We start from the raw sequence: 72089 nt of genomic DNA, 5'->3' as shown, positions 1-72089 counted from the left end.
ACTAAAGCTGAATTTGCCTCCATATGGTAGACAGATATGCCGGGGAATTAATGCTCCCTGGGAGCATCAACTAATGAACAATAGGAATTGATGTATAAACACCCTAGCTTCATTACCCTTGAGGCACATGTTTTCTTTTGTTTTGTAAAGTTTCCCACAGTTGTAGCTGGCTTGATAATGTGCCTTTTATTGGCAGCCTTCCGTTCTCTGTCTCATTTGCCTAAACTTACTGATGTTTCTTTCAATTCTGAAAAGAACTACTTGCACCCTAATCCTTGTCTCAGAGTCTACTTTTGAGGAAACCCAAATGGAAATATCAGAATTCTCACTGTGTTAGCAATGGGGTCTCACAACAACCTTTAGGAGAATACACCTACATCAGACCTACAGTTGCAAGAAACAGCAAGCCTAGTTTCAGTAACTTTTTAAAAAACAAGGGTTTACTTTGCTGAGGGTTTTTATAATAAATGGATGTTGTATTTTGTCAAATGCTTTTTCTGCGTCTATTGAAAGGATCATATGGCTCATATCCTTTCTTTTATTAATGTATCATGTTGATTGATTTATGTAAATATTGAACCACCCAGGAATCAATCCCCCTTGATTGTGGTGAATGATGCTTTTAATGTACTGGTGGATTTGATTTGCTAGTGTTTTACTGAGAATTTTTGCAACCGTGTTCATCAGCGATATTGTCCTCTAGTTTTCTTTTTTAGTGGCATGTTTGTCTGGTCTTGGTATCAAGGTAATACTTTTCTATACACCAATAATAAGGCAGCAGAAAGAGAAACCAAGGAATGAATCCCATTTACAAGTGCACCCAAAGCCATAAAATACCTAGGAATAAACCTAACCAAAGAGGTAAAAGATCTGTACTCTGAAAACCATACAAGGCTAATGAAAGAAACTGAAAAGGACACAAAGTACTAGAAAAATATCCTATGCTCATGGATTAGAAGAACAAAAGTTGTTAAAACGCCTATAGTACCCAAAGCAATCTACACATTTAATGCAGTCCCTATCAAAATCCACCAGTATTTTTCACAGAGCTAGAACAGTCCTAAAATTTGTATGGAACCACAAAAGACCCCAAATAGCCAAAGCCATCTTGAAAAAGAAAAGCAAAGCTAGAGGCATCACAATTCTGGACTTCAAGTTATATTACAAAGCTGTAGTGATCAAGACACAATGGTACTGGCAAAAAATAAACATATATATCAACAGAACAGAACCCACAACTATATGGTCAATTAATCTTTGACAAAGCAGGAAAGAATATCCAGTGGAAACAAAAGTCTCCTCAGCAAATGGTGTTTGGAAAACTGGACAGCAACGTGTAAAAGAATGAAACTGGACCACTTGCTTACACCATACACAAAAATAAGTGCAAAATGGGTTAAAGACTTAAATGTGAGAGAGGAAACCATTAAAATCCTAGAGGAGAACACAAGCAGCATTCTCTTTGACATTTACTATAGCAATTTCTTCCTAGATCGGTCTCCTGAGGCAAGGGAAATAAAAGCAAAAATAAACTATTGGGACTCCATCAAAGTAAAAAGATTCTGCACAATGAAAGAAATAATGGAAACTGAAAGGCAACCTATGGAATGGGAAAAGATATTTATAAATGACATATCTGATAAAAGGTTAGTATCCAAAATATATAAAGAGCTATAAAACTGAAAACCCCCCAAAACAAATAATCCAGTGAAAAAATAGGAAGAAGACATGAATAGACATTTTTCCAAAGAAGACAAACAGATGGCCAACAGACACATGAAAAGATGTTCAACCATCACTCAGCATTAGGGAAACACAAATCAAAACTACAAAATGACAATATCACCTCATACCAGTTAGAATAGCTAAAATTCACAACACGAGAAACAAGAAGTCTTGGTAAGGATGTGGAGAAAGGGGAACCCTCTTACACTGTTGATGGGAATGCAAACTGGTACAGACACTCTGGAAAACAGTATGGAGTTTCCTCAAAAAGTTAAAAGAGTAACCAGGCACCGGCGTGCCTCAGTGGCTCAGTCGGTTGGGCATCTGACTACGGCTCATAATCTCATGGTTTGTGAATTCGACCTCCACGTTGGGCTGTGTGCTGACAGCTCAGAGCCTGGAGCCTGCTTCAGATTCTGTATCTCCCTCTCTCTCTGCCCCTCCCCCACTAATGCTCTGTCTTTCAAAAATGAATAAACATTTAAAAAAAATTTTTTTGAAGAACACCCAGGCACCTGTGTGGTTCATTCGGTTAAGCGTTCAGGTCTTGATCTCAGGGTTGTGAGTTCAAGATTTGCATTGGGCTCTGCACTGGGCATGAAGTCTACTTAAAAAAAAAAAAAAAAAAAAAGGTGATCCCAAAAGTAGAACTACCCTACAATCATGCAATTGCACTACTAGATTTTTATCCAAAGGATACAAAAATACTGATTAGAAGGGATACATGCACCCTGATGTTTATAGCAGCATTATCAACAATAGCCAGATTATGGGCGGAGCCCAAATGTCCATCAACTGATGAATGGATAAAAATATGGTACACACACACACACACACACACACACACGAATATTACTCAGCCATAAAAAAGAAGGAAACCTTGCCATTTGCAATGATGTGGAGGGAGCTAGAGAGTATTATGCTAAGTGAAACAAGTCAGTCAAAGACAAATACATATAATTTCACTAATATGTGGAATTTAAGGAACAAATGTAAAAACATAGGGAGGAAAAGGAGAGGCAAACCAAGAAATGGACTCTTAACTATATAGAACAAGCTGATGATTATCAGAGGGGAGGTGGGCAGGGGGATGGACTAAATGGGTGATGGGGATTAAGGAGGGCATTTATGGTGAGTACAGGGAATTGTATGTAAGTGTTGAAACACTAAACTCTACACCTGAAACTAACATTACACTGTATGTTAACTAACTGGAATTTAAATAAAAACTTACAGGAAAAAAATAAGGGTTGATTTTTTTCTATTACAAAAATTCCAGTAGAAGACCGTTCAGAGTAGGTTCAGCTGTTTCATGATCCCATCAAGGAACTATATCCTTTCTATCATTTTGCTTTGTCATCTTTAACTATCATCCTTGGGCTTTTTGTTCATGTCAAAAAAAAAAGCTGTTGTACTGCAAGAACCAGAGCCATGTTCCAGACAAACAGAAAGAGAGGTCAAAGTTTTCATTTTCAGAGAACTTTATCTTTTTAGTCTACCAAAGGAGTCCTCTCTAGGCTTCTTCACACCTCGTTGGCTGAACTACATCACGTGCCCATCAACAACTAATCACATCCCAAAAGAATAAGATTAGGATGCTTGGTTTAGATCAGTCATGGTTCATTCCTGAGAAGGTCTCTCTTTACATAAAGCAGGAGTCTGTTACCTGAGGAGATAAGGTGGGAGTGCATAGGTAGGCAATGGCAACATCTCCCACATCACCTCCCAAAATCAGTGTTTGTCAGCACCATGACAAATATTTCAGCTTCCTATTTCCATGTGACCCATTCTAACCCAATGGCACATCAACAGACACACTCAGGGTCATAGGAATATAGAAGTGGGGGGGGGTAGCTTTAATGTGCCTTTCTTAAAGTCTGCCTCCTATTCTTCTTTATTGAGTCCTAGGTAACTTTAGAAACTATATAATTCAGTCTAGGCAAATACAACTCTTTCTATAGCCTGAAAACTGCAGTCATACTCAGTAACAACTGCTTATAAAAGGGACTCTGCTCAGATAAGAGCACTGTTTTTTTTCCAGATATGAGAAGAGATTCTAAACAATAAAGCTACTTAGAAAAAAACTTGATAAATGAAATTGAAGGCTGAAAACATTCATTACAACAAAATTTCAGTCTCTATTTTGTTACCATGAAAGTGTCCCTGCAAAGATGTCTTATAAGAAGCCCCTTTGGGTAAAGGAGAGTCTCATCAACAAATTGTGTTGGGAAAACTGGATATCCACATGTAAAAGAATGAAATTGGACCTTTGCCTCACACCATACACACAAACAAACTCAAAATGGATTAAAGACTTTGGGGTGCCTTGGTGACAGTGACCAACTTTTGATTTCAGCTCAGGTCATGATCTCACGGTTTGTGGGTTCAAGCCCTGCACCAGGCTCTGCACTGACAGCACAAAGTCTGCTTGGGATTCTCTTTGCCCTCCCCTGTTTCAAGTTTCATAGCATTGTGGTCTGAAAATAGGCATGGTATGATCTTGATCTTTTTGTACTTGTTGAGGGCTGATTTGTGTCCCAGTATGATCCATTCTGGAAAATGTTCCATGTGCACTCAAGAAGAATGTATATTCTGCTGTTTTAGGATGAAATATTCTGAATATATCTGTTAAGTCCATCTGGTCCAGTGTGTCATTCAAAGCCATTGTTTCCTTGTTGACTTTCTGTTTAGATAATCTGTCCATTGTTGTAAGTGGGGTGTTGAAGTCCCCTACTGTTATGGTATTATTATCAATGAGTTTTTTTATGTTTGTGATTAATTGATTTATATATTTGGGCTTCCATGTTGAGGACATAAATGTTTATAAATGTTAGATTTTCTTGGTGGATAGACCCCTTACTTATGATATAATGCCCTTCTTCATCTCTTGTTACATTTTTATTTTAAAATCTAGATTGTCTGATATAAGTATGGCTACTCTGGCTTTCTTTTGGCAACCAACAGCATGATAGATGGTTCTCCATCCCCTTACTTTGAATTTGAAGGTATCTTTAGGTCTAAAATGGGTCTTTTGTAAGCAGCATATAGATGAATCTTGTTTTCTTATCCATTCTGTTATCCTATGTCTTTTGATTGAGCATTTAGGCCATTGACATTTAGAATGAGTACTGAAAGATATTAATTTATTGCCACTGTGTTGCCTGTTGAGTTGGAGTTTCTGGTGGTGTTCTCTGGTCCTTTCTAGTCTTTGTTGCTTTTGGTCTTTTTTGTTTTGTTTCATCTTTTCTTCCCTCAGAGAGTCCCCCTTAACATTTCTTGCAGAGCTGGGTTAGTGGTCATGAACTTCTTTAGTTTTTATTTGCCTGGGAAACTCTTTCTCTTCTTCTATTTTGAATGACAGCCTTGCTGGATAAAGAATGCTTGGCTGCATATTTTTCCAGTTCAGCACATTGAAGATATCCTGCCACTCCTTTCTTGCCTGACAAGTTTCTGTGGATAGGTCTGCTGCAAACCTGATCTGTCTTCTCTTATAGGTTAAGGACTTTTTTTTCCCTTGCTGACTTCATAATTCTTTCCTGGTTTGTGTATTTTGTATATTTGATTATGATATGCCTTGTTGATGGTCAGTTTTTGTTGAATCTAATGGGAGTTCTCTGTGGCTCTTGGATTTTGATGTCTGTGTCTTTCCCTAGGTTAGGAAAGTTTTCTTCTCTGATTTGCTCACATAATCCTTCTGCCCCCTTTTCTCTCTCTTCACCTTCTGAGACTCCTATGATCTGGATATTATTCCTTTTAATGAGTTGCCGAGTTCTCTAATTCTTACATTATGTTCTTTTGCTTCAGTTTCCCTCTTTTCTGCTTCATTATTCTCTATAATTTTGTTCTGTATCACTGATTTGCTGCTCTGCTTCATTTATCCTTGTCACCGTGGCATCCATGTGAGATTGCATCTCAGTTATAGCATTTTTAATTTCATCCTGACGAGCTTTTACTTCTTTTATCTCCACAGAAAGGGATTCCATGCTTTTTTCAACCCCAGCTAGTTTATTATCATGAGTCTAAATTCTAGTTCAGACATATTGCTAACATCTGTGTTGATTACGTCCCTGGCTGTCATTTCTTCCTGTTCTTTCTTTTGGGGTGAATTCCTTCATTTTGTCATTTTAGAGGAAGAAAAATAATAAAATTTAAAACAACACAAAAATTCAAATAAAGGAAGCTAGATTCTTGGTGTGTTTTGGTCTGGTTGTTGAAAGAAGCTTGATAGAATAGAGCTATAAAGGGAAAGATAAGAAAAGGAAAAAAATAGAAAACATTTTAAAAATTCAAATGAATGTACACAATAGACTAGAATAAAATAATACGAAGAAAGTAAAATGGAATAAAAAATACAAAAAAATAGTAAAAAATTTCAGTACCTTAAAATTTTTTTTTAACACTTACTCATTCTTGACAGATGGAGAAAGAGCATGAGTGGGGGAGGATCAGAGAGAGAGGGAGACACAGAATCCAAAGCAGGCCTCCACTCCAGTCTCTGAGCTGTTAGCGCAGAGCCTGACGTGGAGCTCGAACTCATGAATGGTGAGATCATGGCCTGAGCCAAAGTTGGACGCTTAACCAAATGAGCCACCCAGGCACCCCTCAAAAAAAAAATTTTTATAAAAACAAAAAATAAAAATAATTGTTTTCTCTTTCTGTATCTAAGAATAAGAAAAGAAAAAAGAAAAAACCGAATAGTTAGGCCAGTGAACAGAATGAAATCCTAGTGAAATTATATGCAGTTTCCTCTAGAAGTCAAATTATGAGGCACTTTATAGTCCATACACTAAGCAGGCAGAGAGACTTGTGTTCCTCTAGGGCTTGGTTGGCACAGTTGGATGGGGCTTGGTGTAATGGCTCTGTTATCCACTAGGTGGCACTGCTAAGCTTACTGTGGTGATAGGTGTGGTGAGCATGCGCATGTATGCACATGTGCAGGACAGGTGAAAATGGCTTCACCCAGCTTCCCAATCTCTGGCACCAGAACACTGTACTCTCCCTGACCAGCAATCAAGCATGCCTCCTTTGTCTCTAGCCATCCACTCCCCCTTCTACACTGTCCACATCTGAACCATCAGCCTGCCAGGTGGCACCTCCCTCATGAATCTTATCTCAGATGGAGCTGTGTTTCCAAACCCCTCACTAATGAAGGCCCTGCGGCTTGGACCTCCTCTGGGGGAGGGTCTCATCAAGCAATGGCCAGGTGCCAGCTTCCTTCTGGGAACCTTTGTGCTATCATGATGCTGCAGAGGCTCAGAGATTGTGGCTGGGTGCTGGCTTGCCCCAGAAAAAGTTTGTGCGATTGCGTGGCAGCAGAGGTTCAGGGACTGTAAATCACAACACATCAACTGGCGTCTCGTTCCAGTGTCAGCAAACGTGGCTGTTCTCTGGGGTCTTCTGGGACCTTTGCCTGTGGGGAGGCTGGATGGCCTCTACCAAATGCACTTCTAGCAGGGGAACTGCTTTTTTCCATGTGGTTCACAGACCCCTTAGACCTTGCTGCCTGCTTCTGGAGATTTACCCTTCTCACCAGAGTACCTCCACGTGATGAGTTGCAGAATTTCAGAGTCTGCTTTCTTTCCTGTGTATAGAGTCCCAACGGTATTGAAACCCTCATCTTTATTCTTTCTCCTTTTCTTGTTCAGTCACTTGTGGGTGTTTCCACCGTGGGGGTGGGGGGGAGTGCTTTTCCTGTACTCTCCTCCCTTTCTCTGTCCTCTCTCCACAAAAACAGCTCTGTACCCTCCACGGTTTCTCTGTCCCCCAGTTCACCTCTCCACACCATGTACCTGCCAAATTCTGTGGCTCAAGTTATGCAGATTGTTGTGTTAATGCCCAGATCAATTTTCTAGGTGTGCAAAATAGTTTGGTGCTGATCTAGCTACATTTCAGGGATGAGAGAAACAGAGAACTTCCATGCTGCCCTGTAATCTTCTAAAACGTTGCATACTAATTGTCAGAGGACAGTGTGTTCAAATTGACATCTGAAAGTTCTAAAGAAATATGAAATAAGTATTCTTTTGGGGAGACAAGAGTCTCAAACTCTTTCTTTCCATTAGTCAAGGAGAAATGAACAAATCAATGACTCTGTTAGACATCTAATCCTAAAATAAACTTCACAAGATAATTTCTTTCTACAAAAACATAATATCCTTGTCCTAAGCAGAATCTGCTCCATCCAAGGCCAGAACCTGGGGACTTTTGCCAATCAAATGGTAAATTGAAAGGGTCATTCCTGCTTTCTAAAAAATCATATAGAACAGTTTAAGGAATTAAATGTAAATGGAAACTCACAAAAACCAGTTAACCTAAACTAGAATCTATTCTGCTCCATGAAACTTTATGAAGTAGATACAGTTAATTCTAATAATCCCATATCTTATAGTTTTGAAAGCCTTTTGAGTCCTCTTGGGAAATCAAAAGTAATCCAGAAAAACCCTACCCTCTATTGTTATGGGCCAGGCATTGTCAAGGGTGTCTCAGATGAATTAACTCTTAATCTTTTCAATAATCCAAAAGGTGAGTGCTCTTACTATCATCCCTATTTTGCATAAGGGGAAATGGAGGCACAGAAAGATTAAACTATAAACCCAAGATTTCACAGCAACTACATGGCAGAAGCAGGATTCAATCTCAAGCCTACTAATTCTGAAGCCAACATTTTTAACTGTTTTCACTACATGGAAGATTATTGGCAAGCATCTTGACTGTATTAACTGACCTGGCATGTCATTAACCCACAAGTACATGAAGAATTAGAAGGGAGATCCTTTAAAAGATTAACTTACATAAGTTACTTATTTTGTAAAAACAAAACAAAACAAAAAACAAACAAAACAAAAAAAAACCGTGTCAGTTACTGAGTCCAACAGTAATTGTGTTACTACAGAAGTAATACATCTGCATATTGTATTAAATAATCTCTACCAGAATGGTTTAAAATGCCATCAAAGTATGACTCTTCTGAATCTCTTTAATTCTTATTGCTTCAGCCTCACCAATTCCCTGAGACATTAGTGAAAATAACCTTGATAAGCTAAGCGCTGTAGATGATCATGTTCTGAAGGGCAGTGTGTCTGATCAACTGGTTTTACAAGACTTTGATGTTAACTGCTGTTGGGTCCATCAGAGAAATGTTATATTAAAAAAAATGCTTTTAAAAAATTCTGGGATAAATTATTTTTGTATACAATATGGTACATAGTAAAAGTTTTTGCTAGAAGAAAATTATAGTTAAAACAGGGCAGCTTTGTTCTTCTCTTTTACAATAGTGAAATCAAGATATATCAAGTGAGTGATGCCCAATAGCCTGCGATCTCAGAAAAGAAGAAAGAGGAGCAGGACAATGACAAAAAGGACAAAGAGGAAGGATTCTGGATGGATTAATTGGTACTTTCAAGCAGATGTTCTGGCCTCCCTTTTTAAATATCATTTCTTAATGTGAACTCCTTTTGGATTGCTTGATGCATACTTTCTCTATCTTAGGGCCCTATTCACCTCAATAAGGGTATAAACAACCATTTCCTTAAAACCGAAGTTAGGGTCTTTTATCTCAATCCAGGGATGGACTTCATCAGTGAATAACCCTACTCTTTAATCAGTAAAAGAAGGAAATGTTATAAATCGAATGCTCCAAAACCAAAATCATTATTTGTGAAGATGTAATACAGCTTTTGCCTGGTGTATAGATAATCAGTCGGTCGGCTGGTCAGTCACTGATTCAGAAAATATTTAATTATCTGTCATAACTCAGGTACTCTTTTAGGCACTGGGGAGGTAGCAATATATGAAACAAAGTCCCTGTTGTCACAGAGTTTACGATCTAGTTGGGATGGGGGATTGCCGATCCACATATAAACAAGTATATGTATGTGTCAGGTGGTGACAAGTTCTAGGAAGAAAAAACAGCAGAGTGGAAGTGGAAAGGCCTTTCTGATAAGATGACAAAGAGCCAATGATCTCATTGGTTTCCATGAGAAAATTGTATATGTTGTAAATAGTCTCAGAGACTGTACCAGGAAGTATCACTACTTAATGCTAGGCAATACTATGGGTGTTTTAATGGAATTTTTTGTAGTCAAAGTGGTTGTCTACCTATATTTTCCTTAAAATTTGAGGCTAAAATTATAAAAATGATATGAAACTCTATGGCTTTAATTTATCATTCATCTCTGGCTTACAGTGGACTCAATAAATGTTTTCTAGGGCCTGACATGTAGGTATTAACTTCACTCACCCCCAAATAGAGTTAAGAAACCACCTGTCTTGGAGGTTGTCCTCATAAGCACTTCTGTATTTTCAAGAAGATCTCAGCTCTGCCCCAGCTCGATTTTCTAGGAGGTCAGTTGTTGGCAACTTATTTAGTTGGCAAACAAGAATAGCTGCCTTCTGGATGCTTGCCAAGGTGAGGGGGGAGGGACTTAGTTTATTTATTTTTTTTATTGTTTTAATAGTGTTGAGTACTTACAGGCATGGCGATGTGTTAAACATTTAGGTCTGGTTTTTTTTTACTTCATTATTACAGCCACCTTGTGAGAAAGGTCCTTTTAATAGCCTCTGCAGATGAAGAGATGGAATTCTGGAGAGGCTGTGCCAATTTCCTAAGGTCAGACAACTAGCTAATAGCTGCACGGGACCCAAACCTAGGTCTGCAAGCTCAGCCATGTATATTTCCAGGGCACATTTTTCTTTTTTCCTTCCTATTTACTTCCAACCATGTGATCCTGATAGATTCAATTTATTCTTATGAACCCTCCTCAACTTTTCTTTGACTAAGGTAGGGAATAAATAAATAAAATGTCCATTCTATAGGGTTTTTTTTTTTATTTGTCCTCTGGGAGACTTCTTGGTCTGTGATTAGAATATTCCTCTAATAACAATCTGTTTCCTTGTCTAGTGTCCCTTTCCCAACTACTGCTGATCCCTGCTTCCCTCTCTTCTGTCTGCCTCCTCTTCTACTCTGATTCTTTATGCCATCACCAGCCTGTTTTCTGGAGTGATTGTTTAAGAATCTTGATAGCAGTTCGGGGCACCTGGGTGGCTCAGTCGGTTGGGCGTCCGACTTTGGCTCAGGTCACGATCTCACGGTCCGTGAGTTCGAGCCCCGCGTCGGGCTCTGGGCTGATGGCTCAGAGCCTGGAGCCTGCTTCCGATTCTGTGTCTCCCTCTCTCTCTGCCCCTCCCCCGTTCATGCTCTGTCACTCTCTGTCTCAAAAATAAATAAACGTTAAAAAAAAATTAAAAAAAAAAAGAATCTTGATAGCAGTTCAAAGTTATCCAGCTTTTGGTGAAGGTATTAACAGTCTTTGGTTTTCTGTACAGGAATTTTAAGCCCTGCCTTAATCTATCAGGGACTGGAAAATTTTTGCCATTTTTACATATTGAGAGATGTCTACACCAAAAGCATAAGGTTATCAACAACTGAATGGAACAAGCTACCCCCTGAAAGCATAAAGTTAGGCAATTTTATAGAAGCTTCATTGGGATTTTATTTTTGATTCTCTTCATTCTTTACCCTTTCTTTTCTTTGATCTTGTCCCTTAAAATTGTCTTCACTTAAATTATATATGCCTGGATATGTATATGTATAAAGTTTTCGTAATCAAAATATTCCAACTGATTAAAAATTTTAAAGATGTGGGGCACCTGAATGGCTCAGTCGGTCAAGCACCCAACTTCGGCTCAGGTCACGATCTTGCAGTTCATGAGTTCAAGCCCTACATTGGGCTCACTGCTTCCAGCACAGAGCCTGCTTCAGATCATCTGTCTCCATCTCTCTTCCCCAGAGAGAGCTTACAAAATGAGAGCGTGTGCATGCGCGCGCTCTCTCTCTCAAAAATAAACACTAAAAAAAATAGAATGTCTTTAAAAAGAATTTTAAAGATGTAAAAAGGCAGTGGAATTTGATGAGATATCTGAATAATAGATGAATGAAAATGTGATGATCTTAGAAGGAAAATATGTGAATTTGATCATTACTACTGATTCTTATATATGTTGTTTTGAATATAACGTTGAGTCTGGAAATGTGATGGCCAACCTAACTGCCTCTCCTTCTCTATTCCCAGTCCTGAATAACTATAGGATCTGACTGAGAGGTCTTGGGCTCTATGTAGATGCTCCCCAGGAAGCTAGTGTGGGGCTTTCTCCCAGAGGATTAAGCTAAAGCCTTTAAACCCTTACTGGGGAGCCCCAAGGCAAGAAGAGAACCAGGGTTCCCTGAGGAATGAGTGTACCACACTGGCATTCGCTCCATAGGATTACATCTGTTCTTCAGAATCCCCAAGAAGTAGAAAGAACACTGAGTGGTTGAGCTAGGTCTGTACTGGGTGAGTAGGTGTGGAGGCTTCCTTCTAGCTTTTTCTTCTGCCTCTGGGGTTCCCAGAGTTAGAAAATGCTTTGCCTTCTTTTCGGTGGACCACCACCACCTGGTACTAGAGCAATCAGACCTAAGTCTGAACAAGCCAACAACAGAAAAGTCAGGAATACAGCTATGTGGTGGCCTCATTCAGAGAAAGACCAAACCAAAGAGGTAGGCGCCCAGAGAAATCACACTGAGTACCTCTGAGGAGACTGCTGTGAGCCCACTCCACAGGTTTTCCGGAGTTGAAAAAACAAACATGATTTTCAAACAAACAAACAAAACCCAATAGGTGAATTGAAGAAAAAAATGGACTCTGTTGATACCTGCATTACTGACCAGAAATGCCAAGAGAAAGAAATCACTCAGAAAACAGAACAAAAATATAGACAAAAGACGATGGGGAGACGTGAATGAGTCTAGAGATTTTGTGTATTACTAATAGGTTTTCTGCAAAGAGACAGATGTAAAAGATGGATGAGAGGCAATAATAATAGTAAAATAATATTTTACAGATAATAGACTAAATATGTTCTAGAATAAAGGCAAACCTGAGTTTATAGTTTGAAAGAAGATACTTAATTCCAAGCAGGTTTGGTAAGAAAAAACAAACAAACAAACAAAAACAGCTTACCTGGGAATATTGTAGTAAAATTCTTGAACTACAAGCATGAAAAGAAAATTTCTCATGCTTTCAGATAGAAAAAGTAAAATAACACCCAAAAGAAAAAGAATGAAACAGTACTTTGGAGAGGTCAACAACCTGACACAAACTCGTTTTAATTTCTTGTTCCTCCATTTACTGCCTGAGTGATCTTGAGTACATTACTTGACTGTATTTCTGTTTGCTCATACGTAGAATAATGATAGTGATTGTACTTAATCCATGAGATCTTATGAGAATTAAATGAACTAATAGTTAACACACAGTGCTTAGAACTGTGCCTGGCACAGAGTAGCAATGCATATGGTTGCCATTACTCTTAGATTATCTCAAAGCTGCAAGTCAGAGAGAAGCAAATCGTTTGCAGCAAAAAGAACAAGATTCAGAAATCCCATACCCAGTTAGTTGCTCTCTGTCCCGGTGGTCAGATACCTGTGACTATGTCAGAACTGAGAAAATATTTTAGATTATTTTTCACTTAGTTTAAGTTTTGATGAAATTATATTCAACTTTTATATTTGTGATTAAATCACATTTTGTTTCTGGTAATTTATTTACTTATTTTTTCAACGTTTATTTTTTGGGGGGACAGAGACAGAGCATGAACGGGGGAGGGGCAGAGAGAGGGAGACACAGAGTCGGAAACAGGCGCCAGGCTCTGAGCCATCAGCCCAGAGCCCGACTCGGGGCTCGAACTCACGGACCGTGAGATCGTGACCTGGCCGAAGTTGGACGCTTAACCGTCTGCGCCACCCAGGCGCCCCTGTTTCTGGTAATTTATAAGAACATAATAAGTAATTTTGCTTAAATAAAGGCAAGAAAATAAACTTTATAGGATAAATATGTTTTATGAACATGTGTGTTTTTATTTTACAATATTACTGATTCCTCAACAGAAAACTTAGACATATACTATAATTGGATTCAGTTGCTTTTTATAGTTTGCTAAATTTTGGTCATTTAAACAACAGATTTACCTATATTTTTTTTTATTTTGTCATTTTACAGGTATATATTTCCAACATTGGAACAAACAGCATATTTTATTTAACAGTTTGTTAACTTGATTTATAACTTTCATATATTTATACGTAAGGTGTGTGGACGTCCATTTGTCCTCTTGTCCCGATGTCCCACAAATATTTAGAGGAGGCCTAGCAGTGAACAATGAAACTCAGCTAAATCCACATAGATGATAGACTACCTGGGAGTGTAATATAGGTACTAAGAACTCTTCAGTTTTGAGGGGAAATCTTCAAGGAAAATTCCCCTAAGAGCTTAGAAATGGAACAATTAAACAACCAGGAGTTGGTCAGTGGGGAAGGAGAAAGTAAAGTTATCCAAAGAAAGTTCTCACCAGAGTGCTGAGGAAGAAGCAGGGAATAATATTTGGTATCTTATTTTCAAACATGTAGGGAAATTTGAATATGATAGATAGGGATGGAAATATTTATATAATTCAAGATAGTTTATACAAACACAAACACATAGAGGGAGAGAGAGTCTTAAAAACATGCACTCTTCAGGGGCGCCTGGGTGGCGCAGTCGGTTAAGCGTCCGACTTCAGCCAGGTCACGATCTCGCAGTCCGTGAGTTCGAGCCCCGCATCAGGCTCTGGGCTGATGGCTCAGAGCCTGGAGCCTGTTTCCGATTCTGTGTCTCCCTCTCTCTCTGCCCCTCCCCTGTTCATGCTCTGTCTCTCTCTGTCCCAAAAATAAATAAACGTTGATAAAAACATGCACTGTTCATCAAATTTTGTGCCACAGAACAATCCAACAACTAAATATACACAGAAGAAAAATTACAAATGCAAGGAGCATATGAAAACACAGAAATCTTCATATCTTATTCAGAATTAGGTCTAATAGCCCAAATAAGTAAAAATATAGAATACATTGACTTATCAAGAAACTCATATGTGACATTCCATTTGTTACAATGCTCATAAAACTTTGATACAAATTGTATATTCATTTGACCATAAAGGAAATCTTAATATTAAGTTTTAGCGTACATATTATTGGTCATAGTTCTGCTCATATTCAATAAAGTGGGAAACAAATATTTAAAAGGTGACGAAAAATCTCTAGTACTTGGAAATAAATGTGTTCCTGGATAACTTTCATATCAAAGAAGAAATAAAAAGTAAAGTTAAAGTCTATATAGCAATTAGTAAAAAAAAAAAAAAAAAAAAATGAGGGCATTAAAGTGGTTCCATATTTGTGGTACTTCTTGGGTCCTAGCAGAAACAGACACACCCTCTGGTGGAAAATATATCCACTTTAGGCCTGCATAGTAAGACAAACAGGAGATAGCGGTAAAAGATTGTCAAGCTCACAAGGAAGCAAGGCACCATAAGAGATATTTAATGGTAACTGCACATAATGGATTTAGATCTCTGAGAACTTCAGGTTTTGAAGCTTATGGGATGCTTGAAAAGTAAAGATAAAGTCACAAAAATGAGCAAGCAACAGAACACTTTGTAGCAACCTGGATGTAAATTAAAAAAAAAAAAAAAAAGAATGGTATAAATGAATAAATATTTGTTAAAATAAAAAATACAGGGGAAAAGTTAATCTGCAAACTGGATCTAATTAAAAAATTAGTGAACTAAAAAAAAAATCAGAATAAGTTATCCAGAATACAGCACAATGAGACAAAGATACAAAATATATTAAAAAGAAGGTAACAACTATGAATAAATTCCACCATAACTAATCGGTCTCAGAGGAAAAGAATAACCTAAAGAAGAAGAATATGTAAGGGGATAAAGGCTGTTCAGGGATTTACTCAGGATAAGTAAGACATGTATATCCAGACACATCATAATGAACCAGATTATTATCAAAACTAAAGAACAACCGGAGAGAAAAGAGCAATCACCACAAGAGAGGAAGAATCAGTCCAACAGCAAACTTTAGCAGGAACAACAAGAGCCAGGAGCCAGTTGAGTAAGGTCTTTATTTTATTTTATTTTTTTAATTTTTTTCAACGTTTATTTATTTTTGGGACAGAGAGAGACAGAGCATGAACGGGGGAGGGGCAGAGAGAGAGGGAGACACAGAATCGGAAACAGGCTCCAGGCTCTGAGCCATCAGCCCAGAGCCCGACGCGGGGCTCGAACTCACGGACCGCAAGATTGTGACCTGGCTGAAGTCGGATGCTTAACCGACTGCGCCACCCAGGCGCCCCGAGTAAGGTCTTTAAAATATTGAGAGACAGTAACTGTCAACCAAGAATCATATACCCATCCCATCTCTCTTTTAAGAATGAAAGTGAAATAAATATTGTCAGATAACAAGAACTGAATTTTATCAGGAGACCTTTATGAAAACACCTTATAAAACATGTACTCTGAAAAGACAATGATCCCAGAGGGAATGTCTGGGATGGAAGGAAAAAGATGAACCAAGAACATGATAAATATAGATATAAATTTAAAGTAAACATTGCATACTAATTTGACAGGCTAAGATGCAAACCTTAAGTACTGGACAGGGACAGTAAATAAATTGGAAGTACAGGGAGAAGAGATAAAGTGTTTAGAGATCCTTGCATTACTTAGTAAGTGGAGTAAAGTAGTGTTTAATTTTAGAGCTGAAGTTAAATATGCATTTGGTGACCCATGGGAAACATGTGAAACAAGCAGAAATAGAATGTACAAATTTCCTGATCGTACACAGAAAATGGCCAAAAAGGGGGGGGGGGGCAGAGAGGGGGGGTGGTGAGCCATCAAATCCTACAAAAAGCAGGATGCATAGAAATCAAGTGCAAAAGGATAGAAACAAGTCGAACTGTAGTAATTATAAGGAATATCATAAAACGTGATAGCCACTTTTTAAAAAAAAACACTTTTTTAGATTAAAAAAACTCAAAAGATTGAGTTTTTAGATTAAAAACTCAGGTACAAATTATTTTACAAGGTATACAGCATGTTCTTACAGTGTCAATTGTTTCCTGAGATGCACATACAAAGAAGGGATCGGATATGCAGAGATTTGTTGGGGGAAATGCCTGAGAAAGATTTAGAGAGAGGGAGTTAGGAACATGAGGAGAGAGCCTTCTGACAGTGGGGCAGGTCTGACACATGTCAAAAGGAAGAGGGGAGAGAGGAGAGCTGGAAAGGAAGAGCCTCAGACAAGAGCACAGCGCTGGGAAAGCTTCAACCAGCCCAATGGAGTGCATGGCAAAGATTCGTCATTAGAATGATCGCATTGGTCTTCAATGGCCATCCTCTACACTCCCTGCTGTTCTCAGTCCTTGGCTGGGAGCATCCTAGGGGACGCATGTCCCTGGTGGGAATGCTGTGGTGGACCTGGAAGTGTCTGTGGCAGGCAGAGCTGGCCAGTCCACTGCTTCCCTGCTGCAGGCTTTCTTGCAGGGAGAGTGAGCAGGGCACTGTCATGGTTGCCACATAAAAAAATGTGAGACTAATATGATGGGAAAAGATACACAAAGCTAATACTAACCACAAACATACAGTGAGGTATCTATCTTAAGAGAAAAAAAACAGACTTTTAGACAAAAGACCATCTTGATGAAAATTAATCAATCTCATTACTCTCTTGCTTACCTTACCCTTCCTATATTTTTCTTTGTAGATACATGTATGTATAGTTTATGATTTAAAGGTATCACAATTTTCGCAACATTTTAAGTGAAAGACTATGGAACAAAAGAGAAATTCTCTAGGTTTCTGAAGTTGTAAGAAGGAAAGGATAAAATATTTATTTTTAAGAGTAGTAAATTTTCTTACACCTACAATATTAAACGTTGAGCTTCGCTTCTTCCATTGAATGCCACAGTGGGTCTTTAAAAAAAATTTCATTGTAGTTGACATATAATGTTATATTGTTACATTAGTTTTAGGTATATAATATAATGATTCTATATATAACTCTATATGTTATGCTATGCCCACCATAAATGTAACTACTATGTATCACCATACAATACTATTAGAATGCCATTAACTATAGAGTAAAACCTTGGTTTGTGAGCATAATTCATTCCAGAAACATGCTTGTGAACCAAAGCACTTGTATATCAAAGCAAATTTCAAGAACCATTGGCTCAGTTGTGATCATGTGACGTTCGGCCTCAAGTACTACTTGTATTGCAAGACATCACTCATTTATCAAGTTAAAATTTATTAGAAATGTTTGCTCATCTGCAGAACACTCGCAGAACAAGTTACTGACAATTCAAGGTTTTACTGTATTCTCTATGCTGTACCTTTTATTTTACTTTTTTTTAAAAATTTTTTTGTTCTTAATCTTTATTTTTGAGAGAGAGAGACACAGAGTGAGAGCAGGGGAGGAACAGAGAGCAAGGGAGACACAGAATCCGAAGCAGACTCCAGGCTCTGAGCTGTCAGCACAGAGTCCTATGCGGGGCTCGAACCCATGAACTGTGAGATCATGACCTGAGCTGAAGTCAGACACCTAACTGACTGAGCCACCCAGGCACCCCTATGCTGTACCTTTTATACCTGTGGCTTATTTATTCCGTAAGTGGAAGCCTTTAACTCTCAGTCCGCTTCACCCATTTTGCCCTTCCTTCCCACCTTCCCTTCTGGAAACTATCAGTGTGTTCTGATACATGTTGAATAAACTATGTATATCCATACAGTTGAGGACTATGTGGATGTAAGAAATAACAGGAAATACCTCTAAAAGTGGACACAGTGATTTCCATGGCATATTATGAAATGAAGATGCAAAGCACAAAATCTAATTGTTCTTCCTAAGATAATAAAATACAGTAGGTATGTATCTTTTTACATGTATATTTTTATTCCCCTTACGTAAAAGCTAGCATACTATATTCTATTATTAGGTTAACATGCTCTATTTTGTCCAAAATGGAATATAAACAGCAACATATGAATTTGACTCTATTTCATATTAATAAGGAAAGTATATTGAAGGGAGAATATGAATAACCAAGTAATTTTTGAATACAGTACATTGTCATATACCTTCAGTTTAAAGATAAAAAGAATTGTAAAAAAAAAAAAAATGAATTCTAATTACTTTGTTTTTCCCAGTAGTATGGAATAGCAATTTGAAACTTTTGGTGTAAAATAGAGTTTGAAGGTATAAATAAATATATTCAGGAAATGGGAGCCAGTTTTTGCACTTTGTTTTTTTTTTTTGTTTTTTTTTTTTTTAATTTTTTTTTCAACGTTTATTTATTTTTGGGACAGAGAGAGACAGAGCATGAACGGGGGAGGGGCAGAGAGAGAGGGAGACACAGAATCGGAAACAGGCTCCAGGCTCTGAGCTGTCAGCCCAGAGCCTAACACGGGGCTTGAACTCACGGACCGCAAGATCGTGACCTGGCTAAAGTCGGACGTTTAACCGACTGCGCCACCCAGGCGCCCCCAGTTTTTGCACTTTGAATAAGAGCTACATTACAATACAGATAGAGGAATGATTGAACCATCTGGAGCTAGACTGCAACTGGAGATCCATAGAGTTAAACAGATCTATGTGTGTGTATCTCCCGCCCTCTCAGCATCCCACAGTGTCTGTAGAAAAGGCCTAGAAGTGAAGACATCCCAATAGTAATGAGCACACTAGATTTTGGTTACTAAATGCCATTCCCCATTAAGAGAAAATGGAGCTCCTTGGAACAATATCTGATTTTAGGGAAAAGTACAAGATTAGCGACAAAAAAATAGAACATCATAAAAAAATAATGGGGTCATGTCAAAAGGATCTAGAAGCCAGCTTGAAAGGGAGAGGAATTCCTGGATTATATCCTTAATTCTGTTCTCTGGCAGAAACTCTGTTCTCTGTGAAGCCTGGCTCCATTTTTGAAACATTCTTTTTATTAAATAACATTCTCCATGGCCCATCTGAAGTGGGCACTAGGATTTACTCAAGGGATCTGTAGAGGTTTTGCTGCTTATATTTTGCCTATGAGAGTTTAGGATTCCAAGTCCATTAAATAATCAGTGGACTATGTGGTTTCCTTGGTAGTAAAGATCCCTCAGTAAGGTAGTAGATTTCTGATCCCTTTTCTAGTGAGTCAAGAATCACATCCCAAACTCATTGTCTAAAGGGTAGGGTCACATGACTGCTTAATCTGTTTCTTCTCCCCAAGTCCCTACCTTTCAGGTTGATGATGTCAGCTTTTGGAGGCATTCAAAATAATCGGTTTGGGTGGCTCTCAATAGCCTTTGCTTATTTTTGCCATGGGACTGAATCACTGTATCTAACTAAGGAATATGAACAGGCCTCTGTTTCTCAAAGGTTTTATTTTTTATTTTTTCACTTCTTAGATTCCGGAAGAGTTAGCTTTTTCATCTTTGTGATTTCCAACTGTGATTTCCAATCAGCCAATTTTTATGTAAGGTTGTTTTTTGCTTGTTTTTGATACCTTGCTCAAAACAGCAAGAAAAGCCACCACACATGAATACTCTTTACAACCACTTCTAATGACACAGGCTCAGTAGGCATATAGTCTGTATGAGTTATGACAGGTGGCAGTTTCACCAAATATTTATCCTCTGTTTAGTATTGGTTTTCACTTTGTCCTGTGTTTATTTCCTCACTGCCTACACTGGACATCTAACCCAGGGTAACTTGTTTGTTTTTTGTTGTAGTAGCACTCCATGTCAAGGTGCAACTTTCTGTATTAATCAGAACGGCACTACTTACTGTAACATATAGACCTTAACCTGTTAGTTATGGCTGCCTAACACAGTGGTCCAGTGAGTGCCCTGATTGGTAGGGCAATTCTCCTCTACACAGTAAATCAGGACCTCAGATTCCTTCCATCTTATGCCACTATAGCCTTGGTGTCCCCACCTCCAACCAACGCAAGGAAAATGTCATGAAACCCAGAACTGACACATCACTCAGCTCACATTCCATTGATGAGAAGTTGTCACATAATCCCCAGTTGAATGACAACTTCATACTCTGGAAGGGGAAGTACAGATTGCACGTAGAGAGCTGGCTTTCTCTACCACTGTTTACAATAAGCACTATAAACCCTTTGGTTAAACTTAGACAATCAGCTATTCAAATCCTGACTCACTTGTCTGCTTTTACTCCCAACATTGGTCAAATTGTTTTGTTGTTGTTGTTTTTTGGTGTGTGCGTGTGTGTGTGTGTGTGTGTGTGTGTGTGTGTGTGTTGAAGTCAAATCTCTAATGTAAAAATCAACATTTTTAAGTGTAAGGCTTTGCTTCTATTAAGCATCACGGCAGCAGCCTCTCTATTAAGATGGAAATACTTTAAGGAACACATTTTTTTGAATAAAACTCCATGACAGAAAGTGGAAATAATACAGTTGGTGTTTTGATGTGCTTTTCAGGATTCTCTGTCCACTTTGTTGTGGTGTTCCGTTGTGCATCTTCACAAGAATTTGTTCTCTGTGCTCTCAAGGCTTAAAACACTCACCCATTTCTCAGAGAGGCAGAATAGTGAGAAGGCACATTAGGGGTTGAATTGGGTTCACCAGAAAGATATGTTGAAGTCTTAACCACCATCTTCTCGAAATGCGACTTTAGAAAGAGGGTCATTTTAGATGTAATTAGTTAAGATGAAATCATTAGGGCAGGCCTTAACCCAAGTGATTGGTGTCTTTACGAAAAGAGGAAAGATGATGTGAAATCAGACCCACGAGGAAAGAGCCAAGTGACAATGGGGGTGAGGCAGCCGCAAACCAAGGAATTGCCAGCAATTAGGAAGAAGGAAGGAAGGACTCCGCCCAAAGTCTCAGTGGGAACATGATCCCGCTAATGCCTTGATTTGGAACTTCTAGCGTCCAGAACTGTGAGAGAATAGATTTCTGTCTTTGTAAGCCTCTCCTCCCCCCAGCTGCGGTATTTTGCTATGGCAGCCCTCGGAAGCTGGTGCGGGGTACAAAGTTGTGGATTAAGCAGAACTGGGGTTGAATACCACTTTTCTCACTTGCCATCTACGTGGTTCTGGGCAAGATGCTTTACCTCTCAGAGACTATTCCCTCAACTATAAAATGGGGGAGAATAACGTCTGCATCTCAGAACTGTTAGGAGAGTTTTAAACATATTTTGTATAGGTCATGACACACTGAATTCTGGGTTAAGGGGAAATTATTGTCGCATGTTGTCTAATGTCATCCTTAGTGGCATAAGTATTTGGATATTCTTCCAGATGTCACTGCTGCAGCTTTAAAACTAACAAAGAATTTTCCTGTGCAGTATAAATTTGTCCAGCCAGATATCACTGTATTTTATTATTCAGGCAACAGTGGCCCCATGCGCAGACAAAATGATCTATTTATCTCTGGCCCCAGAGCAGGCAAAATCTTCTATGTGAAAGGACCAAGAAGGATACAGTGATGTGGTTGATTCATTCATTGGAGAAATACTTACTGAGTATTTAGCATAGTCCTTGGCACTAGGCCAAGTCCAAGTAATGCAAAAGAGAAAAGCTAACATCCTCTTACAGACGGTTTAACAGGAATGGTCAGGTGGTGGGTCTTTTGAGGACAGTACAATGAGAGGTCAAGGAATGTCTACCAGGGACATCTATACTAGCCTTGGGAACCAGGAAAGGCTTCCTAGAAAAGACAGTGCCTCAGTTGTGCTCCCAGGTGTGAGTACTACTTATTCAGATGAATAGGGATGTTTGGGGGCACAGGTACTCCAAGCAGAGGGAGCAAGCCAGGCTCAAAAGTCTTATAAATGGGATAGCTTCCTGGCAATTTCTCAACGGCACCTAAAAAAAATAGCTCTGTGGTCAAATCTGTATGTTCTTATGTATTTGGGGGTATAATTCCCTTAGACTTGGAAATGTCAGCTCCTCTAAGGCAGCTGAATGTTCCCTTACAATCTTGTCATCTATTCTGGTCTTCAATTTACTCCTAAAAATACTTTTACTATAATTTTTTTCAGTTGAAAAGGCATCCTTCTGTCTAAAATAAAATAAGCCGTACAGTCCTTTTGCCTTTACTCTGTTATTTGTTAACAGACATCTATCTTGCCTACACAGTGGACTTATTCCTCCCTTGTTTCTCTTATGTTCCCAATGTAGTCTTTAAAAACGATCCCTATTTTTTAATTTAGCATTTTTCTTAAACCTTGTTTCATGATGTGCCTCCATTTTCTGAAAGCTTCTTTTATAGATTGTTTTTTCTCATTTGCATTTGTGTTTGTTCATCCCCTCCCTCTGTTGTGTATTTATATGAGTAAGGATGTCCTTTTCAAACATGAGTCCATCAGAGAGGTCCCCCTGTATAACCACACTACTGTCTTTAAGTACTCCCCCATCTTCATTTTATTTATCATTGAGACTTGAGATTCAAAATGTCATTTGTTTTTAGACTTAACATGTCCCTTGAGCCATGTTCCCCTTTAAGATCACTTTCCATGAGATCATACCTATGGTTTTAAAACTTGTCTTCCTAAAATCTAAAGGGCAGGCCTAATAATTCCCAGAGTTCTCTTCACTGATGGCTGCAACCACCCAGATGTCCTTGAAACATAGATACAGGGAAAAATTGCTTAGCTTATTAACAGGATATTGAATCCAAGTTTTCCTATTGTCTTGGAGTTTCACAGAGGTTTCCAAGCCTGTAAATGCCTGGTGACATGTTCTCCTACCTTCCAAAGGAAGAGCCAGGCACCTATGCTGAATATGCAAAGAACGTGGTCCCAACAAAAGCTCTTCCCTCACCTGGTGTAAAGCCATATAAGACAAGATGAAAAACATCATTGAGATGGTGAAGCCACTGGTAGAGAGGTTCCCTGGTGAGAGCAATCAAGTGCCGAGAGCTTTCACCTAACTTCCCCAGAGCAGTGCAGGGATAGGTGAGCTTTCCCTCCCTAAGACAAATGAGAGTGCCTATGAAAAAAAAAAAACAAACCAAAACAGAACAAAAAACAACTTTTAAAGCTTGGCACGTGATATGTAGCCAGCGGCTCTTGAGTTGGGGGTGAGCCAATGTTGAGAATGATCCACATGTCCAGATGCTGGAGAATTTGCCATGGATTGCATGGAAGGGGATGGATGGTTTGTCATGAAGGGGACTTTGCTCAAGACACTGTTGATTTGTTCGAGGTGACCTCAAGAGAGAGGGAATACCAGCAACCAGAGGCTTAGAGAAGTTATAAGTCCTAGGAGAGAGGGGTTGTAGCCCACATCAAGGAGACTGTAGGTGAGAGATCACCAGCAATGTGCGCCCTAAATAATCCACAAAATTACCCTATGGAGAAAAAGTCAGTTTTTGGCATTGCCACATCCAGAGAGCGCTAATAACAGATTTCAACTGAACCAATCAAGTAAGAAGTGTTTGCCCCATGCCTTCTCTCCTTCCTTCAAGTCCAACACTCAAGAAGCTAAGAGCAGATGTGTGAATGGGGGATAAATAAGTGGGAGAACAAGATGAATAAATGGAGAAGCAGCAGCCAGGTGTGGTAGAGGCAACTTGCAGTCCACGATGGATTTTGCTCCCCTTCCATAAGTGTAGCATGCAGGAAAGTGATGGTCCACTGTGGGGTCAGCTTTTCTAAAGGCAATGCCCTTTGCATGTAGTTGAGCCCAGAGGAATGTGGATGAAAGTGATGTGTGTTACTTGCTACCCTGGCCCACAGTAACCTTCTATAAAATCTTCCATGTTCTCCCTTCCCCCTGTTCGCTGGAGATCGATAACCAGGATGTAGCAGACACTACAAATGCCTTACCCATGTGCCCTTAACCATTAATATCTAAGTATATACTAACTAATATCTAAGTGTGTTCCAATGGTCTGTACCTAAGTCTCTTTGACTGAAGCCTTTGTCTAGCTACTGGAACCTTCTTTGTCCATATATATGGAAGGCTGGAAATGCCAGGGAATTAGCAGCTCCCCCAATAGGTGAACAATCTTAAACCAATGGCTATTTGGAGTTGGTGGATAAATACCCCAGCTTCCTCCTCCTTGGGTGAGATAACATTGAGGCAAATATTCGGTACCATTTCCCACCGGGATGAAGCTCTAGTTGCCCTCAGATATAACTTATGTAACCCTTGTTTTGTTTCCTTTCCCTATCGCACTTCTGTGCCCTTTGGTATTGATTGTGATTGTGTCCCAAATAAAAAACACTTTTATTTAAATCCTTATTTCAGGATCTCTTTTTGGGAAAGCCCAAACTAAGACAAGGGCAACTTTGAAACCCCTATTACTGAAGATAGCCGAGCCTTAGACATCTTTGATCCTTGAATAACTGGATGGAGCAGACTCCCTCCCTTGACCGACACCACATTGCCCCACCCCACCACAGTTAATTCTACTTCTTATGTGCAAAACCTAAATCTCCATTGTATTAAGCCGCTGATGTTTCAGGATTTAGCTGTTACAGAACGTCAACCAACATACTATGTAGGCCCCACTTCCCCTTTTGGCAGGTTTCCAAACATACAGCAGATCCAGACCTGGGAAAGGAAGAAGTTTTAAATTGGATGAGTGTTTGAAATTTTCACACTACTCTGGCAGGATATTTTTTATTGCGTTGAAAATTAAACTGAAGATTTATTGTCTGAGAGTGGCCAAGGTTTCATCCAGGAGCGGGGAACAGCAAGTTGAGAGTATTGGTTAAAAAAAAAAAAAAAAAAGTTGCTCTTTGCTTGTATCCCACGAAGTTTGGCTCTTTCAGTAAATTGGTTATAAGTCACGTCTGTTTATTTGATTCAGCGGAAATTGCTATACCGATAGCTCCTTGTGAGCTAACAAAACAGAATAAAAATGTTTTTGCTTGGCGAGTTAAACCTTGCTATGTTTAAATGTATTTGTTTTCCACTTGACCATGCACTGAAAGATATACATGTATCTAAATAAACCTTACTCCATCTGTGATATTAACCGACCATCTTATTTTACTTACATGGAGAGAAAGATATTAGTTACGAACTTAAGTTTGGAAGTTTTCCTGAAAAATTCTAAACCTCCTCTTTCCTCCTTCCTACCACCCCTCAGCCTGGTTCTCAGATGCTGTGTGTTTCTTTCTAGCTCCTTTGGACTGAAAGCTATGGTTGAAACAAGTGCTTTGCTGTCACCTTCCCTTTACCTTCTGGGCACAGTCTCCTGTTTAACACATGGTTCATGCTCTATTGTTCCTTCCCCAACCCTTCATCTCATTAAGGCAGGGACCCCGAAGTCATGCCCAGATGTAGACCTAAGGGGTCCCATTTTCCTGTACAGGGAATTAAGACACTAAATGAAAGCAAAAGAACAAACTGGAACAGGTTCTGAGTGCTCATGCAAAAAAAAAAAAAAAGTAAAAATAGCTATCGTTCATAAATGCAAAATAATAGAACAGCAAAGGTCAAAATGGAAGCCAACAGTTAGAGTTTTAGTTTTACCATAAATATTTTTGTGCCACAAAAAAAAAAACAAAACCCACCTTCAAATTAAGTAAGATGTCATTTTGTCCACAACGTGAGATTAAAAATCTACATTCCGTTGGATAAATAATAATACATTCCATTTATTGAGTGTTTACTGCATCCCAGGTGTTGTTCAAAGCACTATGGATATTCTAATGCATTTCATCCTGACCGCACATCCTATCAAACAAGGACTCTCCTTATATCCCTGTCACAGATAAGAAACTGAGGAACCTAGAGGACAAGAAAACTGTTCTAAGTCACACTGCTCACAAGTGGTGGAGGCTTGATTTAAATTCAGGCAGGCTGTGCCAGACTCAGAGCCAGGCACCTCGCCTTCATTTAACCCTCACGACCATCTTCAAGACTGCATTCTCAATTTACAAACGAAGGTACAAAGGCTCAGAATTAAGTAGCTTGCCAAATCTGTATTTATAGTCTGATCCCTGAACACTCTTCCTTAACCTTAGGGTGAACATAGAATTTATTGTCTAAAGTCCAGGGAACTTTTAAGAGTGAAAAAGGGACATTATTAACAATGATGCTGGCACAGTGAGCACAGGACTCTCACAGCCACAGGGCAATGCATGATCGCCCTCCATGCTGCCCATCTGTCCTACCTCAAACCTTTGAAGAGATCTGCAAAATGACAAGAGAGAGAACTCTTCCCCCAGTGTTTTGTGAGCTAGTATCACCCTTATCCTCCCCTCTCCCTACATGTTCATATCCTCTTTGGAAACACTGTTCCATCAACTTCGTCTTCTCTACTTCAAGTCTTTTGAGGAAAAAAAACAAAACACAATTAGGTCTTATAAATGTATTTTCTTCAAGTGCGAAATGATGGGGTTTTTTTGAGACTTGGAGAAAATAACATCCTTTCAACTAAGAACAGAGCTGAGCAAAATTGGAGGAGAGCACAGTGAGGACTAATAATTTAAAGAGAAATTTCTAGGTCTGCTGATCTCGTGACTAACAAGTAATTTGCTGTCTGCAGCTTTAGCGGCAAGAAAATAGTGCTCAAAACCAGCTGAGCAAGGGAATCTCCTCTGGCGTTAACAATGCAGATGCCCAAGTCCCATCCCAGACTTCCTGAATCTGTTTTAGAGGGTGAACTCTCCAGTGTCTGTCCCTTTTTAGAGCCTCACCAGGGCATCAGATTCACAGGCAAGGAGAACAAATCAATACTAAATCCCCCTGACCCCAACAGCGCTTTCTTAAAGAAAGATGGAGCACGCATATTAATATTCATCTTGCGCCATTATAGTTACCAAAGAATTCATCCTGGGGGTTGGCTTTCCTTCCTTCCTTCCTTCCTTCCTTCCTTCCTTCCTTCCTTCCTTCCTTCCTTCCTTCCTTCAAGAGAGAGAGAGAAAGAAAGCACGTGCATGAGCCAGGAAGGGGCAGAGAGGCAAGGAGAGAGAAAATCTTAAGCAGGCTCCATGCTCAGTGCAGAGCCAGTCAAGGGACTCGATCTCATGACCCTGAGATCATGACCTGAGCCAAAATCAAGAATTGGAGGCTCAACTGACTGAGCCATCCGGGTGCCCCATCCTGGGTTTTCTTCAACATGTTTTAGACAGAACTTTTTTTTGGTTGCTTTTCTAATCTAAAATGGTCACCTTACCTTTCACATCAAGAAGTTTTTACCATCTTTCATGATTCCTTTCTCTTATTCTCCAACACCTCTTCTTTCTTGACATCTTCTTATACGTTCATATGCATATATGTATGTATATATACACATGTATGTATATATGTGAAATGATGGTTTGTTAGGGCTTTGGAGGAAACAACATCCTTTCAACTAGTGGAACAGAGCTGAACCAAATGGGAGGATGTAAGCATATATGCATATACATATATAGAGATAATTCAGGTGAACGCATTCAGACATATATGATTGTGTATATACATATACATAACATATACACATACTGTACATATATTCATACAGGCCTCCTGAAATTGGAAAGACCTCTTGAAATTATTTTTGATTTTTATTTACGTATTGGGTAAAACAATTTTGAATAAATCCACTATTTTTTTTAATTTTTTTTTCAACGTTTATTTATTTTTGGGACAGAGAGAGACAGAGCATGAATGGGGGAGGGGCAGAGAGAGAGGGAGACACAGAATCGGAAACAGGCTCCAGGCTCCGAGCCATCAGCCCAGAGCCTGACGCGGGGCTCGAACTCACGGACCGCGAGATCGTGACCTGGCTGAAGTCGGACGCTTAACCGACTGCGCCACCCAGGTGCCCCTAAATCCACTATTTTTTAATCATAGAACTATTTTGTTTTGTTTCCCAATGATGCTTTTTCCCAACAGACCATTATGAAAATTTTAAAGCATACAGCATAGTTGGAAGAATTTTAAAGGACACAGCCAGGTACTCATCACCTAGATTCTACATCTTACTCTATTGGCAACATCATGTATGTATTCATCTACCATTCTTCCCATGATCTCCTAATCCACCTTATTTTTGATGCATTTAATAGTATATTTACACATTGACATACATGTATACATTACACATAATATATTTACAATAGCATTTAATAAATGCTATTGCTATTACTAATGTTAGTGGTGACAAAATATTTCAACTGCATATTGTCATTCAGTTAAGCAAGTCTTCATTCAAAATTACTCTATGGGAAGGGCACCTGGGTGGCTTAGTCAGTTAAGCAACCAACTCTGGATTTTGGCTCAGGTCATGATCTCATGGCTGTGAGTTGGAGCCCTGCATCAGGCTCTGCGCTGATGGCACGGAGCCTGCTTGGGATTCTGTCTCCTTCTCTCTCTGACCCTCCCCTGCGCTCTCTGTCTCTCTTTCAAAATAAGTAAATAAACATTAAAAAAATTACTCTATGGGAAAAGATACCACAGGTCAGATTCCCTTCTGAGGAAAATAAAACAATGTTATCTTTTGCTGGTTAGGAAATTTAAGGACTGGCATTAAATCTCTATATAATTATTTTTCATTTTAACATTTAATTACTTTTATAACAGTTTGAAAATCTAAACATTTTGACCAAAAATATTAATCAATGATTACTACTTACTTGCCCAGTATCCTTTAGGATAAAGCACCAGTTGAAAGTAAGACTGTCAAGTATTAGCATGCATCTGATTTTTGAGCTTGTGCCTTAAATGTTGAAAATGTGAGTAACAGATGGTTTTCAAAAAATAAGGCGCTTTGCTATTGATTTGATTTAAGGACACCATATAATGGTTCTCTTCTCACCCAAATATCTTCCACACTTGCCTGAAATCCATTGTCATGTTTCATGACTTTTGGGGAGATCCTGTGAAAATGCTAGGAGTCTTCAATGTTAAGAAATTCTTTGCTTTCCTCAGTGCTTCTGGACAACCTGACCAGGATAGGGAGACCAACAGATGCTACAACAGGTGGAAGGTAGAATTTGTCTTGCTGCCTGGTATTTTTTGTCTTGGAAATCCTTGGATTCACCGACATGCACACTAAATCAGGCCTTTTGCAAGCTGCCATGTACTTGGTGTCTAGATGGACTGGATTCCCACACTTATTACCTGCCTATTTCTCCAGTTTCTTAAATCCCAAGTTGGCTTAATGATGTGGAGGGAGGGCAGTGCTGATTCCTGTCTATTCCTTACTTCCTTCTCTGTATCAATTGGCCAAATCCTTGGTAACCTAATCTCAATTCACTTTGAAGAAGCCACTTTATATAGACAGGCCACTTAAACTGTGGCCCAAGTACTAGTATAAACTTGAGAACAGCTTATGTTTGCCTGCCCTCCATCCTGTATGCTCAGCCATTGTATTAGATTCCCTTGCGGATACATGCTGAGGCTAATATGAATGGGGCCTAGGTTTGGGACAGTAGAGATTAAGTTTCTGGTTGCTGCGCTTTTGGAAGCCAATCCCCATATCATAATCTAAACGGTCTTGGTTCCTCCCTTCTATTTGGATCCACGTGAGGGTCTAGACCAAATTAATCTGTCTGGCACACCCAGGGTTTTAAGAACACGGGTGCTATAGTCAAACAGTGCTGCATTCAAATCGTGGCCCTACCACTTATGACTGACATTTTGCCAGTGCCTTTATCTCCTTAAATTTCAGTTTCTTGTAGAAAATGAGGTTGCCTTCCTCATTGCATGTTTATGGCTTTTTACTAAGATAAATGCTTGAAAAGTACATACTAAATTATGGTATACAGTAAGTTCGAGAAATGGAAGCTTAAAACAAAAGCTAAAAGTATCAGTATTATTCCAGGCACTCTAAGTCATCTCCAAAATAAAGTGAGTTATAAATACATAAATATATAAATAACTTAAAAATAAATTTTTATTCATCAATATTTTTTGACACTTTGCTACACAAACATTATTCAGACACCTGGCAAAACGCTGTGAGGATAGTATATGGGAGAATTATGAACTATAAAAGTGGAATGCATTTCTTTTATTCCTTCCTATTCTCTTCCCCTACAGTTCACTAACCATTTGCTCAATCTTTTAGCCATGTATTTGTTCATCCAAAAATATTCCGTACTAGGCCCTGTGCCAGGATGGGCAAGAATGCTGAGGTGAGGCATGATGAGACTCACAGGTTATGTTAAGGAGCTGGATTTTTCCTAAAGGAGACAGGGAGCCATTAAAGAAACATGATCCTGGAAAGACCTTCTTTGTATCTGCTTATCAAGACGCCCACTCTGGTGACAATATGGGAGATGGATTTGTAGGATCGGGGACAGCAGCAGGGAGACCCCTGTGCCTCACACACTATGCTGGTGCATGCCTTTGTGCCTTTCCACTGCTTGGGATCCCCTTCCCATGGTCCTTTCTCACCTTCACTCCTCGCCTTCCAAGACTCTTTCTTACACCAAGGGGTCCCGCTCTGTGTACTCCAGAACTCTGTGCTTACCCCCAACTTAGCATTTACTCGAATATACCAAAACGATCTATTTCCTTGTTTGGCTTTCCCACCAGCTTACTCACACTTTGAGGATAGGATCTGCATCCTATCCTTGTTTCCCTAAGGCCCATCTTAGTACACAGTGCATACTGGATGCCCAATAAGTACTCCATTCATGGCTAAATAGGTTGGACTGGTAGGTAAAGCCTACACTGAATGGATCTACAGATAGAAGTCATGATTTAATAGAAAAGGCAGACACGATAATATATATTACAAGTAAAATAACTGGGTTATTGTATGAGTAAGAATGAATAGCTAGGTAGGATAAATTAGGGAAGGATTCCCAAAGGCAGTAATAGACTCTTTGCATCTTGAAGGTGAATGGCAGTGTCTTCTGTGGTGACACGGTGTACCACGTCAGACAGAGGAAAGAAGGCAGACAAAGAACAGATGAGTGAAGACTGACTGGCCAGTGCCCTGTCTGGAGTTGGGGAGCAAAGGAGCCCATGAGGCATTCGGGCATCAGAATCAGGGCTGCTCTGTACAACGCCATCTCTGGATTCCACCTTCAAGGGGCAAATAGTTCTTTAGGTTTCAGGTTAATTCCCTATGGGCCCAGAGCCTTAAAGGGACTCAACTTGCAGGTGGGGAGTCCTATTGTTAGAAAGGGGGCTGGACCATAAAAATCAGGGGAAAACCACTGCTCGATTAGCTGCCCTAAAATCATATTGAGGGTTGAGGGCTCCCTGGTTTGCATTCTTAAAAATCTGTTTTAGTTTTTATTTTAATTAATTAATGTATTTATGTATGTATGTATTTATTTAATGTTTATTTGTTTTTGAGAAGAGAGAGACACAGCACAGCAGGGGAGGGGCAGAAAGAGAGGGAGACACAGAATCCGAAGCAGGCTCCAGGCTCTGAGCTGTCTGTCAGCACAGAGCCCGACGTGGGGCTGGAACTCACGAACTGCGAGATCGTGACCTGAGCTGAAGTCGGACACTTAACTGATTGAGCCCCCCGGGCGCCCCTAAAAATCTGTTTTGTTTTTAAAATTGAGTTCCAGTCTTCTTGCATTATTTCTAGTGTCTGTGTTTTCTCAAAGACTTATGGCACTGGTTTCTCATGTGATTTCCCTCAGAGACCCTGGTTGAAATTTTTCTAGGATTGACATCTTCAGCTCATTTAGAGCTGTCACATGCACTCACACTCTATTCTAGTAGGTTTGTTGTGTTTTTATTTTTAAAAATTAATATTAAGCTTGTTTTGCTTTTTTATTACTTTGGTGGATTGGTTTTCTGGTAATGTATGCTAGGGTAGCAGATCACTACTTTATATTTGAGAGCAACACTGGATGTTGCTCTAAATGGCATTTATGTTGACATCTCAATGGATCGTTTGGTGGAAAAAACAGGGTGAGATGATAAGGCGAATCAATAATGGATGAAGGGAACAGAAATTGAGAAGTGGAAAATTATTAAAAGTTCTTATTTTCATAAATTATAACTTCTTTTTGTTTCACAAACATCTAACTTTGGGTGTATATTGGACTTCAAAATAATCATATGTATGTTTATCTTATACTTTCAAATCTGGGTGGAGAAGACAAAATCAAAGTACCGATTGACCCTTTCTCCTTCAGACTACCACAGGGTCTCATTACATCTTCTGCATCAAGGCGGGTGGGCTTGCCTTTCTTTTTGTTTCTTGATATGAACACAGCCAAATACATACATACATACCCTCCTGGCTGCTCTTGGCTCCTCTGCAATTCGAATACACCTTTTCAGCCAGCCATCTTTCATTCTCCCTCACTTTTGTCTTTTTCTGCTTCCTTTTCTCTCTCTAAGCATTGCTTTCCAGGTCAAATTGCTTGCCTAGATTTGCTTTAGTATCATGTATCAGGGTTCTCCAGAGAAACAAAACCACTTATATATTTCAATATACATATAAATGAAAAGCTTTATTATGGAGAATTGGTTCATGCCATTGTGGAAGCTGAGAAGTCCCCAAAGCTTCTGTCTGCAAGCTGGAGGCCCAGAAAAGCCAGTGGTATAATTTCAGTTTGAGTAAGGTATAAATCCTAGTACAAAGGCAAGAGAGCAATGTCCCAGCTCAGTCAGACAGGCAGGAAGCAAAAGGGCTAATTCCTCCTTCCTCTGCCTTTTCGTTCCATTCTGGTCCTCAAGGAGTGGTGCCCATTCACAAGGGAGAGGGCAATCAACCTACCTTACGAAGTCCACTCAAACGCTAATCTCTTCGGAAAGACTCTCACACACACCCAGAAATCAGGTTTAGTATGGGCACCTATTGGTCCAGTCGAGTTGACATATAAAATGAACCATCACATTTCATTAGGGGGAAGTGAGTTAAAAAGAGAAGTTGGAAAATGAGGGCTTTCTTAGACCAAAGTATGAAGGTAGAGAGGACCAAACTTCCGTTACAATAGCCTTTGGTTCCCGTCTCGGCCACTAGGTGTCACTAAGTAATCTAATTAAATACCAATTTATGACTCCAACAAATGAGAAGACACTGAACTAAATGAGGTAGAAATAAAAATTAAGGTCATGTGGCCTAAACAAAAATCCTGTAGATTATCTGTAACAGCTATTTCAAAACAGCAGGATGAATCCCTGGAATATGAATTGGAAAGTTCATGAATTAGCAAGAGGACATGAGAGGGCTTAGTCTTTATTGGGGAGAAAGAATAAATCCTTTATAGTTTATGTGCTCTTCCTTTTTTCTCTCCTATTAAATTGGACATCCTGCTGCCTGCATTTTCATGAGCATAATTAGATTTTATGTGGTCTAAACGTTTTGGCCGGGTTGTTAGCATCTGCTAAGGCAACTCTACTCCCCTTCGGACTTTATTAGTTCATATATTTTGTTCAGCTTTGTTAAAAGACTACTTTTTGAGGGCGCTGACCTGAACTACCTAAAAAGTAAACTGGATCAACGTGATATCTGCCCTTAGGAATATCTTTGGGTGAACTCCTATTTATCCTTCCAGATTCAGATAAAATGTTTTCTAGTCTGTCAAACCTGGTCCCCATGCAGCTCTTCTGCTTCTGTCATTCCCCCGGCACAGCTGCATAATCTTCCATGAGGCATTTTTCACCTTACCTGCTCATTATTTGTTTATGTATGTCTTCTTCACAGACCGTGAGCTCCCCAAGGAGGGAGACCAGCTCCACAAAAACTCAGTGGTGCCGCCGCGGCCACTTGGCTTCCGGCTCTAATGTAGAGACACTATGTGGCACTAACACAGTGTAGAGCAAGTCAGTGGGCAATCACTGGTTCCTCTAACGCACTTTGCTGGAATCTTCTCCCATGTCATTTCAGCAAGGGATAACACTGGTTGTGTGTGTTCTGCGTTTTATAATACTATGTGCTCGGAAAGAATAATTAAAGGCTCACCGAATTAACGTGAAAAGAGGCTTTTTGTTTTGCTTCAAGCTTGTTTTATTTTTTTGGATGATGTCTTCAAATATTTGTAAAAGGAGTTGCTTATTATTCAGCTATTGCCAACCCATTTACACAAAGTTGCACAGCAGAGAAGAGGGGATTGTATTTTTAAGAGGTGCTAAATCAATATTTAACCGAAGGGGCAGATTTTAAGCAAATTACTTTGCCTTTCTGAGAGAAGTAATGAGATTAGGAAACATTTTCTTAGAGGTTAATGGACTTGCAAATTCAAACAAGTATTTAGAAATATTGCACGTAGTTATGTTTAATTTTTCTATAATCTTCATTTTATAAAATAAGTATAAATTGCTTTAAGAAACTTACAGTGAAATGCGGCACACATTTATTTAATACTTATTATGTGCCTGGTACTATGTTGAAGGAGGAGATATCAGCATGACTGGTGTCTCCCACCTCCAGAAGCTTACACTTGGTGGGGCCATGTCTACAATGAACCTAAATATAATTTTCTAAGAGCCAAGAACCAAGAGATTTGATTAACCCTATACGGGAGGGTAAGATGGTCAGGGAGGTTTCAGAGAGGCATGGCATTTGAACTAGAATTTTACTATCTGTGAAGTCAGGAAGCTTTATAGTTTGTACTTTGTGGCTTAGTTAAATGGAAGCACTCAGGGATTGGGGCAATATTTACACAGAGTGTTTAAAAGCTTAGATTTGTAAAATTTAATTAACGGATCGGATCTATCTTTTGATCTACTTTACTGATAAAGTTATCAGGGTAAATCAAAGTGACTGTTTTCTGTCATTATATTGACATCATCCTAACCTATTGAGTTTTAAACTTTGGTATACTTTGCAATCATCAGCAAGGCTGTTAAAATATAGTTTCCTCCCAAACTTACTGGATCCAAACCTCCTTGTGTGGGGAGGCAATGTGTGGGGTTTTTTTTTTAAGTTTATTTACTTATTTTGTGTGTGTGTGTGTGTGTGTGTGTGTGAGAGAGAGAGAGAGAGAGAGAGAGAGAGAGAGAGAGAGAGAGATTCCCAAGCAGGCTCCACACTGTCAGTGCAGAGCCCCATGCGGGGCTTGATCTCACGAACCATGAGATCATGATCTGAGCCCAAATCATGAAATCGAGAGTTCCAACGCCAAACTGACTGAGCCACCCAGGTGCCCTAGGAGGCAATGTGTTTTTAACAAGGCTTCCGTGTGATGTTGGTATAAGTACCATTACATAAGCAATTTGGTAAGTTAGAGATAAAACTTGGCCTTGTGGGGAAGGCTATGGTTGCTGATATTATCTTCTGATTACTAATGAATGTGCTTCTTGAGGAGATATAAGGAAACTTAACATTTATTTGGCACTCTACCCATCGTTCTAGGGCTGCATCTAGATCATTTTTTCAAAAATTGCAATACCACTAAGACTCCTATTTTAGAGACGAGAAAACTTAAGCTTTAGAGAAGTTAAGAAACTTGATTAGGGCCACACTTCTAGTAAGGGGTGACATCACTAATAACTTTGGGGACCCTAGTTCTTTGCCCCCTTGAGTATATTCAGTTTATCTCAGCCCCCGAGATACCAATTTAAAAACACATATCCTGCAAGATGACTATTTAAGTCATTTCCATGAAAAGAAAAGATGACAGCGATTTTCTCACTCCTGGGCTCTGACCTGGCTGCAGACAACTGAATTGCCAGAGAAGAAGGAGAGCGCCAACTTCTGTAACTGATGATCTCTTCCACCTCCATCCAGACCACAGGCCTTTCCCAAACATTCCTGAATCAGAGATTAAATATGGACAGATCCAAATCAGTTGTGGAAAAATCTAAACTTGGCACTCCCCATGTCTTGTAGTTGGCGTTATGGAGTTCACTTCAACATCCATCTTAGGGGTGGGACATCTCTTAGAAATATTCAGCTGCTGTTGTAACACATTGATTACATTTGTACAAATCATTCCTTTGGCAAATGGGCAATTGGGATTTAGCCAAAGGTAAACAAGAAAACTGACAAGCTTGGTCCTTTACTTTGGCTAGTTGACTTCTGCCTCAGAACAATCTTAGGTATAACCAGGATGAAGTTGGGAACACTAATACTTGCTGATCTCTAGAGAGATCATCCCAGGGCCTGAGATAGGTCAGCCTACTTCAACCCTGAGATGATCCCAGGGACTCAAGGCACAGAATTCCTTAACCTACAGGGGCATTGAAGGTATGGTCAGAGATGCGTGGCACTTAAATCCTATTTTATTTTGTTTATTTTAATTTATATTGGCAATTGTAGTTTCTGTGGACCCAGAAGTATGTGAAACCGGGCTTTCATTGTTATTCCTTTAATAATGAGAACGCTGAGTTCAAAAGCTGACACTCTTAAAAACACCCACTTTTGGGGCACCTAGGTGGCTCTGTTGGGTAAGCAGCCAACTCATGATTTCGCCTCAGGTCATGATCTCGTGGTTCGTGGGGATCAAGCCCCGTGTCGGGCTCTGCACTGAGGTGTGAAGCCTGCTTGGGATTCTCTCTCTCCCATCTCTTTGCCTCTCTCTCTCTCTCTCTCTCAAAATAAATAAATAAATATTAAAAAAACAAAAAAAAGGGGCGCCTGGGTGGCTCAGTCGGTTAAGCGTCCGACTTCGGCTCAGATTATAATCTCGCGGTTTGTGAGTTCAAATCCTGTGGGGCTCTGTGCTGACAGCTCAGAGCCTGGAGCCTGCTTCGGATTCTATGTCTCCCCCTTTCTCTGCCCCTCCCATGCCCATGCTCTGTCTGTCTCTCTGTCAATAATAAATAAACATTAAAAAAAAAGAAAGAAAAACACCCACGTTCATAGTTATAGAAAACCAACGGGAGTAATTAATAGAACTTGAAAATTTGGTGGGGCACCTGGGTGGTTCAGTTGAGTGTCTTACTTCAGCTCAGGTCATGATCTTGTAGTTTGTGAGTTTGAGCCCCACATCGGGCTCTGTGCTGACAGCGTCTGGAGCCTGGAGCCTGCTTCGGGTTCTGTCTCCCTCTCTCTCTGCCCCTGCCCCACTTGTACTCTGTCTCTCTCTCTCTCTCTCTCTCTCTCTCTCTCTCTCTCTCTCTCTGTCTCAAAAATAAATTAACATTAATTTTTTTTTGATTTTGTAAAATTTGGCAACTGAGCTTTCTTAAAATTAAATTCCTGTTAGACAGATGTGTTTGTGTCATTTTGAAAAAATGGATAAACATCATCCATTATGGATCAAAACTTTTTTTGCATGGCTTTTGCTCATTTTAAAATGGGCCAGTTTGATACATGCCTAAGTGTATGTATCCACCTCACTTCCAGTAACAACTTAATGTGTCTGTATTAGTAGAGTTAGAGTGATGTTCCCTCACTTCTGAGACAAGGGTCACGAAGGGGTCTCATTGCCTCCTGCAAAGGGTACCAGGAGAATTCTCTGCTGTGTTTCTTCCCAGACACATTTGTTATTCCTATTTATATGATTCATCATTTTCCTGAAAAAGGTAACCAACAGCTCAAGCTTTAGCAACAGTTTTCAGCTTTATGTTTATGAAAGCTGCTATTTCAGTAGCCAGAGAAGCTGAGTTAGTGGACACCTAAACAGCCTCCTCTCAACATGCCACGCGGGGAGCATAAACCAGCTGATTGTGTAACAGCAGAAATCCCCCTCTATGAGTAGTTCAGGAGCTGGCAGAGGTGGTGGGAATTTTTCTGGCCAGTGTTCCGGATGGTCTGTCCCGTCTGGTCTGTCTCTCTCCCGTTGTTTTCTAAAGCATAGCCTCCACGCTAATGCCTTGTACTGTGATGGGCTGCTCACCCCTTGAGTATGGATTCTGGGAGTTAACTTAGTGATAGGACCCAGAGGAAATGCTGACCCCCATCTGTTCTTTGGGAATGTCCTTATATAGGAACAAATTTGGGTTGTTAATTTTTTTTTTTTAATTTTTTTTTTCAACGTTTATTTATTTTTGGGACAGAGAGAGACAGAGCATGAACGGGGGAGGGGCAGAGAGAGAGGGAGACACAGAATCGGAAACAGGGTCCAGGCTCCGAGCCATCAGCCCAGAGCCTGACGCGGGGCTCGAACTCCCGGACCGCGAGATCGTGACCTGGCTGAAGTCGGACGCTTAACCGACTGCGCCACCCAGGCGCCCCAGGGGTTGTTAATTTTTACAGTGGGAGCTTAGTAGGGCTGGACTGCATTTTCTCTCTCTCTCTCTCTCTCTCTCTCTCTCTCTCTCTCACTGCTTGACTGGAAGATATAGCTACAAAGGGAGAATTTTCTTCCCCAACCATGTTTCTTTCTTTGTGTTTGCCCCTGAAAAATGGGTAATTTTTGCATGGGCATGTGTGCATGTGTGTGTATGTATAACAGGGGGTGGTCCTATTTTATTCAGAGAAATCCTCCATTTTCTACATTTATGTATGTATGTATGTATGTGTGTATTGGAGAGAGCAAGCAGGGAAGGAGCAGAGAGAGGGGGACAGAGGATCTGAAGTGGGCTCTGTGCTAACAGGCCACAGCAGAAAGCCCAATGTGGGGCTCAAACTCACAAACCACAAGATCATGACCTGGGCCGAAGTCCAACGTTCAACTGACTGAGCCAACAGGCGCCCCTCTACTTATCTTTAGATCACGGAGGAAGGAAAGTTTACCAATTCTTTTATTCTCTCATGGATACACTGGGGAATGAATCTTCTCTTTCCGTTATCTACTCTTATCTCCCCATGGGATAAGATGCAGTCAGTCTGATTGGTCCCTGGGACTCATCAGTCATTCCCCACTTCTCCCCTAATAGTATGCTGTGACCTATATGATTTTACTGGAGCCAGCCTATGTGAAGGTAATAGACTACACCTCCCAACTTCCTCTGCAGTTAGAAGTGGCCAATGAGATGTAAGCAGAAGCTGGGGGCCTTCCCCAGGAAGCTCTGGTTTACCTGGGAGGTGTATCCTTTGTTTCTGCCCCTTTTTATTTCCTATTGCCTGGAACACTGATGAAATGTTTAGAAATATAGCCGCTATCTTACAACCTCAAGGGTGATCTTGAAAGTAGAAGCTATAAGCTAAGGATATGGAGTTGAAAATAGAAAGGTCCTCAGTCTCTGATAACTGTGGAGCACGTTACCAGTACTGGCTTACCTATCTTCACACTTATTTGTGAGTAAGAAAAGTAAACTTGTATCTTTTTAGCCACTATTATTTGGATTTTGTTCAATGCAGAACCTAATCTGTTGCAAAAAATATGTAAGTCACATAACCAAAAATAGCTCATTCTGCCTCTTTTTCTCCTCTTCTCCCTCCCACCTCCCACCCACGAACCCCCCAATTTTTGCTCTGTTTTTAGCTTCTCATCTCCAGCTGATAAACCCTGTGTTTGATCTGCTTAATACATGAGAATTGGAAGCACAGAGGATGTCCACCATCCCTGAATTGAGGTATTCAGCATTTGTAAAACCTAGAGCCCCATTTGCTTTTAGGTATCCAAGATGGTGGCAGGATCTTATCTCTTGATAATCACTTCCATTTCCAAAAGGTAAAGAATTAAAGAGAGATCAAGGAGGAAAGAGATGTATTTCCTTTATATTATTTTTAAGGGGGTAGTGTCAGTGGAAATTTTTCTGTGGGATAAGAGGGGAATGGAGGAAGAAGAGACAATATCCCCAAAGACTCAAACCCTCAGCTTCATCACGTTTGTTGAGATTTCCACATCAGTCTTGACCTGTTGGTCATTTCTACTTCCCTGGCAGGTTTAAAGGGAGGAAAGGACTAGAGTGAAGAAATGGGTCACTGGATACAGTGCCTTTCAGTCCAACGTGCTATTCAGCCTTACCTCTCCTGTAGCTGGGGGCTCTGAGTATAAATAGGGGATGTAGGGAGCAGGCATGGGTTCTCCTACCCAGTGAAGTTGCACATGCTCTCTCCCATGGCATCTGGGTAGCAGCGAGGGGCAGGGGTGGCATAAAGAGACTGTGTGGGGACGATAGACTGGGGTTCCGTCTCCTTGTTCTGGGTTTTACACTGTGTGAATCCTACACCCATTCGTGTCCACCCTGAATAAGGAGAGGGGGATTCTTTTGTTAGAAATGTGTTTATTTTATAGTGAATTAAGGAAAGGCGGTCACAGTCTGCAATGACTGTTTGGATTCAAGGCACGGCTCTTCCTAGACTACCCTCCCTTTTATAGAAGGTTAAGCTAACAATGTTTAACTATCTAGAATGGGGTAAGGTACCCTTTCCTTATGTCAGTATCTTATTCTTCCTGTCTGCTATCTTAAAAGAAATCTGAAGGAAGCGGATTGACGTCCTTTTGATTGCATGAAAAGTGATTTGAACAGCAGCTCAGCAGCATCATTTTCCTTCCCAGTCATTGAAAAATGTTCTGTGTTATTTTCTAAAAGAGTCATCAGAATTGACAATTTTGTCAAGATTATCTGTTTTTGAAAACAGACTTTAATATTCAGGACACCATGATGACTAGAGTGAGAACTTAGAGCTTGAATCTCAAAGCAGTTCATGTGTGTGTACGTGTATATGCTTGTGTGTACATGCGTATGTGCCGATGTGTGTGTGCATGTGGTGGGGGGGAGTGGGTGTCTCAGGCTCTGCCCTCATCAGTGGTCCACTTAGAGCCAAGATGCATCACATGAGCCACTCTCTGGCTGTGAGAAATGCATACCTGCCCATACGTTTGAGATTCAGTTCCCACATTGTGACTCTATTTAAAACCTACCTGATGTTCGATGTTGCCTATAATTGTAGGCTGGTATCTGTATATCACCTTTTGCTGGAAAACCCAGGCTTTTCAAAAAAGAAAAAATACTCAGGTCTTACCACAAGCGTGGGTGGCAGGTGTTGTTTCTTTCTTCCTCCAGACGAGGAAAATGCAAAAACAGAAAGGAGTTACGTGACTCGTGCAGGCTCACTAAAGCTTTATAAAACTTAACCCCCATTTACTTTCAATGTCATTTAGTATAATGTGTTAAGTCAGCAACTGATTTTTCTCTCAGATAACTTTGTTATTGAAATCTTACTCACGTATCGTAAATTCACCCTTTTAAGTATACAATTTAGTTTTTAACGTAGTTACTAAGTTGTACAGCCGTCACCACTATCTAATTCCAGAACATTGCCATCAGCTTCCAAAGGAAACCCACACCCATTAGCAGCCAATCCCCTCCCCCTTTTCTCTTCCAGCACCCCCAACAGCTATTGATCTACTTTATATGTCTATGGATTTGCTTATTCTGAACATTTCATGTAAATTGAATCATATAACATATGGCCTTTTTGTGCCAGGTTTCTTTCACTTAGCCTACTATTTTCAAAGTAAATTCTTCATTCCTTTTTATGGCTGAATAATATACCCTTGCATAGGTATGCCACGCTCTGTCTATCCATTCATTAGCTGAAGGACATTTGGGCTGTCTCCACATTGGGGCTATTACAAATAATGCCTCTGTGAGCATTCGTGTACAAGTTTTTGTGAGTATTATTGTTTTCGACTCTCTTGAATATATGTATATACCTAGGGGTGGAATTATTGAGTCATTACGGTAACTCTGTTTACCTTTTTGAGGAATTCTTCAAACTGTTTTTGCAAAGAGGCTGCAACATTTTACATCCCCACAGCACTGTCTGACAGTTGTAGTTTCTCTGCATCCTTGCCAAACCTTGGTATTGTCCCTCATTGTGATTACCGCCACCCTAGTCAGTGTGGTAGCTACTGATTTTTAAACGATAACAGAAAGATACGCAGCTAGAGACACTGGGACACTTTCTAAGCTGGGATAGGGGTTATGTGGCCCATGGAATGGAAACCCCTTTCCTTGCTAGACTTCCCTCTTTCATTATCCTATTCCTTATCTGTGACAGGCTTTCTAGAGTCTGCACCTAAGACAAGAGAGAAAAAGCTGCTAGAGGCCTCACCTCCTCTCTCTGTTCCCAGTGTACGTGAAACATGGTCCTCCCCAATGTGAACTTCCAACTCTCTACAGAAATTCTTCTATGGTTAACACCCAGCTTAATGTATTTGCTATCATCATCTTCCTCAGCTGCTCTGGAATATTCTTTACTTCACCATTTGACGTGTTACTCATATTAATAGTGATGCTAAATACCAAATAATCCCATCGCACTTACTACACATTGTTTAATCCTTACAACGACGCTGTGATGCGTGTTGTTACTGTCCCAGAAATCTTGGACGTGAGGAAATTGAAGATGAAGAGCATAAAGTGAATTTCCTTGGACACAGAGCCATCGGTGATAAAGTAGGACTCTCTAGGGAAGGTTGCAATGTCAGCCTCATCTACCCTGGTATTTATTTCTTCTTGGCCTTTTCTCAGGCTCTGAAAGTCTGGAAGGCTCCCTTCCAGACTGGAAAATCCTGAAAAGCGATGTATTCTTCCCGTCTCCCTCAAATGCCACGATAACCCTGGAGGGAATTATAGAGCTAAGTAGGCTTGGGATGACTTACTTTTATTTAATTACAATTTTAATTATTCCATTAGGCCGCTTATGTCTCTGGAGTCGATTCTCCTTCTCAGATATTTTCTGATAATTAGAAAATAAATTTATAACTCTTTCCTTCATGATTTTAAGCAAGGTCCTGTCAATTGGGCCAAATTAAGTTTGGGGTAATTTCTTGGCAGATGACAATAATCAAAGCTAACTCTGTACCCACAACCCAGTTCTTATAATTTTTCTGCTTATGAAACAGAACCCAGCATTGCCATTTCATACCAGGTGAAAGATGCCATTTCATACCAGCAAGATGTTTCTTGCTGAAACAAAATACCGCGTCCCCCCTCCGTCCCCATATTCTATGCTTCGGCTGGTTTGTAAAAGGCATTATCAGAATACATCTAGCAACAATGCTAGAGTGGACTCTGAATTTTTGATGCCAGACTGCCATTACATGGATACCAGAATGCAACTCTCAACATTCCACCAGAAATAGAAGCAGAGGAGCCTCTATTTTGGGGGCTTTATTTAAATTGAAATAGTTATCTCTCTTTGGACAGTGAGTGTTGAGTTATGTATTTTTTTATAGTTTAAAACACCCAAATGAAAACCCCAGGGAGGGACTGAATATCTGAAACACATAGACGTTACCTTTCTGCAGGGGCCGTGACCATACATTTTCCATTGCACGGCTTGCCACTTCTCCTTCTCATCTTTCCATCCTTCCTAACCTGCAAAACCACATGTCAGTCGTCTTCTCAGTGATGGGATGTGAGGGTAAAATGTTGTTTACACTTCTCTGGAAGGGAAGTGTGTGAGGTTTATGAGTATGTGTGTGTGTGTGTGTGTGTGTGTGTGTGTGTGTGTGCATGTGCATATATTTGAAGATCTTCAGGAAAAGGCTGAAGAATAACCGTAGGGAATGATGGCAAATTAGTTTTAATTAACGTACTGTAATAAAGCCAACCCCTGAGAACCGTTTGTCTGTATATTGTCATAAAGAACACTCTATTCATTACACACACAAACACGAGCTCAAAATGAATGAGGTCATTGAATTTTTGTTGAAAAGCCATTTAACTTGGGGCACTTGGGTGGCTCAGTCACTTAAGTGTCCGACTTTGGCTCGGGTCATGATCTCACAGTTCGTGAGTTCAAGCCCTGCATCGGTCTCCGTGCTGACATCTCGGAGCCTGGAGCCTGCTTCAGATTATGTCTCTCTCTCTCTCTCTCTCTCTCTCTCTCTCTCTCTCTGCCTCTCCCCTACTTGTGCTTTGTCTCTCTCTCTCTCTCTCTCTCTCTCTGCCTCTCCCCTACTCGCGCTTTGTCTGTCTGTCTGTCTCTCTCTCTCTGTCTCTGTCTCACACACACACACACACACAAGAATAAAACATTAGAAAAATGTTTTTTTAAAGTCATTTAACTCAGGGTTTTACTGTTTTATTCTATTTCTTCCAAAAATGCTCCCCTTTAATTCTAAGTCATAGTAACATTAGGAGGAAATGTGTGTCTGAGTTGCAAGAATCTTTTCCTGGAGATTTTTTTTCTGACACTCATTCTCTGACATGAATTGTCCGTGACTGACATTTGGGTGATTCCTATCATTGGCACAGTTTTAAACTAAAATGGGCCCGAACTGCTTTCCATTAAAAAATTTAAATTGATATACATTCAGTTTGGGGGTATGTTCAATTTTGCATACAACCTTGTTGTATTTGTTGTTAAGATACCCCACTGGCCAGACTCTCTGTTCTTCCTGACACCTCTCCACTTGAACATTGCTTCACACTCTCTGTTTCCAGCTCTTCTGGTCTCACCTTCTCGGTGCTTCGGTCATCTCTGGGGGGGCAAGTTCAGTGGACGTGAAGTTGGAAAACCTGAGCTCTATCATTTGCTTATGCCGTGATTCTGAGTACATTACATGACTCCTCTGAAGTAATTTCTTCATCTGTAAAAGTGGGAAAATGCTTGATGTTTGTTATTACTAGGAGAACTTTAATCTAATTTTCTATACAAAGCTCTACTCTCCTAATTCATTTGGAATCAATGGCGGCTTGAGAGATTAAATATACCAGTAATTTCCCTCTGGTCATTCCCCTCATGCCCCATCTCCACCTTCACCACGGTATCAATATTTGTCAGTGTTTAAACAAATTATAACGATCTTTCCCTCACCAAGGGATTTTACTATTTTTGTTGTTCATTATTGACATTTTTCTGCTCCATATCATTTTTGCAAGTGGGGGAGTAATGAACAAAATGAGTATCCATGCATTTTTGCAAAAACAGATTGGCCCCTTTGTTTCAGGAGAGCAGCTCTGGGGCACTCAACAGGGCTTCTCAAAGGATCCCTAGGAAAGATGTCTGGGCCAGATTGCTGCAGGGGATCACTGAGAGGCTGAAGAAAAGGGCCAGAGGAAAAAGGACAGAGGATCCAATAAGTGAAAATGAGCCACGAACATGGGGCTAATCCCTATGGCGAGAACCCAGTTTCCTTGGATCTGCGGGGCTCACAGAATTATCAGGAAGGTCTCTGAGGCTACTTTATTAGAGCCTAGAATGTCTATTAAGAAGGATGGCCACCCTAGGAGCCAGAAGATGTCCTGGGAGGAAGAGAAGGCACCAGAGCTGCCTGCTGGCATAGGGCACAGTAGCCAGCAAGACTGGGTGACGGCAGCGTATGTGGCTCAGTCCAAGCTGATGTGGAAGAGCCGTGGTGAGGACTGGAAGCCCATTGCCCCAACCAAAGCGATTCTACCACTCAACTCAACTCTAGTGTAGAATTATTTCAGCCACTGGAAGTGACAACATTCCTCATAGGCCACTAGACACTGGAAAGCATTTTGTTCCTAGCAAATGGTATGAACCTAGTAACTGTTTAATGAATTTATTCATTCATATGCTCATCCAAAAATATTCGTGAAACTCCTATTATAGGCCCAACGGTGTTGTAGGTTTGTAAGGATATGCTAATGAACTAGATGGGTGAATCCCTGAAGTCCTAGCATTTATATCCCAAGAGGAAGAGCCAGACAATAAACAGGTCAAGAAACAAGCAGGATGATATCAGATATTGACACATGCTGTGGAGGCTTATCTAGAGTTATATTTGCAATAGAGTGGTCAGGGGAGTGGTTTTTGAGGACTGAATCATGAAAATTGGCCACCTGTCCTGAGATCCATGCAAAAGGAACCTGAACAGAGTTCGATTACGTGTGTTTGCTGATTTGTTCTATCTCTGAAGTAAACCTCATTCTAACGTACTGTAGTCACAAAGCTTGATTCAAAATAGTTATTAAACATGCTCTGTATTTCAAATAATGTGTTTAGTGCTAGGAATATACAGGTTAACGCATGGCCCCAACCTTCAAGGACTTGACATTCTCATGCGCAGAGCCAGGGGTGTGAATAACGACAATAAAAAGTGAGAACTGCCAGGATGGAGTCATGCTAAGCATACTGCGGGGGACTTGTTGAGGAAATGCTTTTTTTTAAATTAAAAAACATTTTTTTAATGTTTGCTTATTTTTGAGAGAGACAGGAAGAGACAGAGCATGAGTAGGGGAGGGGCAGAGAGAGGGAGGGAGCCACAGGGTCTGAAGCAGGCTCCAGGCTCTGAGCTGTCAGCCCAGAGCCTGATGCGGGGCTTGAACCCACGAATCGTGTTGAACCCACGAATCGTGAGATCATGACCTGAGCTGAAGCCGGACGCCCAACCAAATGAGCCACCCAGGCGCCCCAATTGAAGAAGTGCTTTTCATGTAACTGAAATAGCAAGGCTAGCTGTGAGTTAGGAGAAAACTCTCCATGGGTCTTTCATGAGTCTGCCTTTCAACAGACCACCTTTGCTTTTTTATTATTTTATTTTATTTTTCCATCATGATAAGTGTACTCTTAATCCCCATCACCTATTTCACCCATCCCCCCACCGACCTCCCATCTGGCAAGCATTAGTTCTCTACAGTTAAGAGTCTGTTTCTTGGTCTCTCTCTCTCTCGTTTTTTTCCATTTGTTCTTTCGTTTTTTCTCTTAAATTCCACATAGGAGTGAAATCATATGGTATTTGTCTTTCTCTGACTGACTTATTTCGCTTAGCATTATACTCTCTAGCTCCATTCCTTTCATTGCAAATGGCAAGATTTCATTTTTTCGTTATATAGGTGCAAATTATTTGTTTTGTAACCTTTTCGTCTTTCTTACAACACTACGCTTTGAGTTTTCATTTGCTCATCTGTGAGCTTGGGGTGAAAATCCTTACCTGAAAAAATCCTAAGTATCAAAGGGGATGTCATATAGGTGGCAGAGACTGTTAGCTCTTTTTCTTTCTCTTATAGAAATTTTGTAGTGTAGCGATGGCCACCAGATTAAGGAAAACTACATATCCCAGCCTCCCTTGCGCGTGGGTGTGATCAAGCAATAAAGTGCTGGTCAATGTGAGCAGAAGTGATAAGTGGAGCTTTCGGATGATGTTCTTGAAAGGGAGAATTCCCTCCCCTGCCCCTTCCCTCTTTCCCATTGCCTGGAATGTAGACATAGAGATGAGATGTCTTAGACCACGTGGAATGGAAAACACCCTGCAAATGGTAGAAGAATAAGACAGAAGAATAAGACAGAAGGAGCCTGGGTGTCTATCTTTTCAGAGAAACCATTCAAATCCCGGACTGCTACTGAACAGACTGTTATGTGTTATGTGAAAGCAAAAGAAATTTGTTTTGTTTGAGCCACGGCCATGTGGTATGTCTGCAGGAGCAACGAACCTGTACCCTAATTCATGGAGGAGTAAAAGCAGAGTGATGTATTAGAAAGGTCCTGCTGGTGATGGTGGAGAGGAGAGAATAGAGGCAGGGAAATTAGAGAGAGGGAGACCACCCAGCCACCCAGTTATGTGTTTGCATTTTCAGAGGTTTTGAAAGTTGGCAAGTCGTGCCTGGCCTGTGGGTTTTTACAAGAATTTTGAATTCCATAGACAAATAAATTGGAGACACACTGAATTAAGGCTAAACGTGATTCTTCACGATAGGTGTGACAGGTGTTTTCAGCATTAGAGAATTTTATGCCCCTTAAAAAGAGAAGGCTGAAAATACAACGTTCCTGAAACTTAGTTGAAAATGAGCCCTTTCATCATAAAACTTCAGTTTTCATGGCTACAAATGTTCTAGGAGACACAGGGAAGCGTGATCAAGTGCCAGTTAGGCTTAAAGGCATCTATACTGCCCTGTAGAAATTTTAAATCTGAGATGACAACCAAATATCAATAGCCCACAAGGCATTTCACAAAGAAGGATGTTCGTTGGATACAAGAATTAAATAAACGTGCGCATGCACACGTAGCCCTTTCCACAAATTGAAGATACACCAAATGTGTCATCAATTATTAGATATCAATTTTTCTCTGCACAGGGTTAAGCTTTCAGTCTTGTTCCAAGGTACGAATGAATAGGACAAGAATGGAAGAGGATAAAACAAGACACTGTTTTGACTCCACTTGGGAAGATCTTCATGAGGAAAGTCCTTGCACAAACCTCAATGGCATGAATACTAATTCTCATGGCAAGAGATTAGACTGCACGGTGGATGACCTCCTTGCTCAGGGAATTCATGACAATCCAAGAGGCAAAGTGAACGGAGGCAGAGCAGAGCATGTAAAGTCAGATTCCTGTGACTTTGGCCTTGAGAGTGTTTGATCTGGCAGAAGCCATTTTCCATGAGTAACCGAGTCCTGTATAGCACTTACAGGATCAAATGGCAGTATAAATTGGATCAACAGTTAACGTCCTAATTCTCTTCCATGGCCAATGTGAGGAAAAGTAACTCTATTTAAACCCTTCATAGAAAAATACTCGGTGCAGATTCCTTGGAGGGAAATTTTTTCTAATCACAATCCCATGCCAGCTATCTCTACAGTTTTCTCAGCAGTACAGCTAATCCTGTGTGAGCAAAACTGAGCAAAACTCAGTTTTCCTTCATTATTTTTGGTCCATCTTGGCAGAGGAGTTCTTAGGTGCAGGGAAAACACACACAGAGGTGTCACACCACACTTGACACTGTGACTGTGGTGACAGGGTTCTCCCCAGCTGTCAGTTTCAGGAGCATTTCATTTCATTTGCTGCTGCACAGCCCCGTGGTGAGAAGTGGCAGCCACACGTTTTATCCAATGTAATGTCTTCATTAGTAACAGAAGCGATAAATTGCCTTGGAGAAAAGAGGTGCCTAGGAAATGGTACACGTGGCAAGCGAGGGTCTTTATGTAAATATCCTATGTTACTTCCTCCAGTTGGGCTTGGATTCTTAAGCAGTAGGGGTTTTGAATTGGGAAAGGTAAGGAGAAACTGCATGTCTTCTCTGCATGTGGACCACATGAGGCATCCGATCTTCATGCACAGCGTCCTCATTCTCTTCTGTGGGCTGGGTCGTTACCTGCCTAACAACCTCCTAAACAAGTACAAATTGTGTCTCCCAGTCCATACAATGACAAGGTGACTTCTTTTTTATTTTTTTTATTTTTTTTTATTTATTATTATTATTTTTTTCAACGTTTATTTATTTTTGGGACAGAGAGAGACAGAGCATGAACGGGGGAGGGGCAGAGAGAGAGGGAGACACAGAATCGGAAACAGGCCCCAGGCTCTGAGCCATCAGCCCAGAGCCTGACGCGGGGCTCGAACTCACGGACCGCGAGATCGTGACCTGGCTGAAGTCGGACGCTTAACCGACTGCGCCACCCAGGCGCCCCAAGGTGACTTCTTTTTAACGGCCATGGAGAAACTCTCAAGATAAAAGTGAGTGTCTCTCAGAAATCAATGGCAAATTTCTCAACACTCGATGGGACACTAGTTGTGTGGTGTGACAGAATGCATAGTGAAAACTTGAAGGTTTCTTGATCAAATCTTCGTTTGGAGAACAGCAGTTTATGCAAAATTAATCAGGTTTCTTTTGTTGTTGTTGTTGTTTCTGGAGCCTTTAATAAGATGACACGTATTGTGAAACTTCAAAGGAAAAGGAAAATAGAGAGTTTCCTGAGTTTATTTCACCCAAGAAATCTTTGCTTTGGGCCTAGATAGTTCCATGAAACGTTAATTTTTGGAAAAGACTAACAGAATCTGCCAATCATCAGCTTTTATGTCTTTTAAAAATATGTTTATTTATTTATTTTGAGAGGGAGAGAGAGCATGCAAACGGGAGGGGCAGAGAGAGAGGGAGAGAGAGAATCCTAAGCACTGTCAGCACAGAGCCTGATGCAGGGCTCGATCTCACGAACCCATGAGATCATGACCTGAGCGGAAATCAAGAATCAGGTGTTTAACCAACAGAGCCACCTAGGCACCTCATCAGCTTTTATGTTTAGGAACGCATACCAACCCCCAAGCTAAAAATGTTTGAGAAATGCCCAGTAACCTGGCAATCTGACTGAAGGCTACATTCTTGGTGAGGAGGTTAGGCCCAATGATGATTTAGCAGAAGAATAATTGAATTCTTGGGACTATACAAGAATCCAGCAGTAAAGGTTGCTTGCCGACCTGGGGCAGAGGTGGGCTGCAGGATTTGTGTGATTCCTGCCTCACTGGTTGGAATTCTCCCTTCTTTCCTATTTAAGAGAGGAAATGCAAGTGGGCAAGAATGATGTGATTTCAGGGCTAGAACTCACAGTCATCTCTAAAATGTGAAACAGGAATTCAAAAAGGTTGTAGTTTGCTGTTTGAATGACATCTTACAATGGAGCATCACACTCTAAAATGGCCCTGTCAGTGATATCGATGGCCCAGAGGATCCTGGAGTGGATTTGCTGCCAATGAGCATGGGATGCATGTGTGTGCACACTCAAGTTCACACACATGTGCAAAAGTCCTGGACTGGAGAGCTGGAAGAATCCAGAGAAAGGGAAAGAAACCACGCTCCTCCAAAGTCCTCAAAGCTGGTGAAAATCTCAGGAACCGCAATTCTTACAAAGCTCCCTATGTCACATTCTATACATTTTTGGTTTTCAAATTATCATGGATCATGGACACTAGGATTCGGTCTTGGGGATTTTTTTCCCCATGCTAGAGAAAAGTCTTCACTTGCCATGTTGGATGTATTGCATTTGGAAAAAAACGTGGCAAGCAATTAAATGTCCTTTTGGTTAGAAGGTCAACCAGGACTAATATTTTGAAAATACAAAATGAATGCGATAAGGAGCTTAGCATAGTGATTAAGAATATGTATTGGGGGCTCCTGGGTGGCTCGGTGGGTTAAGCGTCCGACTTCAGCTCACATCATGATCTCATGGCTCATGGGTTTGAGCCCCATATCGGGCTCCACATTGGTATTGTGGAACCTGCTTGGGATTCTCTCTCTTTCCTCTGTCTGCCCCTCCCCCACTCATGCTTTCTGTCTCCCTCAAAAATGAGTAAATCAACTTAAAGAGAAAAAAAAAGTATGTATTCTAGGGGCACCTGGGTGGTTCAGTTAGTAGAGAAAATGACTTTTGATCTTGAGGCTGTAAGTTTGAGCCCCATGTCAGGTGTAGAGATTACTTAAAGATAAAATGTCGAAAGAGAGAGAGAGAGATAATATGTATTCCAGAGCCAACCCGTCTGAGTTTGAACCTAAGCTCAGTGCCCTTGCGGCCAGCTGTTTATCTGTTCTACACCTCAGCTTTCTTGGCAGTAAAATGGGAGTTAAATTAGTACCCACCTCAGGATACTCAGGTTGTCGTAGGATGGAATGAATTCATATTTGAAAAGGTCTAAGAATAGTGTTTGATGTTTAATGTTTGTTACACTTAAAAATATTTTTAAATGTGCTTTTCATTTTCTCTCTTATACAACATGATACTCAAATCACTCCATTCTAGACCCATATGTGTCTCTCAGACTCCCTTTATCTTCCACATAAAAGCAAAATTTCTTTCTTTCCACAGTTGCAAGCTTAATAAAGAATATACACCTCACGCGTCCTCAGAGCTAGGTCTAAGTTACTGCATGGGGTAGAGTTCTCGCCCACCCAACTTGTAGCCACTAGGAGGCCATGAGTGAGAAGTACACTTTTCTTGTTAAATCGCTATATTTAGAATGTTTCTGTTCCAGCAGATAATGTCATTATTTACCTAATAAATACAAACCAAGATTGATTAGACCCCCTCGCTCATACTAACCAAAACCCACGAGGGACCGAAGTAGCTTGCAGAATGCCAGTTTATTCGTTCAAGTCGACAAGTGTATCTGTCAGACAGGCTAGGAATGCTCTCATTGGCATGATGCAAGTCTTTTCTCCCTGGCCGACTGCCTGGGAGCCAATCATAATCCAAAGTCACTTTATCTGCTCGGCATGAGAGATCACTGCCCATTCACTGGAAACACATGGAGTTCGTATAGTGCACATCCTTGATCTGTATAGGGATCAGAGAGGAATGAGAACATCATTTGGCAAGCATGAAAACAGACCAAGAGTAATTAGATGAAACAGGGTTTAATGGCAAAGAGCTAAGAGATTCTAAAGCATCCAACTCTTAAGATCACTTTCCTAATGTGACTAAAAAGATGTCAAACCTGATAACTCATATTCCCTATCAGCCAATTCTTAAATAGTTCCCACCACGTCTTGTTTCTCCTTTTTATGCTTTCATAGATGCTTCTTTTCCACCTCCATCCCCATTGGAAGGACATTCTCTCGCTGGCTGTGCCCGTATATTGAATCAGGGTGCCATTCTGTCTCCTCTCATGGTGTTTATTTAAAGTCCCCTAGATTGCAGTTGGGGAGGGGCAGTGGGAGAAGCATTTTTAAGGCTTCCAGGGAGGACCAACACCTGGCGCCATTTTAGTAGGGGGATATAGAGAGGAATAAGCTGGGCACTTGCCCTCCAGGGGCTGCAGCCCAGTAAGGGGCCCAGATTAGTAAGCACCCAGACTACACTGTCATATAAGTACAGTCAAAGGAGCAGATATAAGAAATGGCTTTAGCATGCAGGAAGGCGTGATGGACTCTTCTTGGTCAATGGGCATAAGAGGAAATGAGGGAAGGTTTCCTGTAGGAGGTGATAATTGAGCTGGAATAGTGATAGAGGTGTTCCAGAAAGGTGAAATACCAAAATGGGGGGAAAGGCATACTGTGGTTTGAGGTGTCCAGGAAATGATTACAAGTCAGTTATTTGGTGGGGGTGGGGCATCTTGAGACAAGGAGTGAAGCAAACCTGAGCACGTAGGCAGAGGTTTTGGCCACGGGAAGCTTTTTAATGAAGCCCACCAGCCTATTGGTTCACTAGGTCTGTGGTGACAAAGTACCACGAGCCAGGTGGCTTAGCCCAAGTTCATCATCTCACAGCTCTGGAGCCTAGAAGTCCAGGATCAAGGTGTCAATAGGGTGGACAACTTCTGAGGACCTTAAGGGAGCATCTGTTCCAGGCCCGTCTCCCTGTGGCTGCTGGTTTGCGGGCAGTCTGGGGCATTTTCCTTTGGCTCGTAGAAGCATCGCCCTGACCTCTCCCTCCATCTTCACGTCACGTTTGTGTTCTCCCTGTGTGCACCTCTGTTCACATTTCCTCTTGTGGGGACACGAAATTCAGTCAGATTAAGTTAGGGCCTGCATCATGACCTCATTTTAACTTTAGTATCCCTGTAAAGACCCTGTCTCCAAATAAGGTCACATTCTGGGATACCGAGGGTTAGAAATTCCACATATGAATTTTGGAGGGGGACACAATTCAACCCACGATGACCTGCATTTAAAAGACAGCTAAAGAGGGGCGCCTGGGTGGTGCAGTCGGTTAAGCGTCTGGCTTCAGCCAGGTCACGATCTCGCGGTCCGTGAGTTCGAGCCCCGCGTCAGGCTCTGGGCTGATGGCTCGGAGCCTGGAGCCTGTTTCCGATTCTGTGTCTCCCTCTCTCTCTGCCCCTCCCCCGTTCATGCTCTGTCTCTCTCTGTCCCAAAAATAAATTAAAACGTTGAAAAAAAAATTAAAAAAAAAAAAAAGACAGCTAAAGAAAAAGAATCACGGAAGGACTGGCCAGGAAAATAGGAAGAGAATACAGTGTCAGAGAAGGGCAGGGGATAGGGCTGTGTGCAAAGCTGATTGCTCCTTCAGGGCAAGTAGGTGGAGGCACCAAATCCCAGCTCTACCTTTTGCGTTCACTTACCTGCTTCTCATTTTTCTTATTGCCAGATAAGGGTAATCCTGCTTCCCCACAGGGTGGCCATGAGGATTAAATGTGATTATGTACATAAACTCCCAGCACATAGTGGGCCAGTTCAGTACATACATGCCTGCATACGTAAACAGTAGTACAAAAAACTGCATTTAGTCTCACCCTAGGGACCTCTCTCATTTGTGCATGCTACCTAATGCCAGAGGGGTTCTAGACTGTTACCAATCGACTCCCTAGATACACTACATCATTTAAAAGCTGACACCCTGGGGGGCTGCTCTTGTCTCCTTCCCTGTGCAGAGCTCATAAAATTCCCCATTTGCTTCATGTGACCAAAAACCTATGGGAGTATACAAGTACAAAGGGTGTGAATTATGGCCGTGAAACAGGATTTCAGAATGTTCCCCTCTTGTACTTTCTGTGGAAATTAAACATCTGATTTGACACCTCATGAATCTTGCTCTCCAGGTTGTTTGGTTTGGATTTCACACGGTAACGGATCTGCCCAGGAGAGCAAAACACAAACCTGCCTTGCTGTGTGTATCTAGCCAATGACCTATCCGAGGGGTACGCTTTGCTTCCTTGATTGTTCTTACCACTGGAGGGATACTAGGTTCCTTCATTTAAGATGGTGTCTGATTTTTTTTTCCCCCCTCAGAACCAGTTTAGATGCCACAAATGCTCTCTTGCGAGAATAGCTCCTATATTCATGGCACATTCAAATGATGCTTCAAAGGAGCATCTCCATCATGAGTTAGGGTGTTAAACCAACTTCGTTTTCCAGGCCTGCATCTGGCTCTCAAAGGCTCCCGGGCTCTAGGCCCTCCCACTACTGATATTTTGCTGGTGTGGTTAAGAAGCCATGAAAAGGAGCCTTATTCCCTCTGGTGAAAATCACTTAAGCAATATTTCTGAAAGACGCAAACATTCTGAACCTGTCCATTGTCCAAACGTTTGTGAGAGATGGCATTCCGTATCATTTTTTTTTCTCTCAAAACAATGTCACTGTATTTCCCATCAGTCCTTATCCTGTTTGCTCGGGGAGTAGAACCACCTTTTTGCTTTGCTCATCTTCAACTACTCCAAGCATACTGATGAGCAGCTTGTTTGGAACAAAAGGAAAATACCCAGGTGCTGACAATCATCCTTGGTTACCCACATCACTGCTGCCGTTTGTAATATGCTGGAGACGACCGGGATGCATGGAGAAAATCTGTCCTGTTGGCTTCCTCACTGTGGGCTTCTGAGTCATGGAGCCTGAGGCCAAAGAGGTGCATCAGTCAGCATTTATTTGTTTTTCCTGTCTCTTGTTCTGTTCCTCCAACCCCCCACGTCTCCTGAGTTAGGTCCTCATCCATCTCCTATGGACTCCTGCAATAACTTTGGAATGAGCTCTCCTTTTCCATGTCAACATCTTTGTTAACGTAAACTCTTAAGGCCCAGCCTTTAATTTTGTCTTCTGGACCCTCATGGGTCTCCTTTGCCCTCACAATAAGGTCCAAACATTCATATATATATATATATATATATATATATATATATATATATATCGCAAGGTCCTTCAGATCTGTCCCCAAACTAGAACCCCATGCTCTTGTTCCTTGACAATCTTCCATATACCATCTGCTCTAGCTAGATGGAATTGCTCCTCCGTAGACACATGTACCATGAGGTGTGCTTCACTCGGTCTCTCCCCTCTGAGTGGAATGCAGAACCTGTCACCTTCAGAGCTCAGCCTACCTCCCTGAGAGCTTTCCTGACAACTTTACTCAAAAGTGATGGCCCCTATGAATTCCTGTAGCCACATTTCTCTGCCTCTCCCAGGGCTCATATAGCTTTCTACTTGATATCCTATTTGTTTGTGTATCTGCTCAACTCCTTCCTAGATTGTGAACTCCCTGAGTATAGAGACGTGTCCGGTTGATGCCCCCAAATTATCTGGCACAGCTTCTCACACATATGGCAGGCACCTTATCAATGTCTGGGAGTGACTGGACGCCAGGTAATGGGATAGACATGGGGGCACGGAAGACTTACAAGAGATTCTTCCAGTATCTCAGCGAATTTTTACGTGTAGTGGCACTGAGTGTCCTCAGCTGAAATTAATCTGGAAACAGGAGTTTACAGAGCAAATTAGTTTCATGTGAATTCAGACGTGCAGCTAATAGATGAAAAGAAAACCTCAAAAATCTTCATTGCATATTGTCTAGCCAGGGACAACGTCAACCACACTTTTATAAGCAACACTTCCATGCAGATCTGCCAGATAATTTACCCCCCTGTGACAGCCGTCTTTTGCTTTCTCTCATATATTCTTAGCACAGTCCCCATGGTAATAAAACTTTACTCAGAAAGCAAGGCAAGTGTGTGGGGGAGGAAGGGAGGTGAGCAGTGTTTTTCCGTCTGACTTGTCCTGCTGTTGCTTCAAGTTCATTGCTTGCATTTTATCTTGGTTTTGGTAAACAAACTGCTCTCAATTATCTTGTTTCCTGGAAGCTCCACTGAAATGCATTTGAAGGTGGCTCATAGCTCTTGAGCTTTTATTGGGGACCTCATGATTTTTTCCATGGAAGGCAGAGGGGACTCATTTAGTTTGTGTTCCCTTCTGTGAACAAGTAGGTTTCCAAGGAGAGAGTTGGCTAACCAGAGCCTCAAACGGAAGCCAGCACTCTGGGCTCTGTGTTATGCATCTATGTCTCTGGGTTTGTGTGCACCTGTGTGTGCATGTGTGTATTGTGTGTGTGTGTGTGTGTGTGTGTGTGTGTGTGTGTGTGTAAAAGACACACAGAGAGAAACAGAGAGAAAAGGAGAGAACACGGGGCTTTCGGCATGCTTTAAATTGAACTGTATCCACCATCATGCCACCTAACTTTAGAATCTGTCATGGGAAGGCACTGGTGGAGGTTATTTTAACCCGGTGGTGAGCTCTGAGTGGTGAACACAGCAAGGGAGTAAGAAAATGGTTGGAGATGTGTGCGGCGGGATAACGGTCTAAGGCGCTCACACCGGGTGCCTCCAGCCACACATCTGCTTATGCAGTGGCCCTAGAGCTGGGGCAGTGGCAGAAAAGGTATTTGTGAATCTAAATGCCTATTTCTTTGCTGGTTGGTAGTATGTGCATGCTGCACATCGCATGAACGAATTAACAACGCCCAAAGTTTAGTTGAGTTGCAAAGGACTTTGTCATGTATGCTCACCTGATGGTGACTGAATGGAGAACCTCAGGTGAGGAAACCATCAGCTCTTTAGTCAAGGTCCCTGCAAAACTTATAAAATGCTAAATCTACTTCATTTTGGTTGGCATGAGGCAGGTTTTTTTTTTTTGTTTGCTAGTTTTATGTGAAGTGTTATAACCGAAGTCTTGAGAAACATCTCCAGGATTAATTGGTGACACTCATGAAGGTGTGAGTGTGCCATTACAGAAGAGAGTTTTGTACATTTTATTTTTTATTTTTTATTTATTTTTTTTTTCAAATTTTTTGACTTTTTTTTTTTTTAACGTTTATTTATTTTTGGGGGGGACAGAGAGAGACAGAGCATGAACGGGGGAGGGGCAGAGAGAGAGGGAGACACAGAATCGGAAACAGGCTCCAGGCTCCGAGCCATCCGCCCAGAGCCTGACGCGGGGCTCGAACTCACGAACCGCGAGATCGTGACCTGGCTGAAGTCGGCCGCTTAACCGACTGCGCCACCCAGGCGCCCCAGTTTTGTACATTTTAAAAACATGATACCTAAACTAAGCTAATGGTGTTACCTTAAAATTGGAAGGTTGGACTTAAAGATGTGTATGGGAAAGACAGAGCTTAGCGTTCACATATGTTCGGGCTCAAGCACCTAGATCCCAACATTTTAAACTAACAGAATAGAGCAATGCCAAGTGATTCTTTCATTTAGGTGTCATTTTCCACCAAAAAGATTTGTAATGAAGGTAACACCCATGTCTTCAAAAATGAGCCCTCAAAAGGTCATTTTTTTTCTTAAAAAGAAATCATATTTCATACAATTGCTCTACCATTTCAGAGTTATTACATATCAAATATCTCATTTTGTCCTTACAAAATTGTCTGATTTTCTCATCCTCATTTGACATCAAGGAAACCGACACCAGGTAGTTAGAAAGATAAATGCTAGATTCTAGATGTTTTGACTCCCCATTTTGTATTATTTTCGCTAGCTCATAAAAGAAAGGAAGAAGAAAAAATAATGGCTAAAAAGTCCTCGCAGAGGCCCACATTTCCTAAGTGTGGATATGATGCTACTGGGTCTAATGTATAACTTAGCGGTTCAAGTTCAAATTCTTTCTCTTCTCTTAGATCATGTTCTAGTGATAGTTTTGGTAGTCTAACATAGTGATAAGTAACTTTTAAACTTAAAACTCCTTTAGTAAACCAGAAAAGGAAATTATTTTAAAAAGTAAACTTTTTAAAATTTTTTTTAATTTATTTTTTTTTTATTTTTTTTTAAAGTGTATTTATTTTTGAGACAGAGAGAGACAGAGCATGAACGGGGGAGGGGCAGAGAGAGAGAGGGAGACACAGAATCGGAAGCAGGCTCTAGGCTCCGAGCCATCAGCCCAGAGCCCGACGCGGGGCTCGAACTCACGGACCGCGAGATCGTGACCCGAACTGAAGTCTGACGCTTAACCGACTGAGCCACCCAGCAGCCCCTAAAAAGTAAACTTTTATATTAAATAAGTGCCACCTACACTTTGGGACTTCCTGGGTAATTCTAATTTATTATCAATCAAAGCTTTAATTCACACCTCAAATTTTCTCCAAGTTTTTATTTATTTGTTAGTTTGGTTTTTCAAGTTTGTTTATTTATTTGTGTGTGTGTGTGTGTGTGAGAGAGAGAGAGAGAGAAAGGAGAGAGCATGCATGAGCGGGCAGGGCAGGAGAGGGACAGAGAGAGGGGGGTACAGAGGATCTGAAGTAGGCTCTGTACTGTCAGCAGAGAGCCCAATGTGGGGCTCAAACTCACAAACTGTGAGACTATGACCTGACCTAAGTTGGACGCTCAACTGGCTGAGCCACCTAGACACCTGTCTCCAGATTTTTATTAGAATTTTCCCTCTTAGTCTATTTTTTATTCTAAATGAGATCCTTCTCCTTCCTAGGGTAGCCTAAGGCTCTTATACTTGAAGTTACCTAAGCTTTAAGATTCTTAAGATATATCAATGTGCTGGATTAGCAAAGTTGTGAAATGGTAAGTTTGCGAGTCTGTTTTTCTTTTTTGTTGTTCATTTGGATTTTCTCATTTTTTAACAATGGGAACATATTGTACTTTTATAACAGAAAACTATTTTTGATACCATATTAGATAAACAAATTATGAAAAGGGAAAAGAAAGGAAAGAAGGAAGGAAAAAAAGATGAGGGAAAGAGACAAAAAAAGGAGAGGTGAGAATGAAGAAAGGAAGAGGGGAGGAAGAAAGGAAGGGAGAAAAAGAAAAAGAAAGAAAAAGAAAGAAAAGAAAGAATGAAAGAAAGAAAGAAGAAAGAAAAGAAAGAAAGAAAGAAAGAAAGAAAGGGAGGGAGGGAGAGAGAGAGAGAGAGAGAAAGAAGACAAGAAAAAGACTCCAGCCCAGGCCTTGAGAAGCACATTGCTGGACAGCTATGATTATCTCATTAAGGCCAGACTTTGTATGAAAGTCATGTTTCCCTAAGGGAATACATGTTCCCACTGTCAGCCATATTGGGAAGAAGCTAACTCTGGATCTGAAAATGGTGTTGAGACTAAACTCTAAGATGTGGAAATGCCTAGAGAGTTCCTATAGAGTTGAGGTAGTCCCTGCCACAGAGCGGGAGGAGGCTGGCTGCGAATTGGTCTGGATGGAGTCATCACATCTAGTAGCAACTGGAGGCTAGAACCTGTGGAAGCCCCTCAACTGGGCTAGATTGATGAAATATTCGCTGCGGACTGGTGTCCCCAAGGAGCAGTGATGTCAGAAGGATGGTGGGCTTTGAGACACAGCGAAGTGGCAAGGGGGAGGCCAGCAGGAAGGACCTGGAGCGGGTGGGAGGTGACCTGTCCCCGAGACTGCAGGAGACTTACCAGGAGGACCTGCCAGCGGACCCCTCGAAGCGGCTAGTTCCTAGGACTTAAGCTGGTGGTCGTGAGGGGCTCACATCATGACAAGTTAGATAGAAAAAGCAAATGTAACATGTTGTCATGCTTCAGACTTGTGACACCTGGGACATTAAGCGGTGTGGAGCAGATATGGGTAAAATGGATGAAAGGAAATGCATCAAAATGTCGAGTGGAAATACACAGAAGTTGTGGAATTATGAGCAATTTCTCTCTCCTCTTTTTTTCTGTAATTTCCAAGTCATGTGCCATTTCTTCCACAATTAAAAGACCAGCATGTTATAAAAGTTATTTGTTGCATTCGGTCTTGGCTCCCTAGGCACTGTTCAGTCAAAGTATCACCGCAGCCTCTCCTAGCACTGCGGTACATGGAGACCATTCCTATTATTCCATTACATGAATTATTCCTTTGTCTGCTCTCAGGTGCCTGCTTCTCACCCGGTACCCAGGAAGCTCCAGCTCCGTCAGAGCCCTCCTTTCCCCCTTCTATCCAGAAGAACAAGGCAGACTAAAGTATATTGTATCTATATACTCAGAAAAGGCATAGCTGATTGTTACTCTGTAAAACTATTGACTGTGCCTTCAAAGGGTCTAGAAACATCTGAACTTACAGAGCCTATTTTATTTTTTATTTTTGATTTTTTTAATTTTTTTTTTCAATGTTTATTTTTGGGACAGAGAGAGACAGAGCATGAACGGGGGAGGGGCAGAGAGAGAGGGAGACACAGAATCGGAAACAGGCTCCAGGCTCCGAGCCATCAGCCCAGAGCCCGACGCGGGGCTCGAACTCACGGACCGCGAGATCGTGACCTGGCTGAAGTCGGACGCTTAACCGACTGCGCCACCCAGGCGCCCCTGGAGCCTATTTTAAAGAGTCAGTAAATATTTGTTGAATGAACAGTGTAATCTATCAATACGTTCATTAATTCTCTAAGTACATGCTCGATATTTACTTAGAATTTCAATATTGACTTCTTAGTAATAACTATCCATTCTTAATATTTTTCAGTACTGTAGACTGAGGCTTACCAAAAAAGCTTCCTGAGAGAGAGACAAGTCATATATGACAGATTTATGCTCTTCAATATGGTAGCCAGTGGTCACCTTAAAATGTGGATAGGGACGTCTAGGTGGCTCAGTGCACTGATCATCCGACTTTGTCTCAGGTCATGATCTCACTGTCCATGAGTTCAGGCTCCGCATCTGGCTCACTGCTGTCAGTGCAGAGCCCGCTTTGCATCCTCTGTACCCACCTCTCTCTGTCCCTCCCCTGCTCATGCTGTCTCAAAAATAAATAAACATTAAAGGGGCGCCTGGGTGGCTCATTCGGTTAAGCGTCCGACTTTGGTCCAGGTCATGATCTTGTGATCAGTGAGTTTGAGCCCCGCGTTGGGCTCTGTGCTGACAGCTCAGAGCCTGGAGCCTGCTTCAGATTCTGTGTCTCCTTCTCTCTCTGCCCCTCCCCTGCTCATGCTCTCTCTTTCTCTCTCTCTCTCTCTCTCTCTCTCTCTCTCTCTTTCAAAAATGAGTAAATGTTAATGAATAAATAAGCAAACATTTAAAAATGTGGGTAGAATGCATTAAGATGTTGTAAATGTAAAATGCACACTGGGTTTTGAATGATCTTATTAAGAATGTTTTTAATTTTGGTTATATATTGAAGTGATAGTACTTTGGATATATTAGGCTAAGTTGAATGTATTATTAGAATTAATTTCACTGGCTTCTTTTTATTTTTTAAAATATGGATGCTAGAAAAATTTACATACATGGCTCATGGTATTTCTGCTGGGTAGCATTATCATAGCATAAACATCTTTAAAGGGAAGAGGATTCACCACATAGTTTTAATGTGATTTTATTGTTGTACTGAACATCTTTCCCATTCTTCTGCTATAGGTGCTGCTGTAAACCCTCATTTCTTTTCCTGGTCATGTAATGATTACTTGACAGAAAGAAGTGATAAGGCCAGGCAGCAGGATGAAAGCAATGCTATATATATTGACCATAGAACACAAAATAGGTTAGAAGTTCAGGCACTACAAGTAAAAGGATTTTGTTTAGGCAGACTGGTTGGAGGGTAGTGAGCCCACAGGAGCAGAGAACATCGAGTATGTGAATTGTCCTGAGCCTCCGAATATACGTCCAGAAGGGAGGCACTGTTATGAAGAAAGATTCTTGTGAGATGGTGTTGTGGGGCATTTGGATTTGGAGGTATAAATTCACCATTTGGTATCTGAAAATCCTACAGCTCTCTTTTCAGATAAGGTGGACCATCTTTGGTGGACCAAAGTACCTGAGGTACTTTGCAGAAATCCCAATCTTAACCTACTGTCAAATCCTTGATTTAAAAAGAATGACGTTGGCAAACTGCCAGAGAAAATGCTAACTGTCCATCTGATGGCCTTCAGATCAACACCTGTAATACATTTGGATCATATAAGCCCAGTGCCTCATCCAAATGGCCTCACTTAACCACAGTTATATAATCCGTTCTTCTAATCAAGACTTGCTATAAGAAATGGCCATTTGAAATACAATGTGAAATGTTGTTGCAAATCAGATGTTGTCCATCTCAGAGTCTCTGCAGTTAGGAGCCACGTGAGTAATTTGCCCTTGATTTTAGAACCTGTAAAAAACAGTTCTCACCTGAAAAACTCATTTTTCTCTCTACCAGATAAGGAGGTCTCATGACACTCTCCTGTTACCTTGGGTAATCATAAGCTCAGAATCAATTAGTACTTAATTGTGGTAATAGTTTAATTCTGGTTCTTGACAAAATTATCTTTCTCTAACCTCTTCTCAGTCTTGTTTTTTTTTTTTTTTTTTTGAATGATGCTGGGTACATCATTATGGTGGTGACTCTTACTGGGCCGTGGTATGTGTTCAGCTACCCTCGCGTGAGAAGCAATCACCACTCACCCTCTACCCCTAATCCAACCACACATGATCCTAGGGAAAACTCTCCCTCTGTCCTCAGTTGGGGTTTAGCTCTGTATTGATTGTGTCCTGATGGAATGTGTAGGAGGACATCAGAAGCCAGACTGAGTAAAGATGTAGCATGTTAGGAGATGTCTGAATATACTCTCTAGCCCTGCGAGAAAATCCCTCTCTCTAGACTCGTGAAACAAACAAGGAAGAATTATGAAGTGAGGAAAGTGACACTTACAAAACCTTGAATTAAAATCTCAGTAGTATAATGGAGTTGTGTCTGAATTCTTTATATAAATCCTCACTGGTCTACAAGGCCCTACGAGATTGGTTTTTAACCTGCCTCTCCAGCATTTTCCTGCCTCCCTTCTGCTCATTAACAGATACAGGTACACTAATCTGTATGTTCCTCAACTGCACCAACCACATCCCTGCCTCAGGGCTTTTGCACAAGCTCTTCCTTCTGCCTGAAACGTTCTCACCCCATCTTTATATGCCTGGCGCTTTGTTATTATTCAAGTTCCAGCTCGAACAACACTTAATGAGAGAGACCATTTATACCAACCCATTTGAAGAAGGCCTTGTGCCTTCAATCTGTCTCTATCACATCACCTTGTTTCATTCACTGTCCTCATCACTATCTGAAATCACATTTATTCATGTCCCTGCTTTAGAAAGAAAGCTACCTGGGATTAGAGATGTTGTTTGTCTCATTCACATCTCTGTCCTCAGCACCTATGAGTGCTAGGCATATAGAAAGCTCTCCATAAGTATTTGTTCATTCATTCATTTACTTATTCATTAGTGCCTTAGGTCAGGTCCCCCATTAAAACACACTTTCAGACGGGGCACCTGGGTGGCGCAGTCGGTTAAGCGTCCGACTTCAGCCAGGTCACGATCTCGCAGTCCGTGAGTTCGAGCCCCGCGTCAGGCTCTGGGCTGATGGCTCAGAGCCTGGAGCCTGTTTCCGATTCTGTGTCTCCCTCTCTCTCTGCCCCTCCCCCGTTCATGCTCTGTCTCTCTCTGTCCCAAAAATAAAATAAATGTTGAAAGGAAAAAAAAAAAAACAACAACTTTTAAAAACACACTTTCAGATGGATAGCTTATTGACAGGAGCCTTTGGGATCAACATCTGCGAGCAAGGAAGGATATAAGATTGGAGAGCAGGGTGGGGCTGAACTCTGATGCAATCACAGCCAAGTTTCAGTCAATCTCACAGGAAATCCAGGAGCTGGGATAGTCCTTCAGAACTGTCCCACCTGGAGGTAAGAGGACTGGTCCTTTACACCTCTGGAAAGGGGACAAAATCTTGGGCCACTCAGCTCTCTTCAGTCAGGGCAATACCTGGGGTGAGGCTCAGCTGTGAGCCATCAGCCTCCAGTACTCTGTCCTGAAGGGAGATGGGGAATCTGGGCTGCACAGCCCATCACCCACTACAATTCAAACCGACCGTGAGCCAAGAGTGGATCTAGACGCTGACAACGCAGCAGTGAACAGAAGGAACACAGACCCTTGGTCTTGCAGATCTTACATGTTAGCAGATCAATGACTCGGTCAGTCTGTCATCTGTATCTACATTGTGTCACAGCATCCTCCTCCCGTTGACAGCGTGTCTTTGCAGTTGTAAACAGTTGAAGGATGTTGATTCTTTTTTTTTTTTTGAATGTTTATTTATTTTTGAGACAGAGACAGAGCATGAATGGGGGAGGTCAGAGAGAGAGAGACACAGAATCTGAAGCAGGCTCCAGGCTCTGAGCTGTCAGCACAGAACCCGACGCGGGGCTCGAACTCACAGACCGTGAGATCATGACCTGAGCCGAAGTCGGAAGCTCAACCGACTGAGCCACCCAGGCGCCCCCGAAGGGCCTTGATTCTTAAGGGGCATAATAAAGAGGGACAGTCCTTGAATCCTTTGATGGAAACCGGCATAAACTCATCAGGCCCATCCTCCTTGTTGCTGAGGGAGGTCTAGGACCCCCATGTATCACACTATCTCCATACACAAGCCTAGCTGTTTTTATTCCGTATTTTCTCCTTCTTTTCATTTGTCTTTTCCTCAAACTGTTGATTTATGTATCTATTTTGTCTACCTGCATACAGTATATGTATTCTCAGACACCCCGGATTTTGGCGTTCTCTTCTTTCATTCCTATGATATGCTTAAGTTCTTCGTTTTTCTGAGACGCTCATTTTAAAACTTGGGTGCTATAGGACACTAGTTCTAAGAGATGCTGTGGAGAAAAAGGGAGGAGGAAGCTAAGGTCAAATGTATCTCCTTCTTGGAGAATCACCACCTACATCAGGCTCTGGGAAGTCCTGAGGAAGAGATATGTTTTTTATTATTAAAAAACATTTTTAAATGTTTTACTTATTTTTTGAGAGACAGACAGAGAGAGAGAGAGAGCAGGAGTGGGGTAGGGGCAGAGAGAGGAGGACAGAGGATCCAAAGAGGACTGTGTGCTGACAGGCTGATAGCAGCAAGCCTGATGCGGGGCTTGAACCCATGAACCACGAGCTCATGACCTGAGCCGAATTCGGACGCTCAACTGACTGAGCTACACTGGCACCCCTATTATTATTTTTCAATGTTTATTTATTTTTGAGAGAGAGAGAGAGAGAGAGAGAGAGCATGCATGCATGAGCAGGGGAGGGGCAGAGATAGAGGGAGACAGAGGACCCCAAGCAGAGAGGCTCTGTGCTGACCGAAGAGAACCCCACTCAGGGCTCAAACTCAGGAACCATGAGATCATGACCTGAGTTGAAGTTGGACCCTTATCTGACTAAGCCACCAAGAAGCCCCAAAGGAATGTATTTTAGTTATTGGACTACTGTTTCCCAGACTTATTTTACCCCCATGACTTTGTGTTGTTTTTGTTAGTGATAGTGTTCATTTTGTAGCATATCGGTCAATATCCCTGCAACAGTGAAAGCATCATGGAAAGATGCTCTCCTGGTGTCTGTCCCTTTAGGCTTCTCTTCCATTGTCTTCCTCTGGTCCATTATTTTTACACAATTTCCCTTCTTAGCCTCTGCTACTCCAATTGATATTCCAACATGCTGCAGGATTGAATCTTATTCTTTTTTAAGATATAGTTTCCTCATAACTCACGGAAACAGGGAGTAGACCAGTGGTTACCAGGGTTGAGGCATAAAAGAATGGGGAGATGTTGGCCAAAAGGTTCTAATTTCTACTATAAGAGGAATAGGTTTTTGGGGGGGGCACCTTGGTGGCTCAGCTGGTTAAGCGGCCGACTCTTGATTTTGGCTCAGGTCATGATCTCACGGTTAGCGAGATTGAGCCCCACGTCGGGCTCTGTGCTGACAGTGTGGAGCCTGCTTGGGATTCTCTATCCCTTTTTCTTTGCACCTCCCCTGCTCATGCTTTCTCTCTCTCTAAATAGATAAGCAAACATTTTTATATTAAAATATGAATACATTCTGGGGATCTAACCTACAATATGTTATCATTAACAATACCGTATTATATACTTGAAAATTGCTAAGACAGTCATCTTTAACGCTATTACTATAAAAATGGGAATTATATGAGAATATGGAGTCGTTCACTAACCTTATTGTGGTGAACATTTCACAATATCTGTGCGTATCAAATCATCACGTTGTATACCTTAAACTTACATATGTTATATATCAATAATACCTCAGTATAACTGGGAGGGAAAAGACACGGTTTATTCCGTTACTTTCCTTATTCATGAAGCTCTGTGAGTCCTGACCCATCGCATATCAATACCATAGCCTGACATTCCAAACTTTTGGTCAGCGTCCCCAGCCTTCGCTATTAAAACTCACGCCTGTCAGTCCAATGTATGTTGTCTGTCCCAGCACATGGTCGACTCATTTCTTTCTTTGCATACGTTCTATCTCCCACCCCTCTCTGATAAATTATATCTTACTTCCCTTCAGGTCCATTTCAACATTGACCTCCTGCAGGATCTTTTCCTATATTAGCACAATTCTATTTTATCTCTTTAATACATCAACTCAAGAGGGCAAGAGGGTCTGGGAATACTGGAAGACGTAACTGAATGGGAATGGTGCCTGGCACATAGCAGGTGCTGTTTTTAAGGACCTTCGATGTAAGCGACTAATACTAAATATTATGCTTATACGAACAACGACGAAACGATAACGTGCATACTGTGCCGTTAATAAGCCCATTTCATGGTGCCCTAAAGTTAGAAGCGGGAAAAGAGATGATCTGGTCTCATCAACTCATTTTCACGATGAGCCAACAGAGAGGTATGATGACATTAACTGAATTCTGTAAGGTCATATGTGTGGCTGGGCTGGAACCAAAGTTACGGCTACTTGATTCTTAACCCAGTACGCTTTTCACTTCCCCGGGCTAGCTGTCTCAATAACCAGTCATATGTGTGAACAAATTGCCACCCACGCCACTATGTGAGAGTTGCCAGATGACAAGAACTTGAGGTTTTCATAAAAGGGTAGAGAACACTTTGGCCTGTCTCGTTCGGAAGGAGCTGGGGACAACGAAGACTCGTAGCAAAGCGAAGATAAGATCTAGAAAGGCGGAGGTTGTGGGGTGAGGTAGGACAATCATTTAATTTGGCAGAAATCAAAAGCAGCAAGTGTTTGGAGATGGAGAGAGTATAAGGTATGTTCAGCAGGAAATACACAGACAATCTAGGCGAAGATAAGAGGTAGGGCTAAAAGCTGCCTGTGTGCCGCAGGCACCTCCTAATGTGTCAGGAAATGAGGCTTTTGTTTCTCTCGCCAGAATTTATAACTGGAAGCCGGAAAAGAGCTCTATAATTATGGCACTAAACATTTTCGGAAGGAAGAGAAGGAGTTGTCCGTTCACTCCGCGCTGCTGTTCGCAAAGGGGCCTGTTGTGTTTGTTTTGTTTGCCCATAACCAGGGGCTGGCTGTGCAACCCTGCTTCTAACCAGTGGCCACCAGGCACTCGTTTTTCTTACTCTGAACACTCACATGAGAGCCTTGCATCTCTTGGAGAGACTTTGGGTAAGGTGGCCTTCCTTGTATGCCACCAATGGAGTGCTTCTTGTATTCTTAATAGTAGCTGGTGGTTGCAACTTTTAGGACGCCGTGCCTGCTTGTAATTAAATTCTGATAATAGCTAAGAATGAAAGTAGCCCAGGAAAGCAAAGCTCTGCAGAGGTTAACTGCACCGACATCGCAAGGGGGACCCGTCGCACATTCATGTGGCGGGCACCTTCGGTCTCCGTGACTGCCACCAAGCGTGAACGCATGGGCATTGAGGGATGCTATCCGTGATACAAGATGCGGTTAACAAGCAATGGTCTCCCGTCAGCCGGGAAATCCAGAGACAATCCAAAATCGTTTATCAACACACACATCGAAGCCAATGTGAGAAATTCATTTCCAAAGTGGGAAATGTCTATTCTGTGTCGTTGGTCCCAGACAAAGCCCCTTCTTGCATAAAACCAGAGGACAAATGTTATATCTGCTCTTCTATCAGGTGCATGTCCAAAACAGGCAAAGATGAGCAGTTGCTACATTTACCACACGTCGTAATCCCTACCCAATTAGCTCGGAGAGCTGTTTTCTTTTTTTATGTGTCATAAACCAGATGACATGGGAAAGTCATTTCAAAACTAGTTCCTGCATGGTAATGAATAAGTTCATTTGCCTCAAGAGGCCGAGTGTTGGTTTCGATTAAAAAACAACAACAACATGGGGCGCCTGGGTGGCGCAGTCGGTTAAGCGTCCGACTTCAGCCAGGTCACGATCTCGCGGTCCGTGAGTTCGAGCCCCGCATCGGGCTCTGGGCTGATGGCTCAGAGCCTGGAACCTGTTTCCGATTCTGTGTCTCCCTCTCTCTCTGCCCTTCCCCCGTTCATGCTCTGTCTCTCTCTGTCCCCAAAATAAATAAACGTTGAAAAAAAAAAAAAATTAAAAAAAAAAAAAAAAAAAAACAACAACAAAACAAAACAAAAAAAACCAAAAATGAAACAAAGCTATCGCTGCCTTACATGTGGTATTAGGAAAAGGTGTGGCATTTGCACATGATTGCTGAGAGAGTTGGAATTCCAGAAAAATAAGGCATTTTGAGTAATGCATGAGGAAGAGGTAAACCCTACTGGTCCTTTACTTAATACCTTTTGATAATGCATCAAGATTGGGAGATTCACACTCTCTGTTTTCCATTTGCTGGATGACTGATCATTCAGAGAAGATCCATAGGTTAGAAAACTAAAGACCAAATAAATGGCCCCTGCTCTCCTTACATGGACCCATGAAATAGCCCAGGGCTCCAGCCAACGTTCTTATAGCTTTCTCAATGTGCATGAGTACTTCTTGGTTGCTGTTATTTCTAAATCTTCTAGATCAGGGATGTATTCATAATAAACCTCCACTCCATAGCTCACATAACAGATTCATATTAAATCGGCTCTATTGTGTGGTAATTCCAACAGCTGGTTTCTTATCTTCAGCCTCTGTGCTTGGGTCCCTGTGTTGGTTTGCTGGTCACTGGTGACTGAGATTTAGTTTCTCCCTCCTATGCATTTAGAGATAGGAGAACCTCCTCAAAGCTCAGATTGCCTAATGGAAGCCCACAACCTCTTATGAGATCTCTCTAGGACCTCTAACTGCGGTCTAACACTTTGGTCTCCTCTGACTGTCTTCCAGCCTTATAGGACCTCCTGGGTCAGGCTCTATCTGACCATTTCCCTTCATCCACCAAGCCTCAGTGTTAATGACCGAGACGGCAAGACAAAAATACTTCCTTTGTTGAAATTGTTACTCCTGAACATTCTTTTAGCTTTGGATATCACCTTGGTACTTTCAATGTGTATTTTTTTCAGTGAAAAACATTTATGATTTCTATTTTGTTCCAGGAACTGAAGCTAGTACCAAGAAATATTAAGACATGGTTCTTTCCTTGAACAAGCTCAGTCTAGGGTAACATTCTGTATTATCGTATCTTATATTTGCATAACACTTCACTGTTCACAAAGAACTTCCACATATGATTTCTTGACCATTATGCTTTAAGCTACAGATTAATTGACTTTTCATATTCAAGACCACAACTATTCCAAGAGTCATGAAACTAGCTTTCCCATGATGTAATTCAAATTCATACTGGAGAGAAACCTTATAAAAGTAATGAATGTGGGAAAGCCTTCAGCCAGAATCATCACCTTTTCCAACGTGCAAGAATTTGTACAGGGGGAGAAATGCTATAAATGTTCCATTGCTTGAGCAAACTGGTTTCTTGACCTATATTAGTTGGTGGATTTTCTATTTAAAGAGGCCTCCTTTCAGGGCCATTTGGGGTTTTAATATCAGGTTCATCTATTTAAATTGAGAGAAGGAAATTTATCCTTTTGAAATATGATTTATACAAGTAGCTTAGCACAATCAAAATTATTAAGCCTGCAGAAAGCCTGATGGGATCACATAATATTATTATTTTTTTGCACATTTTGGTGAAGGCCAACGGATTGAATATTCACTATAATCAGATAAGACATAGCTATACCACTGGAAAGTATGAAAACACCTAAAAATGTTTTGTTGTCGATTTGCTCAAAGGAAAAACGTACTTTTGAGAATTTCAAGGAACGGGGGTCAGTGACTTCCAGTGCCGGATCCAAAAAGGTGTGATGGGAGCATCACTTTGTGGAGCTACATTTTTTTCAACTCAAATACTCCAGGCTCTTGTTTACTTCTAGATAATTTGCTGTGATTATAGGGTAAGTTTCCAGCCAGGTGCAGGTTAGTGTCATATATATATATATATATAGCCTTGAGCTCAGTAGGTGGATGGGAAGAAGGAAACCGGGAAACCAAGATCAAAACATGTATTGCATCTTGGCAACTTGGGTATACTTAGACCCCTGAAATGACTTTGAAGTTGGTGCTTCAAAAGCTAGAAAGATATAATAGGCTTCTGAATAGATGCACTTGTAAGAGCCACTTGGGTTGTCAGTCATAATCGTAAATCACATTGTTTTGATGTATATGTTAAAGTTCAAAATTTTGAAATCATCCAATAAATTATTTCAGAATTCCATCTACTCCTTTACGATTCAGTCTTTAAAGTGAGAGAGTAAATGCTTACGAAATCGCCTTTATCTTAATAAGTACCTTAAAAGATGGGGCCTCTACAAAAGCATAATCTTTCATAAAAGAACAAGAATTCAGATATTGAACGCTGCCACTGTATCACTGGAGATTCAGTATAAAAATGTTCTCCCTCTACCCCACACCCACCAAAGTAAACCTGTTTCAAATGAGTGTCTAGAAATGTGACTAGAATGCTGTGCCTAATCACATATGGCAGTTCTGTGCCAGAATATGTGTTTAATTGCACACAGCATGGTCCTAGGCCCTATTCTCTGTTCCCTTCTGTCTTATTATTACAATCATAAGATAAAGGGATGAGTTAAGGAAACTAACCTTAATGATTATTTAACTATAACCCAGCCACTGAAATTCATGTTAAAATATGTTGTCTTTCTAACCATTATAGAGATTGTGCCACGTAAGTAGGATATTCTCATTTTGCATCTTGGCTATTGTGGTGGGTACTACAGTAAACATAGCAGTGTTGGTTTTTGTATCCACCAGCAATAACCATTAGAAAATGCATTTTTTTAAAACAAAGAACTCCAACTCACAAGAGCCCCCAACAACGATAAAGTACTCAAGAATAAGCTAAAATATGCAGGAACTTTATAGAGAAAACTATAAAGGTATACTGAAGGAAGTGAGAGAATGTTTGGATAAATGGAGAGTTGTGAAAGTAAGGACTCAATATTACAAAGATAAACGTTCTCAAGTGTATCTTCAGATACAATGCATTCCCAATCAAAATTCCCACAGCATTTGTCATAGGAGAGTATATGTGCAAAAACTGCCAACCTGATTTTCAACATAGGATATTAGGAAGTATTATAATGAAAATAATGTGATTTGGGCATAAAATTAAATTTAACAAACAGAACCATGGAACAGACTAGAGGGTCCAGTTGGGTGCACATAGGTAGAGTTGCATATATGATTTTGTTAGAAGAACAATA

This window comes from Prionailurus bengalensis, chromosome B4, assembly GCF_016509475.1.
Source record: "Prionailurus bengalensis isolate Pbe53 chromosome B4, Fcat_Pben_1.1_paternal_pri, whole genome shotgun sequence".
Taxonomy (NCBI): Eukaryota; Metazoa; Chordata; class Mammalia; order Carnivora; family Felidae; genus Prionailurus; species Prionailurus bengalensis.
This window is presented reverse-complemented; position numbering follows the sequence as displayed.